This window comes from Vanellus vanellus, assembly GCF_965231255.1.
Source record: "Vanellus vanellus genome assembly, chromosome: 1".
Classification (NCBI taxonomy): domain Eukaryota; kingdom Metazoa; phylum Chordata; class Aves; order Charadriiformes; family Charadriidae; genus Vanellus; species Vanellus vanellus.
Genome location: NC_138905.1, coordinates 126,291,994 through 126,364,082, shown reverse-complemented (window position 1 = coordinate 126,364,082; position 72,089 = coordinate 126,291,994). Strand labels below are relative to the sequence as shown.

Sequence of the window (72,089 nt, the reverse complement as noted above, 5' to 3'; positions counted from 1 at the left end):
GATAACTCTGGTTTGAATGCAGGTCCATTTAGCCTGTGTTTTGGAATTTGTCTGAAAATATCTTGCTGTCAGTTAATTATGCTTTTTTGTCATTAACTGAGTAACAGAAATTTTTATGAATAGTACTCCTAAGAAGTATACTTTGATTATTTTATCGAGTAAATATATCAGATGGTTTTGTGTGCATTGCATGTAAAGACACCCAGCAAAACAGCGCGTTTGGGCCCATTTAGACACTAGGCTTTTGGCATACTGGTCATCTGGAGGTATAACATGGTTATCATGGAAAAAGGTGTTTACGTATTCTTTCTGTGCTTTTGCCAAAGTTTGGAATTCATTTGCTGTGATGGATACGCAGCATCCTTTAAAAATAGTTCTCTGTTAGTGTTATCTCAAATCCTAGAAGCAGGCAGGGAAGGAGGTGTTTAAATTACTCTATTCAGTTAAGCCCTGAAACTGAAAGTTATCAGTGTTGTCACTAAGGCAGAGATCACTGTGTAGGCAGCTTCCAACCCTGGTATGGCGAACACTGCAGGACCTAAACACTCATTTTGCTGTTTACATCAAGGCTGTAGTCTAGGAACGTAAACTGACAGTGCAGTAGGTACGCTGTAGAGAATTTAGAATTCTTACTGCATTACATTGGGGATTCTCAAAACCAGTCATTCAGTATTCCTCTCTTGCTAAGGCAAGATAAAACTGAACCCCTTTTTCATCCTTGATGATGCTTTAAAAGGTTTTTATTTTGTTTCTTTGAGGTAATACAGATCATAATGTCAATGGCGTTTAATTCTAAAATCCAAATAAATTGCTTTCATAAACTTATGTAAGCAGTTATGTCTTTTACACAGTGGAGAAATCTGTTTGAATTCATTCCAAATAGATGAATTTATCTTTTGTGCATGAATAAACCAGCCAGGTAGCTTTTACTGTGCTCTTACTGATACAAAACTGTAAGCTTCTATGCAATCTTTTTGTGTTTTTATGCAAATGTGTAAGTTTTAGATTAGTAGGCTGTTGGTATGATTGACATTCTCTTCTCTCTTCCCCCCATTTCTTTCTGGTACTGAAAATATCAAGATGTTAGTGTTTTAAGGTGCCTGAACCTGTTTCTGTGGTGTTTTGCAAAAGGGTTGGATTTTTTTTGTTTGTTTTGTTTGTGTTTTGTTTTGGTGGCTTTTTTTAAATTCAGCCTTTACTTATTAAATACAGACTATGATATTTCTAATTTAATTATGGGAAATAATTATTGATATATCTGATATGTATAATGCTTTCTCAGTGTAGACTTTGCTATGAAGTTACTTGTAGCTTTTAAACTACGAGTTTCTTCATGGTTAACTTAAGACAGCATTATTCAAGATGAAAGCATTCTAGTATTAACTTACTTTGCCATGAAATTTCCAGTATGCTGTCCTGCACAGAGATATTAACAAGATAGTGAGGCATTTTGCTGTAATGGTAGGGGAGGGCTCCTCTCTTCCTGTGAAATATTTTTTTTGTTTGTTTTTTACTATTTTGTAATAGGACCTTTCCTGGCCTGGGCTTGCAGTGGGTGACCTGTTTCACAGACCACGAGCTACTGTGCTGGTAACAGTGAAGGGAGTAGACAAGCTGGCATTGCCTGTGAAAGGGGTTTCTTACCCTATTGAGAATGTGAGTATCCGCGTTTGGAACTGTTGTGTGACTTCTGTGACTCTTGTGATCTAATGAGAAGTACATGACTCTCTACCGTAGCCCTTGACATTTACTTATTTTTTACTTCACTTGAAGTTCGCATACCCCACTAGAATGATGGATCAGGCTATATAGGTAAATAATCCAGTCACACTCCTGTACAAGGTGAGGGACCTTTAAGATCACCCAGGGCCTCCTGTGTTGAGTTCAGTAACTTGTTTGACCAATGCATGTTCTTCTTGAAAGGCATCTAGTTTTAATATGTTTGTACCAAGAAGCAGAGAATCTACGACTTCCCATGTTAATTTCTTGATTCGTAGTCAGAATCATTAACTTCTACTTTTTTTGCTTCAGCTGAGTGTGTGTGATAGCATTTTATATGATGATGATTCTTTGATACTGTATTGCCCTCTAAGCAGTCTTTGAGTTTTCCTCAAGTACTTGACTGTGAAATACAGCACTTTGAGACACAATTCAATTAGACTGTATCAGAAAGCAAACAACAAACAACATTACATTTACCTGTCACTGTCTGTCTTTGCTGAGACTCTTTTCTCACACTTGTCATAGGAAGACAGAAGCATTTAGGTTGGAAAGGACCTCTTGAAATCATCTAGTCCAACCCCGTGAACAAGCAGGGTCAGACTGTCCAGAACTGTGTCCAGTCGGGTTATGAGTGTCTCCACAGATGGAGACTCCGCAACCTCTCTGGGCAACCTGTGCTAGTATTTGACCACTCTTACAGTAAAAAAATGTTTTCTTGTGTTAAGATAGAAGTTCCTGTTTTTAAATTTATGCTCATTGTCTCTTCTTCTGTCATATGATTTAGTCCACATACGTCTTAACAGGAACATAGTAACTTACAAAATATTGGTAACTGTACAGTATCTACTCCTCATTTATAAATACATTGTCTGCTTTAATCCATTTTGCTGTAGCATTGGACTAGTTCTTTGTGTTGAGCTGTTTGTGCAGTATGAACCCACAGCCCTTTTCAAATAAGTTGTTTTTCAGGTTATCGCTAGTTAGTTAATTCTGCTTCTGCCTATCTTGGAAAGCTTTGTCTTGCACTAGTTTGCCATGCATTTTGGCTCTGTGCAACTGCTGTGCTCCTGTTAAGAATTATTATTTATTTTATTATTTCAGTCAAACTGTGGAATCATCAGTACCAGTGTTGTATACTGTTTTGTTTAATATTGACACCCTGTTGCACACCCCAAGGTGAGGTGATGATTTCCCTATGAAATCACTGTTACAGGTATTGGGCAGGCTTTAAATTTGTTTTAAAATATCAGTGTTTAATTGGACTGTTATGTGGCTTTAAACTGAGCTCAGGTCAAATTCAGCTTGACACAGATCTGCTTTCACATCAGCTTTCAAGCACAGCTCACTGGTTCAGGCACAGTTATGTGTTGGCACTGCTGAAATGGTATCTGGACCAAAACTGATTTAGGATTGTCTGCACCTGACTGTGTAGGCATTGCTAAGTTGTGGAAACCTTAAATATACTTGAAGTCTTCAGTTGTATTTGCACTTGTAAATCTGATAAAGTTCTGATGTGTACAGAATGCATATTTTCTTTATTTCCTATTAACAGGAATGAATATTCCTAAGCTTTAATTGGTTCAGTTAACTGCTGCCGTGGCTTCAGATGAGCTGCCCCAAATATATGCTGGCAAAGTACTGGTTCTCCATGAGACTGAGTCCATGTTCAGACTGCTGGGTACAAATTAACCTAGCCTACAGGCTTACTAAAATTTATTAGAAAAATATTTTTATGCTCTTTTACTGGTGAATGGAAATGTGCCACTCTGCTTCTTTTTAAATGAACCCGGAAGTAAGTGGTTACAAAAACTCACAGTTTTATTAGCTTTCCAGTAGTGGCACTGTACCATGCTAGGATTTATTTTATTCTTAGTAATTTTTTATATGGCTTTTTTTTTGGTGTTTCAGCAGTTGGTCTTTCTACTGGTATGTTTTCATTCATCAGTTTTCTGTGGTTCGTAACTTTGCATTTGCACTAAGATTGGTTTCCCTGTTTGTATTGCTTCTGTATTTGTTGGTCTTGCTTTACTGATAAACAACGCTATACTCTTAGCTTAAGTAAGCCTCTTAATTACACAATCATGGCCCCCTGGAGTTCTTAAAACATATTGCGTCTACCATATATACAAAGAAATTGTCTGTTCATAGATACACAGTTTTGATTTGTGGATTGGCTCCTATTATTTGTTATTATCACTTTGGAAATAGTCATAGAGATTGTCCTATTTTTTCCAGAATTCTGTAGTTCAGCACATTATTTCCTTTTATATCATTAGGCCCTGTTTTACCCAAAAATCTAACTAGACTTTGTCTTCTAGGCTGTTCCTTTCAGTCTTGACAGTGTTGCGAATGCTATTCATACTTTGTTCTCTGAGGAAACCCCTGTGGTCTTGCAGCTGGCCCCCAGTGAGGAAGTGAGTATTGCTTCACTTCTGATTCCAGATGTTTTAAATAGTAAACCTCTCTCCACTTGTGTGGCTGGAGCAAAACCAATTAATTATATGAAATATTTTGCATTGGAGAGAGATTGCAAGTATAATTGATTAATAACGTGTGACTGGAAAAACTAAAAACTAACCTCTCTTGTTATTAAACAATGGCTATTCCTGCAGAGAGTGTACATGGTGGGCAAGGCAAACTCCGTATTTGAAGATCTTTCTGTCACACTGCGCCAACTGCGAAACCGCTTATTCCAGGACAACTCCATTCTCAGCTCTCTTCCTCTGAACTCCCTCAGCAGAAACAATGAGGTAAAAACTTTAATCAGTGGGAACTTTTACGATTTTTTTTTTTTTTTAGTTAGCTTGTGCTTGTTCTTAGTTAGCTTGTGCTTTTCCTCCTTCCCCTTCCCCCACCATACTTTACCTAGGAGAGTCCACTCTAATTTTTTCTAACCGAATTTTAGGAACTAAGTTTTAAGGTTTTTTGTAATAACTTTATTGAAAGAGTCATTTCCTTCTAGTATGTTCTGATGCTGTAACAGGCATAACCTGATATAAAATACTGTAACTTGCAACATAATTATTAGACTTCCCTTACTTTGGTTTCATCAAAGAAAATGCCTGTCTCTTTCTTTCTGCCTCTTCCCCCAGGTTGACTTGCTCTTTCTGTCAGAACTACAAGTCCTGCATGATATTGCAAGCCTGGTAAGGTTTTTTGAAACACTGTCCCCATCTTGTGTCACAAACTTGAGAGATCTCCTTTAAAGGTAAAGGAGCCCTAGCCAGGATACTTGGCAACCAGTGATATATATTCAAGTGTGTCATCAGTTGGTTGCATCAGTTTAAATAGTTCATTCTCAAGCTATTTGTATCAGCCCTGTCACTGGCATAAGAAAATGAGAACCTTAATCATCTGCAGTTTCTTTTGTATTGTGCTTGGTGAGAACAGGGGTAATTCTGAGCTGCTCTTTCTCCATGCTCAGACACAGGAAGTACTCAACGAAGAATTTGCTGGGGCGTTCCTTGTTTTCTTACCTGAGAAGTATAATGGTAGTTCAGAACGTGTTCTTTGCCCTGTCCACCATTTTACTTTAACATATCACCATAACGTTTTATCTACAAAGACTACAGTGACTTTGTAGCGTGAATAATGATGGTGATATCAATGTTCCAATGGAGGGGTGAGCTTTTAATTCTTATGATCTTTTTACTAAGAAGCTACTGTCTTGTTTGTTGCTGTGGTTTAGGTTTTGTTTTGGGGTTTTTGGGCCATGGGTTGTTGGTTTGTTTTTTTTTTTTTTTTTCCTTTAAGCTGCTGCCCTCAGCTACTTAAAAGTGAAGGAAACAGTCATGAAAAAGTCTGTAAGTTCACGTTAGGTGAAGGGCAAGTGGAGAGAAATAGGGCTCTTGAGAAAATGATGTAGAACAACTTGTTTTTGTCTTGCAGACTAGAAATGCTGTAGTTAAAGTAGATGGGAAGATAGGAATTCTTACTTTCAGGGACTGTTCTTTTGTGCAGGCAAATGAATGTCAGTGCTGCAGCTTCACACCTGTGGAAGTGCAAGAGTATCACTACTGTCCTTTGAGATAATTTGGGTTATATTGGTTGGATTTTATGACAATGGAGTCATATTCCTTAAGTAAACTACTTTTGTACATGGGCAACAGCACAGTAGAAGTTGCAGCCTGCTCAGTTTTGCAAGAGCCAGCTTCAGTGAAGGGAATAGTAGTATCCAAGTACTGTAGTTACATATTTTTTTTTTTTCTCCAAGTTTTATTTTTACAGGAGTTACAGAACAAGGATTCTGATGTGAATAAGTATAATGTTTCTTTTTAGTAGAGCTTTATATTCCATGTATGTACCATCATGTTAGGAATAGATGCTACATGATGATCATCTGCTTTCTTCTGTAGAATAAGAAAAGAAACAATTGTGGACATCTTCTAGTTAAGTTAGCAAGAAATTCAACTTCCTAATCAATATGGAATATGACTGTGGAAAGTGAGGCTGGATTAGTCCCAGCAAACTGATTTTATGAAATGTGTTTTTTAAAGTAACCTGTGTATGAATTAATTTCTTTCTGCCCTCAATGGTGTGCCAAAGCTGTCTCGACACAAGCACTTAGCCAAAGATCACTCTCCAGACCTGTATTCTTTGGAATTGGCTGGTTTGGAAGAGGTTGGAAAACGATATGGGGAAGACTCTCAGCAGTTCAAGGATGCTTCTCACATTCTTGTAGACTCTTTGCAAAAGGTATACTTTCTACCTAATAAACAAAACTCACAGGAATACTAAGGAAACATTTTTTTGTGTTAAATACAAGGGAGTTAGTTTATTGACTGTCTGCTTTGAATTGCCACTTCATTAGTGATGGCTTGACTGATGCTTGTTTTTGTTGTTTTGTTTTTAAAATGCAGTTGTTCAGTTATAAAATTGAATGAATTTGTCACTCTGAAAAGCGTTGACATGATTCTACAATGTGTTAGATATTCTGCGTAAAGGAGTAGGAATATATTGAAACCATATATCAACATGACTCAATATGTTTGTTTTTCCTAAATAAATATCTTGCATTTAAACCCACCAGTATGTCTCTCAAAAACTGACTTACAGAAATGCGGAAATATCTTTATCCCAGGGTACAGTGGTTAGTTTCCTCTTGCCCACGAAGCTGTATAAATCTAAATTTCCAAGCCTCTGAAATAACTGCTGTTCATCTATCAATAAGATCAAGAAAGTAATTCTTTAGCAGGTCTTACGTAATCGTTAGATAAAATCTTAAAGGCCAGTCACTTTTGAGAGTTTCAAAAGCATGATGGAAAAGTGTTAAAATGAATTTGCTAAGCCAAATAACTGTTTTGTCTAAACATTGCTCTTTGGCCTCTTTGCAGTTAAGCAAACATATTTAAATACTAGACATGTTAGTCTTTGGACCAGATTAAAATATTCAAGTTCATAATTCCCCAGTGGAAGGCTGAGAACCTAAATATTTTGTTGAAACTGACAGACATACAATTGGGAAGCTATACCGTGGTGGGCCTTTTGTAAAAGGGATGAAAGAATTAGTTTCAGGCCAGAAAGCAGTCATAAGCTACTGTCTGCTGAACAGTGGTTGAGGGGTTTTAAAGAGATGTTGTAACCCAGGTGAAAGTTGGCACTGTCCTAGCGGAATTCTAAAATAGTGTAAAGTTTTAGAAATTTCCATAAGCTTCTTATTCCTGAAGCTGACATCTTACGGTTTAGTACATCTTGCTAACAAACCTCTACTTAATTTCTGGCTACAGTGTAGGTTTTAAATTAAGTTGGTTTTGCTTTTTCAGTTTGCAGATGAGATGTTTAATCTGTATAGTGGGAATGCAGTAGTAGAAGTGGTGGCGGTAAAGACATTTAATTCTCCCCTCACGAGGAAGACCCGCTCCATTCTCCAGTCTTCACAGGTAGTAGATGCACATTTTTCTATGTATCATGTATTAAAAGTGATCCAAACCACATCACTTCTTCACTTGACTGTAACTTTTTTAAGGGACTACAATACTGACTATGATTTAGGCATGGGTGTGAAGAGGTCAGCTTACCTGTCTTGATCTTCACTTAATCACGTAGTAATTTAGGCTGAAGAGGGCCTCTGGAGGTCATCTAGTCCAACCTACTGTTCAAAGCAGGATTCATTTAGGAGTTAGATCAGGCTGCTTTTTCAGCCAAGTTCTTGAAGAGTCCATGACTGGAAGTCCCACAGCCCCTCTGGACAGCTTGTTCCAAAGTCTTGTTAGAATTTGCATTTCTGCCATTTTCTCCCCAGTACAGTAGTGCATGCAAGTCTTGCCTCCTGGGTGAGGAAAAAATTGTTTTCCTTGACTTGCTGCCTACACTCTGGATGTAGCCCAGGGTGCAGTTGTCCCATGTCATTTCAGGCGCACACTGGTGACTCCTGTTAACCTTGTGCACCAGGACCTCTGGGTTCCTCTCTGCAGAGCTGCTGCCCAGCTGGTCAGTCCCCAGCCTGTGCTGTCACATGGGATTATGTGTCCCAGGTGCAGGGCTTTGTTTGTCCTAACTGAATTTCATGAGGCTCCTGTCAGCCCGTTTCTTTGGATTCCATTAATGTCAGTCACATAACCACTTTTGCATTTTATGCCCTAGCACCAGAATTGTCTAGACAAAAGTGGCATCTCTCCTATTCAGATTGTTCAGATTTTCTATGTACACAGAATGTGTTTTGTACGCAAGCTAACTTTAAAGTAATACACATTTTCTTTATTGCAGAGCAAGACAGAAAATCCATATAACCTTGCCTATCCATACAACTACAACTACTCTGTAATCTTCAACATTATTCTGTGGATGATGATAGGTCTTGCTTTAGCTGTGATAGTTATCTCCTACAACCTCTGGAACATGGATCCTGGGTATGACAGCATTATTTATAGGATGACAAATCAGAAGATAAGAATGGATTGAACTGCACTGTATTTTGGCGCAAGGAAATGATGAAGAGTAAGGTCTCCTTTAAAATGAGTGGAAAACAAATATTCTGACATGGTTAATTGTGGAATTTTTTTAAAGGTGTATTTATTTCTAAGTATTTTTTTCCCTCTCAAGCCTATTTTAAATGTTAGTAGTAGCACCAGATGAGATTTAGAAATTGAAATCTGCCTGTTTAAAAAAAAAAAAAAAGAACAATTCCCAAAGTAGCTGTTATTAAAGTAACATCATTCCATTTTTTTATCATGTAACATGAGTTTTTTGAAATGCCCTGTACTGCCTGTGACTGTGTGCAAAACAGATGAATTGAAATTATGATAGCAACATGTTGTTTGAAACTTTTACACTGGAAGATTAGAAATTATAGCTAAATCGTTGTGTTGTATATTATGAACCAGTTGTAAATGTTTGATGTAAATATTTATAATGGCTATATGTAACTTCAGAGAGGATAGAAACTATTCTTTAGTAAAATACTAAATACAGAAATATTTCTACAAGGCTACGATTCTAGTGGCACAAATGGCATTTTGATCTCATGTTGATGGCTCAGATGTGAGCTGTAGACAGAAGGATCCTTTACCTAGAACTTCAATGATTTGGAGGTAAATGACACTAGTGTGGCTGGTCTATACAGTGGAGAGTCTATAAATATTGAGGTAGCACCAGTCTGATCATGGTGTGATGTCACGTACAGTTGAAAGTTCCTACTATGATGCTTCATATTCCTTCCATTTGTGTTGATGTTATTATAAAAAAAAAAATCAGTTCTTTTTGATGATGAGTGGAAGTGGACCAACACTTGATTTAAATATACCTGGATTATAGTCCTGCTTCAACTATTCAATAAAACAAAAAAATACATTGAAGAACAACTGTTCTTTATTTGTGGCTTCATAGGTGTGGCTACTTCTACTTAGTATTGGCTCAGCTAATAGAGTAGGTGCTGGCAGCCTCATATTTGTGACAGTGGGCCTAAGTCTATAAAAGTTTAGTTTTAACTGTCTTTCAAAAGCAAATGTTGGAAGATCGCCTTGCATGGATTAATTTTCCTAAACCAAATAGTGAGTATAGTTAAAAAAAGCAGTTAATCTCTGGTTTGAATCTTTTTTTTTTTTTTTAAGAACTACCTATTTTTCAGAAACTCATTTGCTCTTGTGATAAAAAGAATTCTTCCAGACTACAGCAACGTGAATGGAAACTACTTTTTTCATCTTGTTATCCTCTACTGTGCTTAACTTTCCTTATTGTTAGGAGAGATTTTTTTCTACTCCCAGAAAAGATCTGCTTATTGAATTAATTTCCCTCATTTATTGGGAATGTCAGATTTGGAGGGGTTGAAGTTGTTCGTGTCTTGGAGATCCTGGAGAACTCTTCATGTTGAATTATATAACATACTGAAGCTTTTCCCAAGTCCAGGAAATCCAGTTTAGTATATGTTACAATCATTTGAAATTACTTTTCATGGAACTTAATCTGGGTGATTAAGATCAATAGATAGAAGAGTTGCACTACCAGTTTCTCTGACAAGAATGTGTAATCTCATTATTGAACATTCTGTAACACACTTGCAGTGTTTCTATGAGAATCAAATCTGTCTGGTGAAGCCGTGCAACTTTATTATGACAGCAATTAAAAAACAGCTCTATCATCCAGTTTGGTAGGCAGAACCCTAATGTTTTAAGTAAGCTGTTACGTGATAGTCTATATGTTATTTTAAATTTTTGACTGTTTTGAATTCACTTAATATGGAAGACAATACCCCAGAACTTCAGCAGGAAGCATGATCTAGGGTACGGAAGGGGGTAGTACATTAATAGTGGAATCTTTCCAACTAAACTGTACCTTAAAAAAATTACGTATGTGGCAGGAGGAAGAATGACCGCTGTCAGTTTACTGTCAGATTGCAGGGACCAGTTTACAATGAAAGGTTAACAAACACAAAGGTAAAGCAAAGGTAAATGCTCTGGAAATACTTAGAAGCTTACGTGGTTTTCAGCTGTCTTGGACATAAAGCAGTTGAAATGGAGTAAGCCACTTTACAGGATTCTGCTTGTCCTAAACAATACCAAGAGGTTTAAAATGTTAAAATACTCTTTAAATAACAGTGCTGCAATAGGTTCCTTGATATTTTAAATCACTCTTTGAAACTTTTAATTGCTGATTCATAGTTGTTAAGTCTTTTTATATCAATTCCTGTATTCCTTGAGGAGATGCTTAAGCTCCATTTCTAAGACTTAATGCATGAGCTTTCTGGTCAATTGCAACATCTTTGCTACAACGTACAGTGATCACAAAATGTGCTAAGGTGACCCTATGTACTATTAGAAATGAGTTCAGCTTTACCACGAGAGTTAAGCTGTCGTATTTCATTTAAAGTAAATGGGAAGCATTATTGTGACAGACTTTTTCTGAAGAACCTCTCAGAGAGGTTCTGTCATATGGAAGAACAATATCTGGGGTAAAAATATACTACATGGTAATTCTAATAGCCAAGCACTGTAGTGTCAGAAAGCCTGAGAGCTCACCTGCCTTTATCAGCACTAAATAACTCAAATTGTAGCTTTGTAGAGAGTCAGCAAGGCCTTGTGGGGGGGAGAAAAGGGATAAAATAAGTTGCACATCTAGTACTAGGATTTCCAATGCTTTTGCAAGATTAGGCTATCTGGGCTATAGGTTAATCATTTTAAGCAAAGTGAGGTGTTGATTGCCTGAAAATTAGTCATGCTATAGACTTCTTGGTGAGGATTTACTTCAACTTGAGCTTCTTACTGTTCTATATTGAATTAATGGATTCCTAGTTTACTTAATTAAGAGGTTTAATCAGATTAATAGTCCACTTTAGATGCTGGTGCAGAGTTTTACAGGAGGTGGTTGTTTAAAGTGACTATATAATTAATTTTAAGTCTTTACTGTCTCCATGCCAGGTGTACCTGGGTAGCTATATTGTAATTGGTCTGCAGTTGGCACTATAGAGTTTGTTTAGATGCAGGACCTGCTGAGATGGTCATCCTGTCAGCTCTGTTCAGCTGCTTACTGCTGCTGTAGGCTCTAATTTTACTTTTTAAAGCTAATCTTAGACTACTTTGAAAGGCACGTTTGAGTCCCCACTTCTCGTGTTAGTACATTTGTTCATTCTCATAGCTGCAGGCCCCTAGCTGGTACTAAAGGTGCTTCTGAGCACTCTAATGTGCGCTGTTTCTTAAATACCAGTTGCTTTGTGCAGCACAAACTACTTTTTTAATCACTCTAAAGCAACTGTGCTTTAGTTTGAGATGGGTAAGCAAGATGCATTATATTGTACAACAGTAGTGGTCCTTAACTGCTAATCAAATAGGCAATTACGATACTGATTCCCTGAGCCAGGAATAGCCTTTTCATATTTAGAATTCAGTTAATTAGAATGAAAGTGCTGTCAACACCATTAGACCTGCTATTGATCATTCTCTCTAAATTTAATCGTCCCAAGAATAGAAATTATAAAAAGATTTACGTGATATGGCAGAAATTACCTGTTTTGTGTACAGTGCTACTCGGAAAGCAATGAAACTGTCCCCTGTGAAGGAAGACAACAGGAGCCCACAGTTTTGTTTTCCAAAGGGAAGTTATCACTGTTCTTTTGAGGCACTCCTGTGAGGCCAGGGGAGGGAGAGGGCTGCAGGGAAACTAGCCTGTATTGGGATCCTGTTTCCTCGAAGTGAGACGGGCAGGAGAGCCATTACGCAATATTCAGCAGGAAGCAACTTTCAGCTGGGCTAGGAAAGGCTTGGTACAGTGCTGTTTGTAGGATTTAGGATGTAACTGCTGCATAGAGTGGTGATCTGGTCACCAAAGAGTTTTTCTTTGGGGAGCTTGGCCTCTGGCAAAAAAGGTGAGATGTGATAGGGTCTGCTTCAGAGCTTAAACATATATTGTCCAGTATTTGAACTGGGGAGTAGCTAGAGTCAGGGTATCTGTTCTCATGAAATGCTGACACTTCTGAAAAAGGAGAGAATTCCAAGTCAGAATTGAAGCCTGAGCATTGCTTTCGATAGTTAGATTGAAAAGAGAAAATAAGCCTTAAAAGAAAGCATTCTTTTAAGAGCCAGTATGCTGATTTTCCTAGATAATCCCCCAAAGTCTAAACTTGGCAGAAGGGCGGTATAATCTAGGCTTCGCATATGCCTCAGCTTTCCACACTTCTCTGTGGCAGGTGTGGCAGCTTTCAGAGCTCTTCCAGCCAATGCACCACTGTTGCAACATACAGACAAGGGAAGCCTATAGCACATCTGAAATGTGTATGTTCAAGTCAACCCTCCCCTCCCCCTCTTCCCCCCCCCCCCCCCCCAAAAAAAAAAAAAAAACCAACAAAAAAAACCCAAGGAAATAGAAAAGGGGGAAGTGGAAATGAAGAAACCATGCTGAAATGCAAATGTTGAGCAATTGAGCAAGGTCAGCCTTAATGGAGGTGACAAGGACACTGCCAGAGTCTAGTGTAAGGAGGTAAACATCTGTCTCAAAACAAAACCCCCACAATAGCAATGACCTTTGGAATCCTATTACTTTCGCTACTTTTTTGGCTATCGTGAAGTGGGTTTTAGCTCCGAGCTAAAATTCACAAATGTTCTCTAAAAGAAATTAAATTTCTTGCTTGAGCAAGGGTTGGGGACTGTCCATTTTTTAACTTTCTCTTCTGCAGGCCCTGAACTATATTCTTAAGAATTTTCACCTTTGTAAAGGGGGGAGTATTGCAGGACAGAAAAGGAGGCAGATCAAGGAAGATGGAAGTGGAACTACAGGATTTCAAATCCAGCAGAACAGAAGAAACTGGAATAAATGTGAGAAACGCACTCACTGTATTGAATTTTAGTCCGGGGCAAATTCGGTGGAGCAAAGAATATTTATTACAGCGCTGGGAGTTACACAGGGGATTTCTCCTCCTGTGTCTCATTTTTCCTTTGCAAGCACTTGTTTTTATTTTGTATTCCTTATACTTATTCATGTTTCTTCTTGGAACATAATTTGCATAATCAGTGAGTTTTTGGAACACAACCCACCCTCAATTGCATAATCAATGAGTTCTTGGAATGCAACCCACCCCTGAGCATGCCCCCTCCCTTCTAGCGGTGCAGGTGTTATGCTTCCTCAGGGGTCTTCCTGGTAGTCGTTGGAGGGAGGCTTGAAGTCTTTATCACCATGTCCCTCTTGTGGCTTCTTCATTCTTTACACTCCTGTGGTTATCTTAGCTAACTACACCACCTTTTGTTCTGCAAGTTTGGGTAGTTCTAACTGTTGCTTTCGTCTGATATCTTATTTAATGCTATCCCTTTTCCAAACGCATAGCAAGCACACACCCATCTTAGCTGAAGCCATAGCAAGCACACATTCATTTTAGCTGAAGCAAAATTTTTGCCAAATTACTTATTACCACGGGGAATGCAGAAGTTTATTTCCTGTCCTGTTCTGCCAATAATGCAAGGTGTTGCTATAGAGGAACTACAGTTACTTGCAAGGCATTAAACTATAAAGGGCTTCTTGCAGCTCACGGTATGAAGGGTAGAAGAGAAATGAGTACAAGTTGGCCACTGTACACAGAAGCTGTATCCCTGCAGGAACAGGGCTGGGATGTGGTGTGTTACTGGATCAGAGAGCAGAGACTCTAAGAACTCCCTTTGTGCAGAGCTGGCACAGACACTGGCACCGCTGCCACCAAACCCTCTCCAGGTACTGCTTGCAACCACAGACCACAGCAGGTCTCTGAACTGGGACCCCTCCTGGGCAAGTCTTTGGTCTTGCTGTAAAAGACTGCAAGCTCCTGGCCCAGTGACAAATTTGGGTCCGTCAGCTTGTGGGTTTTCTTGAGGAGTAAACATCTCCTACAGTCAGTGGAGCACTAGCAGGTATTACAATACTTCCCATACTTCTGAGAGAGGGCGTGCCCTGGTACAATGCAGCTGCTGTGAAATCTCTGCACTGTTCTGTCTACTCAGAATTGTGTGATGCGCATCCTGCCTGACCGATGATGAGGTACAGGGCACAGAAAGCCGAGGTGACCACATTCCTCAAATAAACAGAGCAGAAGATGATGGATGGCTTGAAGCCATGCATCCAGATAACCGGCTCCAGTGCACTCTCCTATCCGAACTACTGGAAAATCAACTGCTACAGATGGTGTCTGTCTATGAAAGGCAGAGGATGGGTCTGCTGAAAGGCTATCTGAAATCAGGAATGGATAGGCGGTGCTCTGAAACTGTAGAGATTCCAGTAGATGTCAACAAAATTATCAGGAGTCCTTTTCTAGAATAGGGCAAAAAGGCATGCTAAACTGCATCTGTACTCAAGAGTGGTTGAGGACAGCTTTTAGAATATAAATCCCATCTTTATATAGGGACTTACCTTGCTAGCGTGCTTTCAGAGTTTAAAATGATTCTTCTATTGGTGAAGGAAAAGCTTCACACTATAGGACTCTGGCAATCAAATTTAGTAACGCTATCAATGTCACCCAACATCACCAAAAATACATAGCTAAGTTCTTGGCATGAATACACATCATAAAGTATTTAGAATGCTTCATAAGGGAAGCAAAATTCATGGTTGCACCAAATGTTTTTATAAAGGCAGTCAAATTCCACTTTAATTATGCTCTAGTGCATGAATTTATGATGACAAATTTACATGTCCTTAATCAAGTGAGCATATGCTTTTCATTAGGCAATGGGGATAGAAGCAGTATGGCTATGATAAATTCATAGCAATGTAGCTGGTAGCTTATAGCCAGCACTGTAAGGTCACTGACTTGAAAGACTTCAGTGCTACCTATCCGCTTACCTGCTCAACCCCCTTATTTTAAGTACTTCCTTAAAATGCCAGGGTCAAAGTACCCAAGGAATTGATTAAAAAAAAAGTTTATTGCAATACCTACAGCAGAGCTAAACGGGAGCTCTAACTACATCCTGCAGTATGTCATCAATCAAAATCTTGACTAATGTACAGCATCAGCTTGGAAAGAAAAAAACCTTTAACTGATCAGACAGCTTTAGACTCCTAAGAATCTATTTCTGTCACTCTTAGTCTCTGCTGCAGAAAAAAAGGAGGAAAAAATTACATTAAAAAAGCTGTAGCAGTTATTTTCAATCGACCCATCTCAAATGTTTCGGCTCGTTGACAGAGCCAAGAGGAGGCAGCTAGACTCCACTGCCAGTGTTCCCCATAGCTGAGCTGCCACCTCCACAGCCACTGGAACACCTCTGACTGGGGCAGCCAACCCCGAGAAAGTCATCAGCTTTGCAAACAGGTGAATTAGTGTCACCTAAGCTGTGTTGGTGAATGTGCGGCTCTGACCTCAGGGAGGTGAGCCCTAGGTTATTCTGTATATAGCCTTGGGAGCAGAGAGGCTCTGTTTCGTGGCTGAATGTGGTCTTATTTTCAAGGGAAATAAGTCAGAGTAGCTCTGGGTAACCCGAAAGTAAAATGTGCTAGGAAAAGAAAGGGCAAGCAACCGTCAGTCATGCAGAGAAGCAGATGAGCTGAGGAGGCATAACTGGAAAAAGCAAAAACTAAGATAAGCACTCTCTCTATATGGATTGGTCTTGATCTCTTTTGTGCACTTGTGCACACATGCACACACATGCACGCGTGCACACACACAGAGTTGTATTGATCTTTACAAATGAAATGTTGGAAGAAGAGATTTCCTCCCCTTATTAAAAACATTACTTTTATTAACAAATGGAAATATTTCTATGTTCTTTTTTTTCCATATTTTAAAGGAGATTAAAAAAAAAAAAACTGTGGTCAATATTTTGTAAAAATGAGGATTTATAAACTCAGAATGCTACATGAACCTAAAAAGATGTCCAGTAAAAACATCTGCAGGAAAACTGTCCCCATACCGCTAACATCCCAAAGGCGATGCGGACTACCAGAAACTGGCTTTGTTGTGTGTCACTTTCAGAGAAAACCAAAATAAGTGTACCAAAAATAAGCACAAGCGAATCAGGAAAATAAGTGTGCTGGGGCACAAACGGTACAGTCGAAGCATAATGGCCTCAGTGTCAACCTGCAGCACAGTCACTTTAACTTTGTCCCCCAACTACTGTTTTTTACCCAAGGGAATGGAAGAGTCCGTACCAAAGAGAATACAGAGGGAGTCACAGGGGCCAGGCACAAAACTGAAAGAAATGATATCTCCTGCTGGTGCGGTGGCACACGTGCCAAGCCTGTGGTCGCCAGCCCCTTCCATCCTCTTTCCTGACTTTTAGAGAGCTCAGGGGCACAAGCTGCCAGCGCCCCACAGGGACCCCATGCTGGGGGACAACTTTGTCCCAAGGGCAGCGGAAAGCCTGAAACTTTAGAAAGTCATTTCAGGGCAGTGCTCCCTTGAAGTGTGTCTTCCCTGCCATCTCAGGGCAGAGACGGAGACTCCCGTGCTCCCAGTGAGGAGCTAGCTGCCAGCACAAACCGCTCCATCCCAGGAGCCTCGCTTGGGAAAGCAGCCTCTGACGTGTCGCAATAGGAGTCATGATCATCGTCATGATACTGGCTTCCTTTCCTGAAAGGTCAGTCTAGCTTTAAACGTCACAGCCAACCATTCTGCATTTTAGTTCCTCCTCTGCACTTTTATTTTTATTTTGTTTTCTGTTATCCCAGAGGTTCCCAGGAGTTCATCCACACAAGAATCACCTTTATTTCTTCTTTCCATGCTGTGTTTGGCCACTTCCACACCACGGACCTGATTCTTAACAAATTCCACCACTGCTGAAATATTCAGATTGTTGGCAATAGTAAAAGAAGTCCCAGTTGCCAGCATTGCCCGCACTGTGTAGGAGTCATTAGTTACAGTAGCCTAAATTAACGATTTGGCAGAGGGGGGGAAAAAATCGTAAAAATGTAAGTCTTTAAATAGTATCACCTGCCAAATTCCTTTATGAATTTCCCTGTAACATGCAACATAACCTTAGCTAGAAAACCAATACATTTACATGCTTATCTTCATTGTTTCCCCCCTCAAGCTCTTCTTCTCCAGTCCGTGTTAAAATTTGGTTTCTATTTTTCAAAACATTGTAGACTCCTTTCCTTCAAGGAGTCCTTTATTATCTGCATTTCTTGCAAGTGCAGGAGTAGCACAAATAGACAAAAATATTTTAATGAAATGAAATATTACCACATAAAGTGCCTCATTTTACTGATATCTGATGTCTATGGTGAACCTGTGTGTTACCTAGTCAGAAATAAATATTTCTGATCTTGGACTCTCCCATGAACTGCAAAAAAGAATGGTGGTTAAATTATTTAAAAAGCACAAGCTACAAATCAGAGTTGGGATCCAGAAAAGATCGAGATAGAGGACATGCCTGAACCAGACAGGTTGCGGTGCGGGCAGGTAGTTCAGCACCTCCCAGTGTTAAAAACCACCCAGGCTGTGACCTGCTGTTGTGGAAGCGGAGGCTCGGAGAGATGCAGGAACATAGCGTGAAAGATCCAGTTGTTTCCCAGCCCGTCAGAGTCGGAGCAGCCTCCCAACGACACTGCTCTGGCCCCCCTGCCAGAAAAGGAGGGCCATCTCAGCTGCCCTTACCCCATTTTCAGCCGTGTCCCCCCCCACCTGCCCCGGCATGGCCTGAGCCCTCCCCGGTGTCTCCCCCACCTGCCTGCACACGCAGGGAAGGTGGGCGAAAGGCTGCTGAGGTCACCTGAGCTTACTGCTTCTGCCGTGTTCGGGAAAATGGACTGCAGCAGACTAACATTTAATAAACAGCTGTCCGACGCGCGCAGTCAAGAGAAAGTAATTTCCCGAGATTGCAAAGTTTTCTTTTACGCTATAGCGTTGAAGAAGAAAATCAGCTTGCAGCCTTACAATCAAATCGTCCTTGAGAGCAGCGACGCTGCCGGGGGTGCCGGCTCTGAGAAACTCCTGCTCGCACCCGGCAAACCTACTGCTGCCCTGAGAAACTCCCGCTGCCAGAGCGATTCCTGGGAGCAGCGATGAGCTTATGCAATGCATACGTGCTGGGGGACAGCGCTGGACCACATCTCCGTGTTCCACGAGCGTTCAAAGAGAGAGACAAAACAATTTCTGTCGTGTCCAACAGTAAAACACCAGAAGGATTTTGGTGCTGAGAGCGCAGGGTAAATAACTAAGCGTCCATGTCAGAAACAAATTTATGACGATAATCTGTGAAATGAAACAAATGTTCTCAGATTACAGTCCATGAAATGCCAGATTTTGGCAACAGAGCACTGATGGTGTGTTGGGACGGGCAGGGGTGAATGGAGGGGACCGTGCACAGGGTCTTCTTCTAGGTGGACAAGGAGAACAGAAGCAGAAAACCCCTCCGATACTCAAATCCTGGTTTTGAAGTGCTGAAAATATTCCATCTGAAGCGATACTTCTGTGTCCTTACTGAGAGCCAGATAGCAAGTAACTGTGATATATTAAATAGTTAAAGGGAAAAATATTTATTTCAATTTTCTTATGGATCTAGGTATGTCCCAAGTAACCAAGAGGTTAAGAGTACTCATATAAATTGAAAACTTACTACAGATTTTGGGAAAAATATGTGGAGCCAGAGAAAGCCAGGCTAGAGGATGTTTTTCCCAGAAAAATCAACACTTCATTTAAAAGAACATTTCCACTGTCATTATAAGAATTGCTGTTTAAAACAACAACAAGAAAAAAAACGACAAAAAGTACCCCGCTTGCTAAAGGTAAAATTAGATTTGTTCTATCAAATCACCTGTGACAACAGAAGAGAGGAGGAAGAGGAAATGCCACATTTGCTAAAAGCTCCATTTTTACTCCTGATCTGTGGAGGAAAACAACGCAGAGCTGTGCAGAGAGGAGCGCTGGAGGAAGCTGTGAGCCAGACAATAGCAGAGACTGTCAAAACCAGAATGTTATTTACAGCAGGAAAACAGGGTTTTGACAGCACAGTTTCGTAAGCTCACACCCAAAATTAAAGGCCAGAAATTACCAACACGGGCAGCGGTTCACAACTGAACCCCAGCTATTAGTTGCTTTTTGTTCCTAAAGCTCCCACGTCCACTTCTGCCCAAAGACTTCAAGATGCAAGAGTGAAATAGAGGTGTTACAGGGGGAAAAAAAAAAACCAACAATGACCCAATTTCTCTGTGCAGAACATTATTAAAGCAGTCAAACACAGCCGAGTTTGGGACAACACTGCGAGGTCCAGCGTGTGGGTTCACCTAAAGTAAAAATAAAAAGAGTGTGTGCGGGTGTGTGTGTGTGTTAAGCATCCTCCCACAGCTGGAAACGAAAGGTTTAAACATGTCTTCCTTTCAACCACCGTTCAGAGCTATGTTTTTATTAAAAAAAAAAAAAAAAAAAAAAAAAAAAAAAGCAGCAGCAGCCTTTCCCACAGCCGGAGTGTTTATGGAGTTCAAACAGGCTCCCTGCGGTCCTGGGTCCAGACCTGTTCTTGTTGAGAAAGGCCTCCTCGAGTGTGCTCCGGCGGGCGGCAGCCAGAAGCAGTCCCCTCGGGGCACCTCCCGCTCAAGAGGATGATGTGGATGAATTGTCCACGGTTGGCCTGTTCCTGCACAGCTTGCACAACTGAGCTCTGCCAATCCCCCAACCAGGCTGATCCCACGTGTTTTAGCAAGTGGGGCACCCTGGCAAAGTTTTGGGATGGGATGGAGGGGGTTACTTGGTTTTATTTATTTATTGAAATGCCTGTGCAACTCAAATGGGGGGGGAAATTTGGAAAATCAAAGAGAATCAGAGTAAGATTTCGATGCCTTTCCTTAAAAACTGAAGTATGAAAAGCACTGAAGTAAAATGATACAGGCTGGTCAGCCTCACTTTCTGTTTGTTGTTGTTGATTAGCACAAGGCTGCTATATTCAGATTTGCAAAAACTCAATGATGTTCACATTGGAAAAAAAAAAAACAAACCCAAAAAATCCAACCCCCAAACCCAATACTCCCATCTCAGCTATTTCTACTGGAATTAGAATTTTCATAAAAGATTAATTTTGTAATAATTCCATTTTAAACTTTTTAAATGTTTAAAACTTTAAATGTCTTAAAATTTCCTTATGGTGTCAAATCAAACTACGTAGACACAAATAAGCTTTCAAATAATTACATTTGCTCCAAAACCCGATAATGACAGGTTTGTTTTATTATTTTTTAAACCATTTCTTTGTATAAGCTTTGCTAACTCAAGTCCTCCTGAGTCATAGTGTGTTGCATGCAAAATCTTGACTGTAGGAAAAAAAGCTCCAAGAAACAGTGGGAAAAAAAAACCAGAGAAAAATAAATTCATAGAATCATAGAATCATAGAACGGTTAGAGTTGGAAGGGACCTTAAAGATCATCTAGTTCCAACCCCCCTGTGACGGGCAGGGACACCTTCCACTAGACCAGGTTGCTCGAATTCCTTTCAAAATTCCTTTTTTGGAATTTATTTTGGTTTGTTTGGTTAACTGAGGAGCCGTGCTGCTGGCAGAGGCAGGTAAGAAGTGTCTGACGGCGCTGCATAACTGCACCAAAGAGCAAGACAGCAGCTCACAAATGCCAACAACGGAGGCAAAGGCAAACAAACGAGGCCTTCCCTGCAAAATTTCCAAGCTGGACTATAAAAAGAGAGTTGTGAGAAGATGGAGAGCATTTCTGATGCCGTTTGGAGGGTCTCCAAGTTTGCCACATGGCAACCTAAAAATCTGCCTTTGCTTGTGCAGGCGTTCATCGGCAAATACTTTAAGGTCAAGCAAGGAATCCTACAGAGATCTGCCTGATGCTTTTCTGAGACTAACCTCTCTAAAATGACAAACTGAGTTCAATGCGGAAGGTTGAAGTACCTTCTTCAGACAGCCTCTCCTGCTCTTCTAGATCTCTTGAATCTCTCCTTTATTAATTCCTGCTCTATTTTATTTACTTGCACAGAGATCAGGCACACTCCCATCTCTTCTTGCAGTCTACCTCATGGTTCTGCCTCCTCCTGCACATGGACGACCCAACCCAATGACCTGTCTGAGGCATGAAGAGGAGAACAGAACAGGCAACGCCAGCCTGAGAGAGATGGTCCCGCTCCCTTCCAGTTGCAGGGAGGGAGTCCCAGAACCTGGGGTTGGGAGAGCAGCCATGGGGAGGGGGAAGGAGGGAAGCAGCCAGGGAAAGTCCATCCACCAAGACCATGGTGGGTCCTCCCCAGGATGCTGAACACCCCCAAGCCAGCCTGTGCTGCACTCCTCCCTCCAGTTCCCTCCACTTCTCCCTAACTTTAAGCTAGGTTTTTAAAACCGAGCTGTGGCTGGGTGGATTTTGTTGCTGTTCTTGCAGGAGAACAATCAAGATGCTTCTAAAATCATGATTTAACAGCTGCTGCCTGACTGTGGTCCTAACCCTGCCCAAAGGGATTGGGACTCAGAAACCAGATGGAAAAGGGGCAGATTTTCCTTGGATGCTTACAAATACCACCTCACAGTTTTCTGTGGCTGACATAATCTCTGTAGTGCACCACAAAGCTCAGAGCAGCAAAGATCTCCAAGACCCTCCCGAGGAAATACTGAGAGGACTTGCGAGTTCAGGCAAAACACGTAACTTTAAGATGGAGCCCGCCAAGTTAATAAACAACATTTTAGAGTGCATTTGCCTGCCGTGGATCTGGGTTTGGAGACACAGGACACCACTGCCAGCCCTATATTACTCACTAAATGCGAAGCAGAACCCCTTGGGTTTTTTTGGGGGGAGGGGAAACGAGTGTGTGCCTATGGACGGCTCTTTGTTGCCCCGGAGCTGCAGCCCTCAGCAGCGAGAAGGGCAGGAGGAGGGGAAGCGGGGCAGCGGGAGCAGCAGGTACCTGAGGTGCAGGAGGCTTTCCCCTGCCAGCGGTGTCCGGCAGAGCCCCGGCAGGAGGGTGAGCTCCCACGCTGCCTCCCAGGGAGCAGCGCTGCCAGCTCCCGGCACGTGCCAGTGCCGCCCTCTCCCACCCAGCTCTGCCCCTGACAGGGGAGCGAGGGCAGGCGGCAACCCCAGTTAGAGAGTGGCTGAAAACAGAGCCCCCGAACCCGCTCCTCCACAAAACACTCGCCGGATTCGTCGGTAGCTGAGCGTGGCAGCACCTCCCAGGGGCCCACGTTCCCCGACAAAGCCTTGCCCAGACACACAGGGACACAGGGTTTGTTCAAACAAGCCAATTTATTGGCATCTTTGTGGTTGCTCTCATAGTGGTAACGGAGGTCTCTGCTGCCAAACTTCTTGAAGATCTATTTCTAATAAAGTGCCTAAACTACACAGGGGACAACTGCCATCTACCTTATCTATGTCTGTCAAGACTGTCACTATCACTATAGCCATCACTATCACTGTCAAAGTCCTACACCTCTGTGGGTGATCTTGGAGGTCTTTGGCAGCCGGACCTTGCAGGGGCACCTTATCCAGAGTCTTGATATGACCCCCGAGTGTCATAAGGGTCTGTTGTGTCCTCCCAGCCATCCTCCTCCTTCTTCTCCTCCTCCTCTGCCTCGTCAGGGCTGGAGTTTCCCCGCTGGCTGCAGCTGTCGGAGTCAGCGCTCCTCTGTCTGGGCAGCCAGTACAGACCAAAGACCAGGAACAGGGTTTTGGCTGAGGCCCAGAACCACCAGTGCTGGCAGGCGGTGAGGAGCACACGTTCCTGGGTGAGCCCATGCGGGTCCTGGCTCCTCTGCTCCGTTTCCTCCAGCAGCCACATCTTCTCCTGCTCCCGCTCCTGCTGCGCCTCGCGCTGCTGCAGGAGGTCTTGTGTGGGTGCGTCCATCCAGTCACCCACCCTCAGCGTGTACTGGAGGATGATCAGCGCCGTCAGGACGTGGGTGATGCTCAAAGCCATGGCCTGGGGGAGGAGGGAGAGAAGGGGCTCAGCGGGGCTGGGTGGGAGGGAGATGGTGGCTGGGACGATGGGGGCAGGAGACGCAGAGGGGTCCCGGCACGGGTGGGAGAGGGGTTGAGGGAGCTCGGAGGCAGCAAGCGGAAGGCCGGCGAGCGCCGGGCGACAGCGGCGCATCCCTGCGGCCATCCCCCCGGGCCGGCAGCCCCGGGCCCCTCTGCGCCCAGCCCCGAGGGCGGCCCCTGCCCCTGCCCCTGCCCCTGCCCCTGCCCCTGCCCCTGCCCCTGCCCCTGCCCCTGCCCCTGCCCCTGCCCCTGCCCCTGCCCAAGGCGCTGCCCGCAGCGGCTCTGCCCTCTCCCCGCCTTAGAAACCCCCCGGGGGCGGCGCTTCGGCCCCGGCCCTCCCCCAGCCCAGCCTTACCCCCGCCCGCCGCACTCACCGCTGGCCCCAGTGGCACTGCAGCGGCGGCGCTGCCGGCGGGTACCGCTGGTGACACCCCTCTGTGCTGTCACGGATTCCAGAGCCCCGCGGCGACACCCCGCCCGGCCGGCCGCGGCCATTGCCCCTGGCTCTGCGGCCCCTCACACGGGCAAAGCTCAGCGGGAGAGAGCTCCAGGGCCCCCAAACCTCCCCAGAAGGAGCAGCGGTGGCGGCCCAAGGGTGTCCCTGGCTTCCACAGGGAGCTCCATGCCCGGCCGGGCCCCGTGGTCGGGCTCCCAGCGCCGGCTGCCTTCACAGCTGCAGCAGCAGAGAGGAGCCTTCGGCAGGGACAGAGCGGAGCAAGTTCTGCTCCTGCCTCCCCGAGGGCTTTGCTCGCCCTGAGCCCGGCAAGGTGCCTCCTTCGCTCTCCACCCCTCGCACCCCTCCTGCTGGGGCAGGACTCTGCCCTGCAAACACCAAGAAGCGAGGGGAAGGAGAAGCGCCTCCCCAGGGCAAGCAGAAACTGTGCTGGGGCTCCTGCCTGGGGCTGCCTGCTTGACCCCTGCAAGGACAGGCCAGGGACTGGAAAGAGACCATGTCAAGGCACCTGGCTCTGGACCAGAAGGAGGCTTTTTGGGGTGGGTGGAAACTAGACACTTACAGTTGCTCACCCAGGTGAGCAACTCCCTCCCTCCCACTTCTTTGCAGGAGAAGGGGAGAAAATAAGATGGAATTTCTTTAGCATTTTTTAGTTCTATTTACCATTGGTGCGGCCTCACCTGGAGTACTGTGAGCAGTTCTGGGCCCCACCATTTAAGAAGGCTGTGATGGTCCTTGAATGTGTGAAAGGGCTGGAAGGCATGTGCTGTGAGGAGCGGCTGAGGACTCGGAGCTTGTCTGGGTTGGAGAAAAGGAGGCTGAAGGGCCACCTCATTGCTCTCTACAGCTTCCTGAGGGGGGGAAGTGGAGAGGGAGGTGCTGAGCTCTTCTCCCTGGGATCCAGTGACAGGACATGTGGGAACGATTCAAAACTGGACCAGTCAGGGGAGGTTCAGACTGGACAAGAGGAAACGTTTCTTTACTGAGAGAGTGTTCAAACACTGGAACAGGCTTCCTGTGGTTGATGAGAGGTGGCCGAGGCCCCAAGTCTGTCAGTGTTTAAGAGGCATTTGGAGAATGCCCTTAACAACATGCTTTAACTTGTGGTCAGCCCTGACTTGGTCAGTCTAGTTGGACTAGATGATCCTTGTAGGTCCCTTCCAGCTGAAGTAGTATTTTCTATTTATTGTGGTTTAACCCCAGCTGGCAACTAGGACTATGTAGCCATGCACTCACTCCCCTCCCACCCCAGTAGGATAGGGAGAAGAGGGAAAAACATACACCCCCCTCCCCCCCCAAGCCTCGTGTGTTTAATAGAACAGCAACAGAAGAGAAAATAATAATAATAATAATAATAATAATAATAATAATAATAGTAGCAGTAATAATGGTAAAAGTATATACAGAGTGATGCAATACAATTACTCACCACCTGATGATCAAAATGTCCTGAGCATTGATCATGGATTCCTGCCCCCTGGCAAACCCCCACTTCCATATGGAGGATGTCATCTATGGTATGGAATATTCCTTCGGCCAGCTCGTCCTGTCTATGCTCCCTCTCAGCTTCTATGAGAAACTGAAAATGTCCTTACTTTAATATAAGTATTACTTAGCAAGGACTAAAACAATATGGGTTATCAACATTATTCTCATACTAAATTCAAAACAGAGCAGCTACTAGGAAGAAAAATAACCCTATCCCAGCTGAAACCAGGACACTCTTCTGTTCTATGTAACCTCGAGGAGCCAGGAGGGAGCAGCGACACCACCAGCAGCTCCCAGCCCTGGGCGAGGCTGTCTCCATCCCCGCTTTGCGGGATCGCCATTGTGCAGATCTGTGCCGAAAGCAGAGCAGAGCCCAGGCTGGCCTGCGGCCCCCCCAGCCGCCCCCTCCCTCTGCTGCAAAATCAGCTTCAAAGGCCGGGAGCGCTTTTCTCTGTCTCTTTTAAACGCAGCACTTCAGGTTCGCCTCCTGCGTTGCAAGCTTGCCAGCTGCTTCCACGGCTTGTACTCCTTACGGAGGAAGCCTCAAAAATAAAGATGCGGAAAGGAACACGCTGCACAATCGGGGAGCAGCTCCCACGGCAGCTGGCAGGGCGGGCAGGAGCAGGCGGGCTGTGGGCAGCCAGGCTGCTCTTGGCATATGGGGTCCCGGCCACCAGGGCCACCAGGCAGGTGGGGGGGCTGAGGGTGAGAGCTGGGGGCTTGGCACTGGGCTTCCCTGCCCATACACACCAGATTATGGCCACGGGGAGATGTGAGTGCTTCAGGGCCACAGTGCAGGTTTGCTAAGGGTGGGGTGGGAGTCCTCATTTAGTTTTGATTAGCTGCAGTGACCCTGAGAGGGATTAGATATCAGGGAGGCAGGCACAGCCCCAGGTGCTGCAGACGAGATTGAGGGGAGCCCTTCTCACCTGAACCCGCTCTGCCCTGGGAGCTGACTGCCTTAACACTGGCCAAGGATGGCAGCAAAACCCTTCTCCACCTCAGACCGGCCTATCAGCACACCACTTGTTTTAAGTTCCTGACAAATTCCCCCTTTTGCCTCTGCTCCCTAAAGGAAAGCCTCAGGTGCAGCTGAAACTCTCCCCCGCTCTGGTATTTGCAGCCTCAATAACGGCCTTTTAAAAACACTTGTGGTGGTGGGAACTCATAGGAGGAGTAAAACCAGTCAATGAGAAGCCTAAACATCATGCTTTTGCACCCCTGGGAGAGCCTCATTTCACATAGCAGAGATCATTTTCCCCACAGCACTCGTGTATGCCCATCGCTCCTGGCTGCCTGCAGCGGCTCTCCAGCAAAGTGCGATGGGACAGCCCTACTCTGGGGGGGCTCTGCCTCCTCCGGCTCCGGGGGTCCCTCCGAACTCCATTTCTTGGGGCAGGAATTCACGCTGTCCAGGCTTAAGATGCCGTAGCTTTCTGCATTTGTGCTGCTCTGCACAGCCCCCAGCCAACACGCGGACAAACCCTTCCTCACTCAGCATCTCTTATCTTTCGGAGCAGCAGCCAGACATTTCCTGTAAAACCTATTACATGGGGTCATTTCCCAAAGAAGTTAATTACTGCTCTGCAAGAACGTGAGGAGTACACGGGGAGAGCGTCACGCAGCAGAAGGGCAGTACAGCACTGCTTCCCGGGCAGGCGACGCTCCTGCAGGGAAAGTTAAGTCTTAAAAATGTTCCCCCAAAAATTATGATCTACCCATTGAATGCCAAACCACCAGTGGCTGGTGGAGCATCTCAGGAAAACCCCCACAATATTTAAAGTCAATGTGATTTAACCTAAATATGAAACTCTCAATTATATTGCTATTACGGGGTTACACAGCAGTTGCAGCTTTGTAACTACTCTAGATGCTACGTACCATTAATACAGTTCAACAACACGTTAATTTACTGAAATACATTCTTACCTTAAAACCATTTGAAAATGTTTTACCTTAAAAACATTTGGTACGTGGAAAATTTGGGCCAGGGGAACAACTATAACCACTTGAGCTGAAAGAACCAGTATAGCGCAACTTCTGAAGTGACATCTTAAGACAGTTTAATCACAATTCTGATTAAAATGACCCAAATATTCTCCTAGTAGTCCATCTGCTATTTTTCATACAGAAGATTTTGCTTTAAAATGCCCGCTAACTAGAGTAACTTTCAACTAATAGAAGAAACTGAGCATGTGCTTAGAGATAAACTACAGCTCTTGAAAGAAAAAACAGCTTCTCGTTTTACAGAGCTTTGTTTTGTCTCAGCTACTTATTATCAGAACTTGTTTTCTGCAATCTTTGTAAACTCAGTTAAAACAGCTGCAGTCTCAAAGGCAACCTGCAGGACGCACAAACGTGTAAGGATAACAACTAATTTAGTCTTAGTTTCAAGCAGAAATAAAAACCCCAAACCTCACCTCGATTCAGCTCCTGGTCAGTGTTTGCAGGGCTCAAAAAAGCCTCCCCCCTCTTTTCTATATTAAGAAAACCTTTAATGCAACTTGATCAATGTTTGTTATCTGGAAAGCCACAAAGTCTATCTGGGATGGTTTTTTGCATAGTTAAAAAGTTGTGTGTTCCCATATGATGCTGGCTAACATTGCTGTGCTGGATCTGCAGATCAGTTCAGAACCGCTATTTTCTCTCTCGTTTGTCCCACAGGCTGGTTGATCAGAAACAATGTACGGGTACCGCAGGATGTGGAGCCGCTGCAACATTTTTAGTGAAGTAAACGGATAACCAAATCTCCGGTAACAATTACAATCTACAAATTGTCCCGGTGCAGCAGGTGGGTATAACATTTGGCTACCAAGAAACTAGACTGAATGCATAAAAAATGAAACTTAAAACTGCACTTGTAGATATGCACAGTCATTTCTTTGAAATGAACAAGTGTCACTGGTCAGTGGGAAACGCTTCCTTTTACTAGTAGTGTTTTCCCTGAGAATTTATTTAGGATAAAGCCTTAAGATGTGGTGCATGTTAAGAGATGTGGTGTATGTACGTAAAACAAAATTCATTAATCTCCCCATAATCTCAGGTTGGAAATGTAATTTCATAATAATAATATGTAAACTCATGACAGATGGTTATTTTGTTTTCTCTCCGCCCTGTGGGAAAACCTCCCTCCTCCCTTTTACTTTCAAGTGCTGAAGCTCTCGAGGGGAGGGCCTTTGCCCACCAGCACACTCACCTGTCCCTTAGCACAAAGAACAACAGATACTTCTCTGTGTATTAGAAAGCTGCTTTTAGGGATGGGAATGTTCAGACCTTGAATCCAGACTAATAGCCAGTCTTTTTCAGACGTACTTGTATCACCGCTCAATTTTAAAGCATCAGTTTAGTTGTGAAGCGATAGAAATACAAAATCTTTCCAACTGAGTAGCTGCAGCAGTAACATTTAAAGATTGCAAGGGTTTTCACTCCAGGGGTTGAGTTTTGTATTTGAGAAGCAGAAACTGTATAACCATCTGTTAGATACACCCAGGTCAGTGAAGTACTGATACAGCACCAATATCCAAAACCACAGGTTCAAGACTGAAATTTGGAGTGGACACCAACCAAAAAATTATTTCTAATGGCAAGAGCTTTGAAAGAGACTCTTTCATTCATAGGGAAAGAGGGGTTGTGACAGTTATAGGGGCAATGGGCAGCCCTAAAGCCAGCAAGGCAGGCTAGAATATATCCACCAACAGATTTCCTTTAAAAAAATTTAGTTTAAAGCACCCCTCAGTTGAGCAGGGAGCTGACAGAGTTCTGCCAAGGGAGTGAGGCAGCACAGCAGAAAGCTACTCTTGCACAAAGTCAGAAAACCAACTTGAACTCAACAAAAATTGGAGAATACTGATCCATGAGGACAAACGGTTAAATGACAAAGTAATTCCCAAGGACAGAAATTTTATTTGATTAAAAGAGCCTTTCGTCGTCACTGACAAAGTTATCTACATACACCCCATTCAAAAAGTTAAATGTAAGGTTGTTTCTTTTTTGGATCAGCCTCTCCAATTTCATGGTATACAGTTCAAGCTTCTACCTTACCTGCCTTTACAGTAAGACAAATAAGAGTCTATTATTATTATAGAGGTATCTGTAACTACAGACTCCATGACAGATGAAAAAAGGTGCTTTCTTCCACTGAACTTCGCTTTTGCAACAGAACAGATGTAGTTCCTTATGACTGCAATAAATGAAGCATTGTTTTAAGTAATTACTGGTTATTTATACAATCAGGAAAATGAACAAACTCTGTTCTCCTATGACTTGGAACAAATCAAACCCACAGAATAAATGAATAAGGTTTTGTTTGTTGTTTTTTTTTTTTTTTTAAGTTAGCAGCACATGTGCGTGTGCAGAAACAAGATCACATACAGAGAAAGCCAAGTAAGTGTGAATACAAGAGATCTGGCCAGTGGCTACAGTGGAGAGGAACAAAGTTTAAGATTATACAACATCCAGTTTAAGATTTTTTAATCCAGTTTATTAAATATTGCTTTTTGGGGACATGTTTACAACAAGCCCAAATAAATTGTTTAAGGATTCAAAGCAGTCATATTAAAATACAGCTTCAATATAAAGTTTGTCACAGTTTTACAGTATTCAAAAATGACAGACCTGCCTTAAAAAAAGACTATTACACCAAAACATAAGAAAAACAGAAAAACAAACAAGTTTGGCATTTTCATAATCTTTATAGTATAAAACAGAATATTAAATCTATTACCAGCAAGCTGATACTTCAATCTATTACCTAGTCTGAAGTGTCTCCCATTAAAACACACTATACAACAGCACTATACAAAAGTCGTGGTGATACTCATTTGATGAAAGTGCATCCCTGAAAGTTTGCCAGTTTATTATAGTTAGCTCTTAAAAAAAAAAGGTAAAATTAAAACGTCCTCTTTTAACCGAAGGCTTTACTTTTTTTTTTTATTTTATTTTTTTTGTGGTTTTGTCTCGCTTTCAGCCTTCTTTTAAAAGTGTCTACGGACGCCCACCAGGGGGCAGCGTAAGATTAACCATCAAATCACGAACGGCTGCAAATATTGTGCATTCACCTGGAACAGGGAAAAGAGACAGGTTAGCATCACGTCACAGACAGGACGTCACTCTAACAACCTCGCGAGGCAGCGCGCTACGCCGACTCCGACCACGCTGGCACGGCTACTGCGCGGTACGGGCATGGTTTGACGACAGATGGCGAGCGCGACTCGCAAATCCCAGCCACCTCCAAGGACATCAGGATTTGCGACTTTCAACTGGAGTAACTCTGGCTTTCCCAGCAGGACCGCTCTTGTTGGTCACAAAATTGCAAGAAGCTCTTAACTTTTAATAGCTTTGGAATGTCAGGTTGAATCTATGCTAGAATTTATCGTATGTGGCACTGCAATCCAAATTTTTCTGTATGTTACTAATTAAAAGCGCTCCATCTTATCAAAAAAGCTTTTTCAAGTTCTACTTGTATTGATTAAGAGCAGAAACTAGGCATTTCAAAAGACTCAAGTCTGAAACGGCTGGAAGATTTTTTCTGTCCTAAGCCTAGTTTTGGAAACGTTTCTAATTCCAGGACTGGGCAAAAGTCAGAAATCAGTTTATTTCAACCAAATTGCTCTGGCTCTACCCTTGACATCTGCAAAATAAAATACAGAGCAAATGGACTGTTGTTTCAAACAGCTGAGATCTAATACAGAGAGGAAAAAACAGCCACAGCTGTCTCAAATTTTGAATACCAGCATTTTTGGACAAGAAACATACACACATTCTGAAATAGCTTAAAAAAGTTAAACCTGATAGAATCAAAAGTGTTTAATTAGAACAACAAAAGGTGAAGTATTAGGCAGCTGAGACTTTCATCTCCTGCTTCCTGATAAGAGATTATAATTAACAGCCACCATCATACCCTGGTAACTGCAGGCTGAATTTTTCCTACATATTTCAAGAAACCTCAATTAGAAGACATTGAGTTTTGTTGTTGAAGGAGCAACAGTGCGAGCAAGAGATAAGAGCAGAGCCTGTTGGGATGCATTAACCCTAACTGCCGAACTAGGGATTCCCAAGGTTATTTTGGGCAGGTCATTATCGTATCAAAGCTACAAATCTGGGCTAAATACCATCCACTGCATCACTGAAAATCAGACACTGAAAAATGCTGTGAAAAATGTGGTGAAGTGCTTTAAGAAATATCACGAGTCCCCTGAGCTCCTCTCTAAGGATCACCTCCAGCATTTGGAGGTGATCTCCATCTCTAAGGATCACCTCCAGCATTTTGCTTGCCAGATCGATGTCCACCACATAATGCACATTGTAGACCTACAGCTCAAGTTTAACCCTATTGTTCCTGGGCATTGATTCCACCTCAGTTCATGTGATTACTCCCCAAAAAATAAAATATTTTTTTCCCATGGAGGCATAGGTAAAGTGGTCTCAGAAAGACAGTGTACTCACAATGAGTCAATGTTTTACTGTTAAACACAGCAGAATGCACTTGCCCACAGATCTGCAAAGAAAACTCTTCCAAAAGACCTTACTTTTCAGGCACTACCATTTTATTAAGAGGAAAATTAAGCTGAATACAAAATACTTTCTCACAAAGAGAGAAAGGTAAAAAAGATACAGCCAAAACAAGGCAACACTGATTATGGGTTACAATGAAAGTGCCAGTAGTATCATACGTGCATGATGGGAAGCCCTGGTCTTTTCTGACTGAAATAGTGAAAAATTCACTTAACCAAGCAAATCGCAATTAGCGCAGCAGAAGAGCTAACACAGGTAGGAAAATCCTGGGTACACACAATAGCACCACAAGAGAAAGGATATGCATCTGGGACCTCCCATGTAGAGCTCTTGTAAAAGAAGTCTCCCAACTATCTACTTTCATCTGTTGGCTCTCCTACTACCTTTCAATGGCAAAGAAAATAAGGTATCTTGTTCTCTTTTATCAGATATAATAATAATGTTTTGACAATAAGAACACAGGAAATTGCATTTTAAGTGTTCTCAGGGAAGATCCTACTTTGGCTGGGTGGTGATGCTGGAAATAAATAAATAAATAAATCCAGACTCGTTCTTTCTTTCAGAAGTCAGAGAAAGGACTAATAGATATGTCCTCTGCTCAGCTAGCAACGTTCTTCTTTGCCTGGATAAGGTCCTGCTTGGGGCCATGAGCTCTTTTTATTTGCATTTTTTCTCTGTCTGTACTCTGCTCCCTGTACTGCACTCCCATACTACTTCAAAACTTGTGTGACAAACAAGAATTGTCTATCCTGATCTACCTAATATTCATCAGAAGACATCTCACCTGGGATACTCAAGAGCAGCTTTGACAATTACTCCCTAAGCTGTGGTATTTTGTGGAGGGTTTACCTTAACACACAACTTCGTGCAATAAAAAACAGCAAAACAAGTATCTACCCTTCCCCGCACTAGGGGAAGTCAGTGGGGAAACACCTTCCAAAAGAAACACCTGAAGTTTAGTTAACATATCTTGAAATAGAAGCGCTACACAAACAACAGTTCTGTACCACATACAGAACTCGTACAGGTAACCCCACACGCCCTCAAGGCTATTCTCTCTCCTATTTACCTATGCTATTACTATATGTTAAACAGAAAATGTATCACAATTTTCAGAAATGTATGCATATCCACACCACTTTAAGATAAACATTGCTCATGTTCTAGCAATCGAAATAATCCATCAACCATAGTTAATATTACCGCATAACAACAAGATGAATCATTACACATAAGAGAAGTGGAATTCAACCTCTGGATTCACAACTTCATCTATTCAGTGGGTTATTGGAAAAAAGCTTTGTTCTTCAGCATGTAATTACAGCACAACTGAAAGTTATTGTTCTTATGAGCCATCTGTGTATTAGGACCCCAAACCACTGCTTACAGATAACATGCTGCCCAAAGAACCTGCTACTGTTCTTCTATGTTTCAGATATTAAAAAGAAAAATAAATAAAAAGCATGACAAACGAGGGAAAGCAAAGCACAACATTGCTCACAGTGCACTACCTACAGGCCAATGAACATTCAGAACAACCTATTTAGCTCAAGCACTTCACAGCACGTTTGGTGGACAGAACTGTACGTACCTTTGTTAGTATACACACTGACAAAGGAGCATACAATCACTCCAATTACTTTTTAATCATTCACAGCACGTGGACAAGTTTTGATAACTATATTAACATCCCTTCATATTCTACTGTTAAGCTCAATAACTTCATGATTAACCATGAAAACTGACACTCAGCCGTAGCATATTTCTTTTGACTCATTCTAGGCCCATTTGTTAAAAAGTATGACTCCTACTGCGCTGCAAGAGTTGGGCCAACAAGAGGTGCATTCTATCACTTAGGCAGAACAGCGAAACCCAGCCTGAATCATCAGTGTAACCTTCTGGCATAAATGTCTGCTGTGTTGCCAGTACTTGCTATTAACTTATGTATTGCCTGTCACATCAAGAGTTTGTAATCGCTAAAGAAGCGTGATAGAAATCAGAATTCAGACTTAAGAGAGACTTAGTTTTACACTGGAGATTTGTCACAGAAGTCTGGGTGAAGAGAATATATCTACTGGACATGTACAGTACCTGGTCGTGGTGAATTCAGTTCAGCAAACCTCTTTAGAATATTGCTAACCATCATTGGAGCAGCAACAGAAGAGTTCTGCTGCCTGGGAATGTCAGCCTGCTGCGTTGTACCCGAAGCCATATCATAAATAATTGGGACAATAATACTAACAGCTTCTTGTGGGACTGTCGTTTTCTGTGTTAGCTGGAGCTGCAGGAAAAACAAAGAAGTCTGTTAAATTGAATGACCCAACTTCCGCCAACTTTAGCCCAACTTCCGATACAGTTAAACACTCTGGACCTACAGACAGCATGCACTTCCACCCCGTCAGTTTTCAGACATCAATTCTGTAACAGAAGTTATCAATCAGGTGTAGACTATTTTATTCTCAAAAGCACCCTACAGTAAGCATTGCCTCAGAGACTTCACTAATGTAGATTTGTTCTAACCATCTCATTCCTGCTACCCTTTCCCAGCACCACTAATGTGTGTATCACTTAATCTAGGCAGTTTGTGCCTCAAAGAAGAACAAAACACCCAGAAGTTGAGCATTCGAAGATACTCACAGCCCAAGGGAACTGAACTTTAGCATACATCGTCAACATCTCTCCAAGAACACAAAACACAAACAGCTGCTGTGTTTTTGCAGGAGGGAGAATAGGAATACCATCTGAACTCATTACAGAAGAGATGCACACAAATCTAGGCTTCCAAACAACAGAACATTTTTAGCTATTATGGTTGTCAGATATGCTTATGTTTTGCTACTAACCGGTGATGATTTCAAAGACACACAGCCCACACCATTTTTAAACAGATAGCGCTACTTACAAAAAACAACATTTTGGATTTCAGCACAACAGCAGGTGTTCCTGGAGGTGCAATTGGCGGTGCACTGGGAGGAATTGTTAAACAAAACTGCACATTCCATTTCAGCTGACTTGCCTGATCAGGGAACTGTTTAGAAAGAGCAGCACAGAGAAAGAACAGCAAAGGTCTCACATCAGTGACATACATGGCTATGAACTAGGGAAGTATTAGAAAGTAGCATGTGCTTCTCTAGCTAAACTTGCAGATGTTGCCAGGTTTAGCACAAGTCAGAATATCTCTGAAAGAACTGAGCATATGGTAAACAAGAATAGAATCAGAAAGATTCCAGCCAGCTTATTACGCATGGGCGTGTTGTGCAGTAATGTGCCTGCCATTTCTCAAAATCATCAGTTTAAAAGAGAAATTTTGGGAGTTTCCAGGAGAGCTAACAGTAAAATGAAACTTCTTTACTGGCACTAAATAACATTTATACAAATGTAGAGTAATTTACCTGTTTCTACACAAAGATATGGCACCTTTTTTTTTTTTTTAAAAAAAACCCAACATATAGTAACTGAAGTTAGGTGAACTAAATAGAATGGTTAACTTACCAGCTCAAGTTTCATGATGTGTACGCAGTCCCTGAGGATATGCGTTGGAGCCCCTAGTAATTTTGTGAAGGCTATTAGGGTGTTCGCTTTAAAAGGTGGTCCTGCAACCTAAAGACAGACACTGTTTAGTACTGCCTAATTAGATAACAGCTGTATCATTTAATATGGTAACCAGCATGTACAGCTGTTAATTTTATATTTTGCAGCCCTTACACATGCTAAGCAAGGTCAGCAAAACCACTTAAAAAACCAACAGAGATTAAAAGCAATGTACAAAAACTTAAACATGAATGATTTGTGTACATACTCTTGTTTCAAAGAACTTCTCCAAAACTTGTAACTCCTCTGATTTCCACTGTCCTGTATTTTCAGGTGTTACTTTCAGTTGCAAGGTCTGATTGGTTTTGGGATTGAGAGCAACCCTGCACTTCAGTGCCTCCGTCTTAAACATAATTACACCTGGTTCATTGGAGTTTATTAACTGTAGCTGCATAGAAAGAAGTATCACATTCAATCAGTCATTCATTAAATAGCATGAACACACACATGTTCACTTCCAAGACTCTAGTGATCAATCTGCCTTCTTTCCAGAAAGAAACCCGTGATATTTATATACAGGTAAAATTGCCCTGAGAATGAAGCTTACGAAAGATTTCGCTTCTCTCTGTCACTGAATCAATGCCAAAGAAGCAAAGAGGTGGACATGGTCTGTCCCAAACCCTAAAGCAACATTCATGACTGAGTAGTTCAGTTATTGTCAACTGGTAACTAATTTCTTGGGCATTCCTGCCGAGTAGTACCATCCATAGTAACCCTGTGGCTCTTCTAGGTAACCCCCAACAGACATGCTCACAGAAGCCATGGCATCAGAAAATCTGGTTATGGTCTTGGCTATCATATCAGTTATCATATTTCACCTGACCAAACAGGTTTTCCACTTGTAATTTGTGTGGAAAAGAAGTGGAATTAAATGCTTTCTCTAAATTTTGACACTGTAGATGACAAGATTTGTAAGTATAGCACAAGTCCAACAGCAAATACTTATTGTATTTAAAGCATTTCAGTCCATGCCTGATTTGAAGACAATGAAGCATGAAAAAGAAAAGCTGTGAAGTCATACGCTGTGAAGTCATACACACAGGTCAATATTAAAACAATCTAATCCATACCGTTTCCTGTTGTATGATCCTCTGAAGATGCCTCCTCATAATAACTGATCCAAGGAATCGTTCAAGAGGGGAGCAAAGATAGCTGCCAGCTAGTCCGGGCACAAGCCCAGGGGTAGGAGAGGGCAACAGCAGAATATTCAAGGCACTGTGGGTGAGGATTGTAGGTATGGATGCAGCCCAAGAGCGCTGAGGTAGTTTACGAGGTGGAGGCATGCTAGTTGGCATTGCCTGGGAACCTATCGATACGGAAAAAGTACTTGCAGTAAGGAAGGATTTAAATTGGAACATAAGATATCTGTTCACTTTATTTGTTGTCACGATACAAGCAATGAGTTCTCTGGATCAAAGCTTAATCTTTCTTATTAAGAACTTGGCTGCCTAGTGATAGGCAACAGATAGACAAAGTCAAAGAATTAGAGTTCCAACCCTCCACCCATGCAAAGAGTCTCAGTAACATTAAAATCTTGCTCTATTTTCCTCTTTCTTTAGCATGTCAGCAGACAGCAGGTTCATACAACAAATTCAATGAGATGTAAAGATGGCTGCATCAGTCATGCAAAAGCAGCATTACAAATCTATGATGTGAAAAGTTAGTATCTGAGTAGGCAAATATGCCTATTGTTGCTTTCATTCTGAAGAATTTTCTCTTAGTCATGGACCTCAATAGTTTAAGACTAATTTCTGCAGTGCAACAAGAGGTATGAATCCTGCTGAAGTTTCTGCTGTATGATTTAACTCATTTTCCAATTTGTTACAGAAAATTTGAACGAGGACAGAATAAAGGTTTCATTTCCTTAGATATTTTACTGCACAAGGACAGTAAGGACTGTTAGGCTGACACACAAAACCACCAAAAAGAACAGAACTAGAAATGTTAAACAAGAGTGTTTCACAGTCATAACACTGATAAAGAAACCTACTTGTTCCAGCTCGTGGGGAATGAGAGGCATCTGGGACAGGTGAATGAAGGGAAGGGTTGGCTGGTGACATTCCAGGCATTCGTGCTGCTGGTGATGGACCAGAGACCTGCGGAGATCCTGGCCAGTTCCCTGCACGCTGACTGGGTGACATCATGGTGTATGGTGAGCTTGGGTCTATAGTACCTACAGATATTAAAAAAACAACCAAAAAAACCAACCAAACCCAAACAGTCTTGTAAAATACAAGGTTTTCTAATCTAGAAATCTAAAAAAAGTCTTACCAAAATCTGTAAAGCATGAAAGTGTCTGCAAGCTTTTAGACTACATTTTACAAGAAACATAATAGGGGGGGGAGGGGGGAGAATAAAATAAAATAATAATAATAAAAAAAAAAAAATCAAGATACAGATTCGAGGATTTTCTGGTTGTATTTTTTAAAAGGTGAAATAAAATTGAATGTTAAGGCAAATCAGCACGTTCAACATGTAATGGGGCCTAAACTAAAAAGAGCTTTTGCCTATACACTTGGATTTCTACTGCTCCTTAGCAAATGAAAGACTCAGCTAGACTGTTTATCTATCCAGTATCTTGCAGTTATCTCTTCAAAAGTATCTTTGGTTTTGTACTCCACTACAAAGACTTGACCAGAACAAGCTTCTTAAAACAGTCTGTTGTATATCTATCTCGCTTGGTTCATCTTGACAGTTAAACTGGTGTGCTAAAATTACAATTTGAACTGTTTGTTTATTGTGATCTATGGAATGGTTTCCAATGCACTGTGATTATAACAATTATTTTGGCAGCTTCCCAAAAATACTTAATACAGGAAACAACCAAAAGGCGCATTGTTTGTATATATGTATTGCAAACCAGCAAGACTCTAAAAACATTTTCAAATTGCAAGTATTTGAATTTCCAATCTGTTCCAGTTATTTTTCGAGGAAACGTAAGCAGTGAAAATACATTAACTAATCCAACAAGAGACATTGCTCGTTAAAAGCTGCAGCCATTGTTCTGCTACAAGACCACACGGATTTTCCCCACATTAGTAAGCAGTAAAGAGTGATTGATAGTCTATTTTTAAAACATTAGGAACATCTCAACGTGCCATACAACTACTTTTGACTACTGTTAAAGAGTTACACCCACATGTATGCAAACAGCTACTTACGACAATTACAAAACATTAATTTTTCCTCAATTGACTTAGGTCTGCTCCAGAAGACCTAATTTCAAGAAGCAAGCGTGCTCTCCCTGTCACTATGTATACACCTGCGAGTAAAGAACTCACCGTGTGGGCTGGCAAAGTTAGCTGTTTGTCCCATTGTGATTCCAAGAGAGGAAGGTGAAGGAGTTGGACCAAAGGATGCTGGTGATGGTGCTCTTAAAGCTCCACTAGGTGAGCTTGCAGCATGCAAATTTCCTAATCAAAAGACATCATGTCACTCCACATACACATTTCCCATTTTTCTGTTATAATCTTTCCTATCAACTGCTACAGCTATCACCTTTTTAGGGAGAGAGCAAACAAGATCCACGAAAATTTGTTTTTGCACTCAAAGGCTGTATCTTGGACATGCATGAATGTTATATTTTCCAGATTGATTCACCACACAAAGGAAACTTTCCAAGATACTTGGCTTGAAGAATGGCATTTCCATCCTGCCCAACCCTTCCCCAAATTTAAATATTTTCAGCTGTTGCACTATAACAGCTGGGAGCAGAAAGCAGAGCTTTGGTGATGAAAAGCTTTTCTGAAGAAGCAGGTATTTAAAATTAACAGGTTTTGATCAGAGCAAGTTTTAAGCCGTAAGAATGAAACAGTCCCAAACGTTACATAGCTAAAGACGATAGTTTCACTGAATGGGTTTTTTTGTAGCTTTAAAAGGTACTTTCCACAACATGCACGGCAGGACTTTGCTTTGCTATTCCTCCATGATATAAGGTGCATTCTCTTGGCTAACTTGGAGTTAAACACAGCTCAAATAATAGAAAAAGCACGCCCACCCAAAGAGCTGCGTGTGTATTTCCAGCACATGATTAGTACACAAACTCTTAGCCATCTTACCTGGTGACTGTGTGTGCATCATAGATGGAGATGGTGTCACTGTGTTGTGATAGGAGGTGGGTGGAGAAGTAAGAGGATATGCTCCCGATGCTCCTGCCTGTTTTGCAAATGGCTGAAATTGTCAACGCAGGACAATGATCATTTTGTACTAAAACTGAAGTATGTGCAAGAGAATACTAATGAGAGTTTTCTCCCCACATATGAAATCTTATAGGTCCATGAACATAGTTGTTTGATTCTCTATATCACCTTGTTCAGTGCTCACTGTTTTTTTTCAGTGACTTTTTGCAGTTTCTCCTCAAGACATACAACCTCTGGCCCCTCATTCCTTTTTATCTGCCACCCTATAACAGAGAAGCCTCCTGACTCCCTTTCCATGTTTTATCTTAAACAGTTGTTTTCCCTCCCTCAGTCCTTCACTTCTAAGGCAGCAAGTCTCATATGACCTTCCAAAGCTGCTGTTCATATGCTATGGGCTGTTTACACTGGAATGAGAAATGGTAAAATAAATTAATACGTTTTGCCCCAAGGGGAATTCCACAGCAGAGCACTTTTACAGTCTCCCTTTCCATTTTTTACTGCTAATCCTTTTAGAACATAAGTTCTTAGAGACCTACAGTTGTGGAAGACAATAAACATTTCTTATTTTGCCTGGAGGGTACCTGTTGTTGTGGTTGTTGCGGTGGCTGCTGGGGTTGAAGCTGCGATATCAAAGAATCCATCATGTCTCCTCCAATAGGAGAAGGTGGGTTATCGTCTTCATTTACAGATCGTCTTCGTGCATCCTGATTGCTGTCGACAAACATGTTCAGGAACGTCTGTGGAAAAATCAGTTTTGTTAGCAATTTCTCCATTTAAATTTTATTACACAAGTAAGCATGGTATTTGCTGAGCTTTAATACTATTTTTATCAGCTACAGCACATAAGACACAGGCAGGTCTCTAGTGGGCATTCATTATATACAGTATGAACAGTTTGCAAAATATATCCATTCATAAACAGAGCTTCTCAGTGGATATTTAAACTTAAGTCCCTTTCTCTTTTAAAAAGGGGGTCTTGCATTGCCACCAAACAATAAAACCATGCTCATTAACATGAAATATGTCATTAATTGAAATACCAACATTTCTCTTTTTTCCTTAAAAATAAGGAAAAGCCTACACCTGGAAATAGCGCTTCCAGAACAACTCATCGGCATCCAGAACCTACTGGTCTGTTGTATCACACCTACAACTGCCCTGTTTGGGTAAGAACGACCAGGTCACCTTCTCCATAGAATTCTCTTGTAACCAGAGGAATTTGCCAACCCTCTTGAACTAATTCCTCTTCTACTTTCCCAGCTTCATTCTCTTATACTTTCCACTGGTATGTACAATCCCCTTCCTCTTCCCATTAGCCTTCCACTTGGAATTTGTGAAAGAGGTAGATGTTTAGGATCAGCTAAATGCAGTACCAGAGAATCAGTGTTCAGCTGCAACTGTCAGAAGAAAAAATTAGCAAACTATCCTGTTTCACGATGGGTGCCACTTTCCAGTATTTTGGTATAACTAGCACTGGTACAAGCTGCTCTCAGCTACGGTATTCTGTCAGTATGCACAGATTAATTTTTCAGGGAGAGCAAACCAGCACTGTATTCAGAAACAAAGCCACAGGCTCCTGCCACACACTGATGGAAAGTATTTTAAAAGAGAAGTTTCTATCTAGAAATCATCTTACATGGAGCATTTCCTCATCTGCAATGTATGAGCACTGTCCTGCCACACAACATAGTTTGTAAGGAGCAGTTGTTGTTAGTCCTGGAGAATACATCTAGCCTAGTCACAAGTTTTAACAAAAGGATGCCTGAAGTAGCCTCTACATTATTTTATAACATAGATAAGAAAAAAACCCCTGATCCTCGATGCTAGCTTTCTTAAAGGAAATCATTTTAATTCAAAGTAATTAACAAATTACTGATAAATCAGAAAATTCCTTCTGTGCTCAGAATTTTGGAAGCACTGCAGCTCTTCACAAATGAAGCTTTGCAAAGCTTTTCACATCACATCCATACTTCAAGTTAGAAACTCATTTATTTACAACATGCCAGAAAACACAGAAACAGTCACCTTTAATCCAGGCGCAGGGTAAAAACCTTCAACTATTTTGCTGTTGTCAAAGAGGCTGTACGCCCCATCACGTATCGCTACAACACCCCGACTCCTGCAGTAGATGTCAATGCAGTACATATTCCTAAAAGCCAGCCTGATATGTGTGGGTGACTGTGGCAGAATTGAGAAACACTGATAGGCAGTGTTGGTGCGTTGAGTCAGACCCAGCATGGGCACAGTTGGAAGTTTGTTGATGGCATTTAATGGAGCCTGAGTGTCAAACAAAACCTGAGAGAGAACAGATATTGAGAGATCAGGTAGGTTACCTTCAAGTAAAGGTCAGGGAAAATGGGGCATATAGAGGAGATACAATCTTCCCCAAGCCACCCTCTGCCAATGAGATCCATAAACAAGCATAACATACACATGTAATTTTAAAGAGTTTAATCAAAATTAAACTTAATTATCATCCACTTTTCTTGAGAGAAGTTTTTAAAACATTACCTGTAACAACTGCACCACATTTGGTGTTTTATTAAACATCTCCTGGAGCTGGTGCAGAATTGTGTTGTGACAGTTACTGCAACCTGAGTTTGGGCCAACAGTTCCCAGCGAAATGTGGAACTTCTGGAGTATGGAGTTCCACTGAATGCTGATCTGAAATGTCAAGAACATAAAATAGTCTTGGAAACTAGAACAACCACAAGGTTATAACAAGAAACCTGGTCTACTTTAATTTTTTTCCCCATTTTTCCTCAAACCTCAACAGATTCCTAACTTACCTTCCTCAAAAGTTGCTGAAGTTGTGGAAAAAAAAAAAAAAAAGAAGGCTGTTAGCTTTAACGTCTATTTAGCCAACTGGATTGTTGGCAACCACAAAACCGGGGAATTATTTTAGCAAGTAAACCAGAAAGAAAAAAAAAGCCTTTTCTGCTAAAGGTGAGATAGAGAAAATTAAACTCGAGATTCATACAGCAGAGAACTAATTCACGAGTTGCTGGAGATGAACTGGTTTTCTCAGTCATATCACACAAAACCAGGAACTGGACGAGCTAATATGTAAGGAAGTAACATGCAAAATCCACACTGTTACTCTTGCTACTTATTAACCATCCCAATAAAACGCACATAGAAATACTCTTAAAAGTTCAGCTTAGAACATGAACACAAAAAACCTCCAGGAAGCAAATTTCAAGTGCATACAGCTGCACACAAAAATATATTCTTAGCCTGTAGTAAACATGCCCTTACTTACTCCTCTACCTTGCATTTAAGGCAAAGGTGTGAGCAAGTACTCAGTTATCAAAGTAATGAATTAAATGTAAATTCAAATACTACAGAGTAAGCTAGAGTTCTGAACAAGGGAACAACACTGCTACAAAATAATTAAGGACCACCTCATTTGAAAGCATACTACTACATTTAAAACTTTTGTTAAGAGTCCTTTCTTCTAAGGCAGAATTAAGCGCACAACTTATCCATATATCACAGTACAGCAGTGACCAGGAGCAACACTTACCATAAGTTTGTCAGAAAAAGGCTGCCACACCAGCTTTCATCAATCAGGAGCACACAACTGTCCATCCCGCAATTTAAAGCATCTTACAGAAATTCTCAAAAATTCTGAACATTTAGTAACCTACCAAATTAGCAATGTGGCACCCTCTATTTCTATCTTTTCTACATTCATAAATATTAATTCCACAATAATGTAATACAAGGAAATATTTTGTAGCATAATTCTGAGAACTCTGAGCCTGCCCATTCTGTTTTCAAACATACATTTTAAGTACACTTATGAGTTACTTACTGAGCTCCCCTTGGTAGTTCCATAACAAAGGATAAGTTTTCGGTAATTGTAGATACGAACTTCTGAAAAAATGTTTAAGTGGTTGGGTATGTCTTTGAAGAGAGGAGGGAAAAGAGTTAGACTGAGAAAACCATAGTAATCTGTAAATACATCATTCTAATGAAAAGGAGGTGATTTCTATACCTGGTAAGGATCGTGCAAACTCCAGGACACATTCATACAGCCGAGCAATACTGTTCCAGTCATTAAGAAACATCTCAACAACTTTGCGACCTCCAACTGGTTCAGATAACTGGTTTTCATATGTCAGGTAAACATGACGGGTTGGTCCTGCAGTGTCAGGACATGGTAAATACTGATTAAACTAGTGGTTCCTAAACCATGTTTTACAGACTGAGAGACCAGGAAGCATATTTAAATAATAAAAGTGCATTGACTCAGCAGTCAAAATTTTGATTCAGGTACACTGTGGTTATGAGAAATCTTAAGAGCAGACAGTTGTCCAGTAACACCAAAACTTTAGAGCAACTGGAACAGACAATGTAAACCACAAAGACACAAAATGCACCATAAAACTTACCTTGCTCCCTGGATGAAGTGCTATTAAGCGGACAGTTTGCAAACACCAGCTCAGCCACCCATGTGCGATTATTTCTACCTTGTAACCGGAAAGTGCAATCAAGAAGAGATCGGTCCAGAGCCTTCTGTGTTTCCTCGTTTACACCTTTACAGGGAGGAATTCTATTCATGATAAAAAAAAAAAACAACCTTCAATTACACACAGCACAATTCCAAATCTAAAAATACTACCTTCTAACATTTCCTGAAGGGCTTCCAAGTCTGGACATGAAACAATGAACAAAATCAACAGCAAAGACAGCTGGACTGCACAGCAAGATATCCTATTCCTCTTAAAAGACTGTAAGTGTGTTACAGAAGCACTCTAAGTTAAGACCAGTTTTTATATGGATTCAACACCTGCAAATTACAGACTGTTAAGGGATCTGCTGAATTTCCCTGATCTTCTGGTGAAGGAAGAGCACACCGATATAAAGCTTTTATACAGAGAAACAAGCCAAAAAAGATGAAAATAAGTAAGTTCCGTGGCAATCTGAACTCATGAATCAGTTTGCCTTCTAGAACAAGCTTACTCTAAATGCAATGAACAACCTCACAGTTATCTTAGTACCCACTAATTTATTCATATCCCAATGTGAGATCTGAGCTCAGGGAAAAGACTAAATAAAGCTTAAGTATAAACATGCCAAACTCTTTTTCAAATCCCTTAAGCATCTATCCAGAAATTTCATGTACCACCCTTAACTTCAGCTCACAAGTTCTCAGTTCTTCTCAGCTCATATGCAAAGTTAAAAAGGTAGGGCCTAATGCATTTAGAGACTGATGCCTTTATATCACTATGCATTTCTGCAGCATAAAAGAAGTTAAGAACATTTTATTCTAGAAGGTGTCTTTGGGGGTTGGGTTTGTTTTTTTTTGTTTTAAACTGACATAATCTGTTTTTCTTCACAACATAATCCAAAGTTTAACTAATGAGGCTTGATGTAGGCTCCAGGAAGTGTGAAAAACTGCCTGGACTGCCAGGTAAAAAGCACTGTGGTCAATAGTTGCAGGTCTAATTAGTGGCTGGCACTCCTTAGGGTTAACACAGAGGCCAATACTATCTAACAATTTCAATAACCTACGTGATGCAAAGGAATAGCGAATTTGCAGATGATGCCAAACTGAAGGGAGCACTTAACATGCCGGAGGACAGGGCTGCCATTCAGAAACACCTCAGATGGCTGGAGGAATGAGTTAGCAGTAACCTCATGAAGCTCAACAAAAAGAAATGCGAAGTCCTGCACTTGGGCATAAATAACCTCAAGCAACAGAGCAGAGTGGGGACAGACTTGCTGGGTGGCAGCTCTGCAGAAAAAGAACGTGGGGGCCTGGGAGACAGACTGAACAGGAATCAGCAGCATGCTGTTGCAGCAATGACTGACTGCTGCATCCTCAGCTGTATTAGCCAGGCAATTAAGTGACTACTCCTCTCTAGTCAGCATTTGAGATTGCTGTGTCCAGGCAGGGCACAAAAACCCTTGGAGATTGGAAAATGCAGCTGATCAGCCCTGCTTTAAGCAGAAGGTTGGATCAGATGACTTCCACAGGTTCCTTCCACTCTTAAATTACTCTATGATTCTCAGATGTTTCCTCTACAAGTTTTTTACCATGCAGTTGTCTTTTCTGGGATTCCTTGCACTTTCCTGTGCAGTATCAGATACTGGTAATTGTCAAATAACATATGGAGTATGTAAGCCTCTGATCTGATCTAAAATTGCAATTTACATGTTCATGAATCATCACCAAATCTTCCTTAGCACTGTCTGGATTTTAGGATTGAGGACTGTCAGACTGTTTTCAGAGCTCACCAATTTAGGCTAACGAAGGAAAAAGTATAGTTAACTCTGCATCTACTCTTGTTTTCCTCTTTCTCCAGCACTCTTCACAGGAGAGTGAAAGACTCAATAATTAAAAAACAAAACAAAACAAACAAACAAACCAACCAACCAAAAAATCCCCCCCCGATATTTTTACTGTTACTCCCCAAACAATCCTTTTTTTCTCTCAAGCATATGTACAGTAATAAAATGAAACATCGTAGCATATCCTCTTACTTTAATAAACGTATTGCATGGCTGAAGCCGTCTCCTTCTACTTGTACTCCTTGGTGAGGAATATCCATATTAGATAACTAGGAATGAACAAGAAAAATGTTATGCCAAACAAAAAGTCATGAAAAATAACTAACTTTTTCAAGGATTTTTTTTTTCCCTGAGGGTGACAGCTGTTTCACATCTTCAAGCATTGGAAAGCTAAAAAACAGTCTATGCAAATCCAGTATAAAGTTGTCTCCCACCCCCTCCCAGAAGCATGTCTTTCATCTTCTAATTTTCCTTTGTCCCTCAACTTTTCAAGCTTTTTGCAGTAGTTTTGTTTGGTATTAGAGAACCAGCTCTAACAAGACTCAAGCAACCCAGTTTAGAACATCAGTCACCCGGGCTCAGCTGGCAGGGGAACTCCAAAGTGAACACATGACCACAAGTCTGCTGAGTAGTCACATCTACACAAGAAAATCAAGAGTAGTACAGGGGAAGGAAACAAAATATTTTTTAATACATACCTCCATACGAAGCCCTATAAATGGCATATTTGTATCACACATGGCTACAATATGAGCTAGCACTTTATTGAAGGCACACATTTCTCCCGACCGTTTTGGTTTCTTCGGTTCTATGGAACATGGATCACCAGATAACTAGAATTAAAATAAAGACAAATGTACTTGCACATTTGGAGTAAACATTTCGAAAAGATGTCAGAGAATAATCTCATTCATCCAAGTTTTAAATGAATCACACCCTGAATACAAACTCCTGAAAGGATCTGGTCCACTTCAGGACAAGAACAATCCAGTTAAAGTAATTTTATAACCACCTCCTTCCATACAACAGCGTTTACATATCACTAAGCCATGCCAGCCCGACCCCGAGAAGTAACTCAATCAGCCCTGCAAATCTTTCAAAGACTACACCTACATGGCACAAAGCATATCACACAGATACCAGGGCTCTGCGTATACAAGCTACTTTAGCCATCTCAGCACAGTGCTCTGCCTTGGCTCTTTAGAACAGCTAAGGAGGCCTGGTATGAATTAAAAGACAACTGTTGCAGAATATTTTCCCAACATCTCCCTAGGGAAGCAGTCCAGAGAACCAAGCCACAATACAAATAAGATGTCAACCATACAAACTTTTGAAACAAAACTACTAAAGCTGGTATTGATGCTCAGAACATACAGAGCTTTCAGGCTCTAGCCCAACGGCTTTTGAAGCACATACCTTGCGCTTGACACCACTTTTCATTTGTTTTCCACTTTTTGTGTCTAGTACCAACTCTTCAATGTTTGGTTTGAACTGCTGTAGTAAAAGTGCAGTAGCAGGGCTGTCATCTCCTTCAGCATAGCTCACAGAGAGAAAATGGTACTTGTACTCTAGTTCTGTGGGGTTGCCAGGAACATCAAACATCTCTACAACCTATATTTAAACAAAGCAAGAAATTTAGAAGACCCTCAAGCTAAGAATACGTCTATACATCAGTTCAAATCCTCTCCTCCTCAAAGACAAGACAATAGTCTTTTTCAAGATATTAATACTGTGGCTAGGAAAGGGATCCAAGAAGACAAGGAAGACTAAACTTTCAGAAAACATGAAGAGAAAGGGAAAGTTGCTGAGAAAGAAACCTTTATGTCCCCTCCTCTCTATAAGCCTGACTGCTTAACAAACCCGCTGAGTAAGAGAAAGGAGGGAGATGGGAGAGTCGAGGATTACGTCAATCACTTGGTTCCAAATTTTAGAGTTAACAGTACAATAGACAAACTGTCTGGTATATCCATGACTGGGAGCAAAAGATAGAAGCATTTTTCAGTTACTTACAATGTAGTACTGTGGAAGGCGAGTGAGTTTGATAAACAATTTGTGTTTGGAAAGGTTTCCCACTGGATGGCTAGCATAATTAGCTAGTTGGAGAGTTTCACTGCTCACTGTAGGCAGATGTTTTATAGACTGTTTGCAACGTTGCTGTCCAAGCCAGAACCTTGCATTGAAATAAAGGTATTAGTACCCTGAGACTGTATTCTAGTATACTGCTGTTTAGAGCATTAGTGTCAAATTAAGTCAGTCATATTCTAAGTCAACATCTATCATTGCTGCACAAGTTATATACAGAAAGTCACACAGAAAGTTTAATGAGTTTATATTTTCTTATTACTATCTTTACATATTGTATTCATCTTGAGTAACAGATAGCTGTTAATTTAAGAGAAAAAGCCCTGAAATTATTCACTGAAGGAATACATAAATACACAATATGAAATTACAATATTAAAAAGAGACAAATTAAAAAACATGCAGATTACAGTTATTTTACAATATGGGATATTTGATTATTTTTTGGTATAGAAAAGAAAGTCTTTGCTCCCATATGCTGGTAAGCAATACAGAAAAAAAGTCACCAAAGCCAGACATCACTCTGGATTATGTTATAAACAAACTCATTCACCTGAATAAGTCTGGACATGAAGAACCACATGCAAGACACCAAATTTATTCTAATGTTTGGAATTAAACTTTGTCCTGCTCCAATGGATTTTGGCTGCAGTGACAAGGCCAGAAAGCCTAGCTAGGCTTGAAAAAGGGGGTCAAGAAATGTGCGGCCTTGTTTTTCAGTCAAACTTCCACTGAAACCAACAGTGGAAAGTGTGGGTGCTCAGCATCTCTCCATCACGACACATCATGTTTATTCTCGTAGATACATATTAGATATAGCTGTCCTAAACGACATTTCGTGGGACTGCCTAGCTTCCCCAGCACTACCCAAGCCATTATCTCGAGTACATTATTTATAACAAAGGGAGGTTGATTAGTTTCTCCAGGGTGCCAGTGCTTCATGCGTCATCATGCTTCTTTTAGAAGCAAAATTCCTCAAATAGAGGTTTCACCCTGCAATTAGCTCAGAGTACTGGGAATTTCCAAAATGACAGAACAGGTGGAACTTAGTTTTGATGCAGATGCAAACTGTATTTGTATTATTTGCTACAACCTCTTATGGGAACCAAATGCATTTTGTGCTTAAAACTCAGGGCTTTATGGAAGGAAGATTAGAGGTTTAAGCCAGCAAGGGCTGAAATGTCAGAAGATAAACAGCTATTTAAATCATCCTAGGCCACTTCTTGGTTTTTCCTCTGTATTGTGAGAAGAGAGATTGTTCTTGCTGAGAAACAAGTAGAGTTCAGCTGTAGAAACAGTCGAATAAAGGAGATAGAAAATTAACACAAAATGAGATCCTCAGGAAGCAAGTGGTCTGCTACTGACTTAAAGTGAAAAGACTTCATGCGGAGTGTGTGCATAGCAATGCATGAGGCTATGTGTAAGGGGTAGACTAAAGGAGGACTATGGAATCAACTCCAAGCAAAAGCAGAATTTCCTCCACCCATTTAGAGAAGATGGCAAGTACTCAAGATTGCTTAGAACAGCGAGAGAGTATATGCCCTACTGTGGTAAAACACAAAGCCATGCAAGTGTGATCATCCAAAATATGAATATGGTGATTCATTCTATGCAAAATAAGTGAATCATTCAAGTCGCTTACTTGAGCTGCTGAAGCCAAGGAATGATACGCTTCATATCATCATTAACAGACTTCTCTACGTCATCAAGCGTCAGTTGATCTGCAAGAACATTAGGTGAGTGAATGGTCTTAACATCTGCTCTTCAAACAAAATTTTGACCTTTTAATAAAAAAGTCTCATCTAATTTAACAAACAATTAATCACAGAATCATAGAACAGCCCACACTGGAAGGGACCTCGAAAGATCATCCTGTCCAACCCTTCATGGGAAAGGGAGCCTAGATGAAATTATCTAACAACCTGCCCAATTGCATCTTGAAAACCTCCAGTGATGGGGACTTCACCATGTCCCTGGTGAGAGGACTGTTCCAGTGATTGACTGTTTTCACTGTAAGAAAATTCTTTCTTATATTGCGATGAAACCTTTCCTGGTGCAACTTGTATTTGTTGCCCTTTATCTTCTTTATGTGGCTCATTGTGAAGAGAGAGATTAAGACACACAACAAGTGATCCATAACACTTGTAAAACCACAGCAGTATGTTATTAGGCAAATAAACTGAAAGAGCTCACTTTCCTTCTTTTCTTAAGTAATCTGAAACCTGAAGTTAAGACTTGAACAGTAACTCAAGATGTACAAGGTCACATAACAGAATTCTCAATCAGGTCCATACGAAATGACCGCATCCATTAGCAGCAGAATTCAGGAATCATGAGTCATAAAGAATATGCATTGCAATGATGCCTAACAATATTTAGTCTGTTGTCCTCTTAAAATATACCTAACTGAACTGTGACTCTGAAGCACAAAGATCCACTTCTCCATTCCTCAAATGATGACCTAAGTGAGGTGTTCATTTGCATTACCCTTATTTACTTACAGAACTTTGCAGATTTGACAGAACTTTTCAAACAAAGTTAACTCATAATGCAGGATTCTTGCAAGATATTAAATACAACCTGGCTTTGCACCTACTTACCAACACCATACAGCATCAGTTGAAACATTCCAGAGTGGAGATCAACAAATACATGCAGGCACTCTGATCGACCACATGGTTCCAAAATCGGAATTACAAGAGTTGGAAGAGCCGTCTCAATGAATGCTAAATAAAAACTGATGTTAACAATTTGCCACAAAATTCAAGCTCATCGTATTAAAACTTAGCCCATTATAATAACAAAACTTGTTTGCTTTCATAGAAGCAATCTTCACTTGCACATTATTACACTGTTAACATAAAGATGGAACTGAATATAAGAATTTCTCTGTGAAAACAGTGCTAGTAACAAACCAACAAGAAAAGACAGACCAAATTTGAAAGAGATTATTAATCCTTGAACATCTTTTAACTCACCACTTCACGATTATAAGCTCAATTCAAATCCCAAGTTTCAGCAACAGTTTAAGCAACATCTCATACAACGCTAGCTCAAGAAAATGAAGGATTTGCTTTCAATTCTGAACACGTGCAATTTTTTACAGTAGACAACTTTTAATGCTTCAACCCAGATTATAATGCTCTACAAGCTTCCTCTATTATACTGCATTTAGAGGTATGAGTATTCTACAATTATCAATGCAGAATAATTTAAAACTGTCTTGCTAATTCTGAAGACACCTCCCTTTATTTTTTCATATTTTTATTTAAGTTAATGAAAACAAGAAACACCAAGAAGGAAACCATTCCTAGGCACAAACGGAAACTAACTTGAAACAAACTGCAGTAGAAAATACATACAATTGTCATTAACGTTGTAGGTCTTAAGAATGGCTTTCAGCTCCTGAAGTTTTTGATGAGATCTTGCATGGACACTGTCTATTAGGAGTTTTTCTATTGATAGGTGGTCAATCTGTAAAAAAGGAATGTACTTGAGCGAGGTTGATGTGTAGACTTTATGCACTAGCACACTGGAACAAAACCACTTAACTTAATAAAACGATCACTTCAGAAAGAATTTCCTTAGAACTGTGGTAAACCAAATGAACTATTAAGTTGAATATTTGGATCACTATAAAATACAACAAACTAACATAAGATTCTGTCTGTGCAGCAGGCAGCGGGAAGGGTTTTGAGAGAAAACTAGAAGAAAATTTAAAAGAAAAAAAGTTTCACAAACTATGCTGTTACCACTCCCTATGCAGACCCACTTGTTCTGGATCCAGGCTGGAGTATTTTCCAGCTTAGCATGCATCTGTTTATAATTAGCTTAATCTAAGGGAAAAAAAAAAAAACAACCAACCAACAACCCCCCAAAAATAACACTCAAGTTGTGGTTGCCTCTACACAAACACATATGTAGCTGTAGCATGAAACACAACACACTAGTTTTAGTCCTGCCAGTGGGGTAGCAATTCAGTGAAGATGCATTGCATGGCAGACACTGAGTATGAGCAACCCAGAAGTATCTAGAGGCTGTTGTACTGCCAGTGCTGAAGCTCATGCCACCACTTATATTCACTATAGCTTACTTGTGCAACCTAAATTAAAGCATTTGCATTTCTATCTATTCACATTACAGTCATATTATTTACATATTTTGCATAAACAAAGCTACAGATTACTGCAAAGCCTTTTTCTAGTTAACCCCACATTGCTTTGAAAACTGTTCAAGGTGAATTAAACTCAAATTTTACTCTGGTATAAAAGATAAATGCAGAAGAGGTTTATACCAGAACAGAATTATACAGAATTTCAGTACATGCCTTCATATTAATCAGAATGACCTTCCCCTAAAGACTAGCTTACCAAGACAAGGCCTTAAAACTCAGCAGCTGCTGTGACTTAAATCTTCCTCACAAACAAGTAACTACAGGTTCTACAGCTAAATCCAATTTTCAGTAGGTCAATGTATAATAACCTCATTTAGACAAACATATTTGTTCATGCCACTGTTTTATATAGTATCTTAAATAGCACATTGTGTTTCTGTCTATCTACGTCATTACAGCTGAGATCGTTATTCAAACACTAGAACAGCAGTGTATATACCACAGCTGATAAATTCTTAAGCTCAGAGCAAGTAGTTATAAAGGGACTCAGCATTAACTTTGATAAATCTCAAATTTACAGTGCCCTTATATCTTAATCTACAGTCTGTACACCTGATTCAGTGAGCTTAAATTGCATCAGCTCCAGTGGAACTTCAGCAGATGTTCTAGAAAACGCACGTTTTCCTGGATTTAGGCAAAAATATAGTACCTTCACTAAATTACCTGTCTATTTAGAAGCCTAAATATGCTAATTTAGGCTCTTAAATGAGTAAATTTAGTATATATGTACAATACTAATAGTAGAATTTCTACTCTAGAAGTAGAGTAGAAGGCTACTATGCTTCACTAAGTCTCCCACATTCCTCTGTAGCCCAAACATATGAAGTTCTCGACATTCACCACATAGAGACTTGTCTGTCAGACTTGGTAAACAAGATGGGCCAAAAGGCTCAAATAAAAAGTATGTACAGTAGGTGAAGACTATCATCAGTATAAAGTTCTGTAAGACAGGTGAAGAAAGTGAGCTGGAGAGTTTTTCCCTGTGGAAAAACTGTACTGAAAGTTTGACAACTATACCATTCATTCCAGTTTATTAAAACACTGTAAGAAATAATGACAAACATACATCCTGATACATCACAGCCAGACCTGCTGAGGATCTTACAGAAGACTAATTATAAAACCTAGAACGCAGTTTCTCTTAGATATCATTAACCAAGATCTAGAATTAGACCAGCAGAGCCTTACCTAAGTAGAAGTGGACTGCAGTTACTCATTTCGGATCATTTCAACAATCCCACCTTTAACATACATGAATTTGAACAGTACAAAGGCACATTTAAACAGGCCACATGACAAAATCTGGTAAGTGATAATGTAAAACCAAGCTTTGCCTAACACTTGTAACAAGCAAACCACATTAGCTCTTTTACATTATGATTTGGAAATCTTGTGCAAGAGTTCTCTAAAGTGTATAGAACTGCTGGGTAGCCAACTCAAGCAACATGGGGAAGCTGATTTTCAGAGGAAGTTTACACAGCATCAAGACAGGAAAGGGAAGAACTCGCTCTCTGTAAAGCATTTCAAGCCAAATGCTAACCATAACCGAAACTTTGCTGTTGTTTCCCCCCAGCCTCTGCATTCTGTCTCCTAAGTAGTATATAACGCACATGTGTAATTTTTAAGATTATGTCAGGGCCAATAATTTGTAACAATAATTTTAGGTCTCAACATAAAAACAACTCAACCCAGAGTAACTGCTGACTAGAAAACTTAGAAACAGCTCTTTAAATTGAATCAAAGTGAAGCAAACTGACAGTGCAAAGCATTTTTAAGTTTTTGATTTATAAACCTAGACGTCTACTGCAAAGCAAACCTTTACCTTCATGGCTCTTTCCATCAGTTTGGAATCACAGGCTGGCAGTGGAGGCTCATGAGATATTTGTAAGGGTTTTGAGACATCAGTCTCATCAATTTTAATAGTGACCTTATGAACAGACGCAGTCCCTGTTTTCCTGCCAAGCACCTGTTGACTTAAAATAAATAGAAGAATTAAACCATGTAACTGGAATAGCAGAAAATATGCTTTTCAGTAGCTAATCCTTGATTCTGAGAGTTCTGGTTAAAAATAAGATTATGTCAGCTGAACTGAAAAAAGCATTTGTTTTAGTTTACATTGTAATGCAAAACTGTTGGTAAACTACGATTACATAAAGAAGTTTTAGATGGCTGTAAATTCAACACAGAAGAGTAATTGCATTCTTTTTAAAATTTTATCTAGTGCAAGTCAAGCAATAAGTATAGTAAAAGATTGACAAAGAACTAATTAATTTATTTAGGTATCTGCATAAATATGAGCTATATTTATAACTATATAACTATTCTTCTCCTGTACATTGATGTACATCCCTCACTTTTTTGCAAGTGAAGCAACATGTTTAGGTACTTAACTACAAGAATTTAGGAGTCTCGCATCAAAAAGAAAGTGTAATTCTGAAAATTCTGGCTCAAGCTTAGTAAATTAAAACACTCTTGTTATTTCATTTATTGTTTGTTAACAGCCCCTTTAAAATTAACTTACTTCCAAACAGACAGCGAGAGACATTTCCCTGCATGATAACGCTCTACTTGCACAAGGTCACCCCAACGCTCTCGAATCAGCATTAGCGTTTGTGAATGCAAAACTTCCAACTGAAGTGCTAAGCAGAAGGAGTCTAATGAACAGAGTTAAGAAAATATAATACCTCCAAAAAGTCTGCACACTACATAAATCCATTTGTCACTGAAGTCAGACAAGATGCTGTCTGAAAACACACTAATGTTCTAATCCAGAGAAAAATACATTAAGAGCATCAAATATTTCTCAAAGTTTTTTTCTTTCTTTTTTTTTTTAACACTTATTTAGAGCAAGGTGTTAGACAAGTGTCACAATGGCTTTATTTTACAGATTTTAACTCTGACCATCTTTTAGGGAAAAGAAGATCACTAACAAAGAAATTCAATTCACCCTATAGTTAACACTAACCCATGGTCACCCTAAAATAACACTATTCTGTTTGTTTCTGCAGAAACTGTTTCACTGAAAACCATTTCACATTGTCAAGCAATTCCTTTGCACATAGAAACCATTGTACTACATCCTGCACATGCTATACCTCATGTTATTATTCACACAGGTGCAATACAGTTAACACACCATCACCACCTTATTGCAATTCTTGGTCACAAGAATTGTCAGCTCCCAGCCCTTCCTTGTCAGCTCCCAGACCTTCCAAATCAGCACTGTATCCACCTCTGAAATTAGCATATGCAGCCAGCTGCTGCTGCACTGACCTACGACACAACCTGCTGTCTTGAGTACCTCACATTTACCTTTGCTGATTAAGTGTGTACAAACAAATTTTACACGCTGGGACCTGAGCATAACTGTTTCCAAGGCTATCAGTTTTACTCCACATCCAGACATTTCCCCCTAGCTCAATAGGGAATCAACCTTTCTTGACCTCCAGCTACTAGGAATACCAAGGCTACATTAAACAACTTATTCAGAAGCAACTTTCAGAAGGATACGCAGACAGCTGTACATGTCCTGAAGTGGTTTTTCATCAGCAAACAGCCGTGACTGGACCAACTGATGGATGAAGTTGATCTGCATGCTGTGAACCAAGGCTCGACCATCTTTGATGAATTAAAAATAATTCACATTAGACATCAAGAAACTACATATTTAAAATAATTAAATAATTTAATAAAGTAAAGAGAAAAAAAAAAAGATACAACTACTAAGCAATTTCCATACCAGCATTTCTAATAAAATAACAAAATCCTTGGTTTAATCTGGAAGTTTCAGTCAACTACACTGTCACAGTCTACCATTGTTAACGTATTAAAAGTGCATAGAGCAAGGTGAAAACACGACAAGTATATACTGATTCATTATCTTATATATACGCAAAAGACGCAGTATAAACAAGACTTATACAGCATCAGAGATAAACATCGTGCTAAAAATGAAGTGTAAAGGCTTGATTTTTTTTTTTTTTTTTACCGCCAGTTTCCTTGTCTTCAACCAAAATTTCCAGTTTGAGAAGGCGCCAGGGGATGTCAGGGTCATCACCCATCACTGTCAAGGTGGCCTCAAACTCACCCTCAACTCGGAACTTCACACGGCCATTGGCTAAAGAAGAAAAAAACATTTTATTTTGCTCAGTCTTCTAAGATGCCTCAAAATATCAGCGTGGTAGTTCCTGGCACTCACAACAGATTACTTCCCTATGGTTTCTGGTCTGTTGCATATGTTTCTGTGCAACTCTGAAGACTTCAGTTGCTTCTGCAACCAACCAGTGTCAATAAGCAGCATGGACAGATATACCAAACTGTCCTGAAGAGCAGTACTTTAGTCACGATAACTCGTTAACACTTGTGCTACTACAATACAGAGTAACATTGATCTAACTGCCAGCCTGACAAGTCACACAAACAAAATGTCTCGCTGAATTTTTCCAATTCTTTGCTACATCAAAAATGAATACTCTAAGCGATATTCAAAAGAGATTCAGAACATGATCTCAGCCGAGGCTGAAATCTTAAAAAAAAAAAAAAAAAAAAAAAAACCAAACCAAAACCAACAACACCCTAAAACCAAAACAACCAACCCTGGAAACACATCTCACTGCAATCCATTTATTTAACCTTAAAATATTGTTACTCAATTTTCATGTGATGAAGATAATCTTTTGCATAACATTATATATATGCACACAAGCAAAGATTATGTACACTATTTATCTAATTGACATACATATCCTCACGCCTTTGTGAACACTGCTATCAGTTTCAAGAGCTGGAAAGAAAAACTGTCAAAACTATGTAAGAAAGGTCATAAAGAGAATGAGTGGTAGAGCAAACAATTTAGTACAAGTCGTTACTGTAACCTGTGGGTCAACCTTCTTCTCAATCACTTAACAAAATATGCCATATAGCTTTACAGTTACAGACATATAGAAATATTCCTATAGAAATTTTAACCACTTTAACTCTCTCATTTTGAAAAGCATTTCAGACATGCTCTTAAAACAAACGAAACCACAAACGAGAAACTATTAGTCATTGAATTGTTTAGTTAACTGAAAGATCTGAAGAGCTCAGACATATATCCATTTATACTTCCGTTGGACAAAAATGGCTCCAATACTGATATTGCAAGCATTCACACAGGGACCAGTGAAAACTACTACGAAGATTTTTCAGAAACATCTTCAATCTAGGTCTGTGGGGTATGGTTTAAACGTGGCTAACCCTGTCTTAGTTAAAAGCATGGACTAGGTCCATTGCAGCCCTATTCTCTGCCATTCTGCAATAACCTAGTCCAGTTTATAGACATCCTTCCTGTAAAACAGGTCATCAGTGTCTACCACTACTTGGGCTAAAGGAAAACAGAGATCTGAAAACAGATAGAGAGATCTGGCACTGCAGTGAGCCACTGAACAAAAAGCATGCATAAATATGAACAAATTATATGCATGAAGATGAATACCAAAAACAGATTAAAAAAAGCAACATTGGAGTGACTTGTTTAAGCTAAAGTTCAAAGAGTTTCTACAGAAACACCTAACAGTTTACTCAAATTGCATTTTAAAATTAACTTAAGATAACGCAGTTGCATTGTTAGGCCTAAGACTCTTTTGTAACACATTTGCTGAAAGAGCAAGACAATGTCTACAACCTTTTGCCATTAACTACACAGGATTTCTTCTTGAAAGTAAATAATATTTCAGCAATATTATAAGTGCCATCATTTTTTCATGTCATACAGAGACAGGATCCCAGTCTTAACAGATGAAGCATGCCTAATGGTCGGTCTTTTAGCTTTGCTTTAGCACTAAAACAAACATTTAAAATCAGCCTGGAATAATGTATTCTTCAAAAAGTAATTCCAGTTCTTACCAACTGTAAGATTTGCCAGCTGTGGAGGGAGATCTGTAGTCACTAGTCGATGTCGAAGAATCTGGTTTAGCTGATGAAGTGTGGTTTGCTTCTCACTCTTTGTTATTGGGTCAGGAGGGATTATTTTATCCTGTTAAAATAAACACAAACATGTCTATATATCTCAAACATGTATAATACATTGACAGTAGCAATGGTGAAAACTAACCAGACAAGAAGTCTGAAAATATAAATACTACAGGACATTACACACAAGTGAAGTTTTATATCTTACACTAAGATTTGTTTTCTAGTTGATTACATTTTACCTGAGGCTGACGACTGAATAAATTGCTCAACAAGGCTCAATTAAATAAATTCATGGCCTTACATCAGGCAAAACTTGTTTTTAAAGACTAAGATTTGAAAGCCAATCCTTATCTGTAGCTATAGATCTAAGTCACAGGTCCTACTGCTTATATTACTTCACAAAATCCTGTTATTCTGCATTTTAACAGTAAGAAAAGGCAGCAGCATTAAAAAGAGCTGTTAAATATTTCAGTCCATTTCCAAATACAGGCAAAACCTCTAGGAACAACAGATGTCAGTAACTCCTTTTCACTCTTCATTTTTCTAGGACGATGGCTTAGCACAAGCAAATACTTAAAGAACCAAGGAAGAGGAGCTGCTACTGTACTCATCCTAGAGCAGAACTAGTTTAAATGGAGAGAATACTTTACTGGGAAACAATAACTTATTCAAATAGGAAGTGCTCTGCACGAGAAACTGAAGCTACAGAGACTTGGCGCTAGGCCTGTATTAAACTACAGTTCCATTTGCACACAGACAATTAGTTTCATCAACATGCATTTGATACTGTATAGGGCATTTCCCCCCCCCTCCCCAGACATATGGCAGGATTATTTACCCTAATGCAGGTAGGGAGACGCGGGTATGATCCAGTTGTCAGAACATCAATAGCATACGGGATAGCAAAACTAGGTAGACGAGCATGAACCAAAGCATCTCTAGCTAGTGATGCCAGACGATCAGCAGTGTCCACAAACAGAATGGCTTGCTGATCTAAAAAACTTGATATCATCTGTAGAGGACAAGGAGGGGAAGAAAAGAAAAAGAAAAAAAGAGGTATTCGTCCAAAAAATGCACAAATCACTGCCCCTTTATATTCAGTTCACCTAGTGCGCATGACTAAGGTGATTTTAGCTGTCACTTCCAATTCAAGTAATCACATCTATAAAACAAAGAAAGAATTAATATTCTGGCCATTTCTTACATTCATATGCAAGGACACTTTAAATCTGCATGCCATTTCTGATGCTGTGGAGGATCTGTAAAGCCTCACAGCTGTTTATCTGATGATTGCTACTGGAATGCAATCATACTGGTTTCTAATCACTTGGGACTTGGGTTTTTTTGCAACATTCTGGACTTTATTCTTATTTGACCAAAACCAGGATGGAAGTGTTAGTAAGAACTAACACACTGAGATCACCATCTTCCCTGCCCTATCACCTAATCCCAAAGTGCTCCTGAAACTCTGTGCAGACAAGCCTTTCATTTTTTGACACTGTTGAGTTTTTGGGAACATGAACTGCTGAAACACAAGAATATACAATTTCTAAATAGGAAAAAATTGGTTATAACTTAATATTCATTTGCCCGTAAAACAGGCTTTTTTAAAAAAACTTCTATGGTAATGAGAAGTTAGGCTGTACCAAAATCCCATATCACCTAGAGATTATTTCATACCAAACTCTATTGCTAACTTACCGCACATTTTTCCACCTTTCCAGCATTATTAGCCCATTTGACTAAGGCTAACAAACGAACAAACAGTTGACGAGTGCGACTTGCAAACTGCACTATTTCTATTTTTCTGGAAAAAAAAACACAAATGTACGTTAAGCCAGTGCTCAGATATATAATAAAGCAGCAATTTAACTCTGTGAAACAAGGTGGTGGTGGGGAAGACCACAAAACCCCCCACCCTTTTACCTTCCTCTCCATTCCAGCCTTGCAAAGTAATTGGGATAAGGAGAAATTACCAATAGTCAATTATCCTCCCACCCTGCTTTGTATGAAATAGTTAAAATGAGGCAGTGTATGGTTGCATGTCTTAAGATGTTTTTTTTTTCGTAAACGAGAATGTAATAGCACACCCAGATTTCCCTCCTTCATTACAGCTCTACATTGTAGATGCATTAGACAAGACACACAGATATACAATGTAGACCTGTAATACTATACCCTCTGAAATACCATTTCATTTACTGTTTATAGAGGTTTTCCTCCCTTTCTACACCTTCAATTCACCAATTTCACCATGGCATTCTAGTTACTTTGGAAAAAAACAACCCCAAACCTAAGATGTTTTCCTGATATGGTTTTCTAAAGTAACAGAAGCATTTGGACAAAAATAACATTAATCAGTGCAACAGATATTGGCTTCTACCAAACAGAAGTCGTATCTCCTTCTGATCATAATCTGTAAAACACATACTTGTAATATAGATAGAGCCTGTTTCTGCTGAAAGCGCTGGTGTAATGAGGTTAACTCTTATGTGCAATAAGTAAAGCATTATCTTCTTGTAGCAGATGAACGTTTAGGCCAGAAGCACAACTAATACCATCTGGTCTGGTTTCTTGCATTACATACTACAAACCTCATCCAAGAACTCAGGCATTAAGCTAGTAACTTCTCTGTGTTCTAGAGCATATGTTTTAGAATGGCATTCAGCCTGATATTAAGGTTTTCAACTTGTGGACAAGCCGCTATATGTATATACTGCTCTAATAGTAACCACACTATGAAAACAAGATGTTGATAATTTTGAAAGATTCAGAAAAAACTCTATGGGATTTGAAAGATGTCTACAGTGAGACTTTAGAAAGCCAGTAATCTCTCTGACAAACTCCATATAGAAGTTGCAAAAATTTCGTAGTTATATCAATCAAATTTCTGTGGTGAAAACAGCATGATAGCAAGAAAAATTCAAACTGATGTTCTGTGACTGGGAATCAAAAGCAGACACCCCTCCAAGCCCCCTCAAAAGGGCAGAAAAAAACACAGCAATTTAATAATGAAAATTATTGATAAAACTAGACACATTATTCCAGTAACTGTTCCATTAATACCACGTGTATGAAGTTACAGAAGACTTGTTACTTCTACTTGACAGAATCCTGCTTCCAGAACCATCACCATCATCCCTGAATGACAATTGTGGTGGTAATTCACATCTATCTACTTCTCTACCAAAAACCCAGTCTTTCAATTTTGCTGCATTCCCTTGTCCTTCATTATAGATATAGGACCTTATGCTGGGCTGCACAAAAAAAAAAAAAAAAAATTATTCAAGGAAGATGAAACTTAAGGAAAGAATACATTTACAAGTCCTGTAAAATCAAAGCACATTAAAAAGCTTTCTAATGACCATGGTACTCAGTGCATTCTGTACCCTGGTCTTCAGTGGTAAGTTCTGATCTCAGGGCTTTCAGATCCTTCAAACTACTGGCTAAGTCTGGGGGAGTGAAGCATTAGCTACATTAAAAGTATATAAAATTAAGGACCACTTAAACAAGCTTGACATACAAAAGTCCATTGCAGCAGATAGGACGCATCCAAGGGTGCCGAAGGAGCTGACATGAGCCACTGTAAAGTTGCTCTCTATCATTTTCAAAAGGCCATAGTGATCAAAGGCCTTCATGACTGGAAAAAGGCAAAGATCACACCCTTCTTCAAGAAGGTCAAAAAGGATCTAGGGACCTACAGGCCAGTTGGCCTAAGCCCAGTTAAGAAGAAAATGTGTAAAACAAATCTTTCCAAAAGCTATGTCCAGACAAATAACAAACATGAAAGTAGTCTGGGAACAGTCAGCACAGATTTGCCAAGGGCAAACCATCCCTGATCAACGGAACTGCCTTCTACAGGATGAATGGCTCTGTGATCAAGGGGAGAAGAGAAGATGCATTTACATTGACTTTTTCACAGCTTTTGACAAGATGTCCCATAGCATTCTTGTAGCCAAGCAGGCAAGATATGACATGGGTAAGTGGACTACAAGGTAGATGAAAAACTGGCTGCAGTGCCAGGCATAACAGGCTGTGACTGGCTACCAGCTGGACTTCTTTAATGATGGTTACTAGTGGTGTTCCTTCAGGGTCAATACAATTTAACACCTCCATCAACAACCCGCATGATGTGAAGGAATGCACTCTTTGGAAGTTTGCAGGTGATGCCAAACCAGTGGGTGCGAAGAGAGGGACTTCAGCTGGTTGACAGGAACCTCATGAAGTTCAGCAAAACCACATCAAAGTCCTGCATCTGGAACCAAACAATCTCATGTAACAGCACAGGCTGGGTGCTAAGCAGCAGCTCTGCAAAAGGGGACCTGGGGGTCCTGGTGGACAAGTGAACAAGTGTCAGCAATGTGCCCTTGCAACAATGACAGGCTGTATTAGCACAGGTGCAGCCTAGGGGATCATTCACCTTGAGTCAGCATGTGTGAGACTGCATCTGAAGCACTATGTCCAGTTTTGTACTTCCTAGCCAAGAAAGATACTGCTGTACAGAAGTGGGTTAGGGGCTGGACCACATGACATACAAGGAGGAGCTGAGGAAGCTGTATTTGTTTATGTTTAAGAAGAGAAGGCTACAGTGAGATCCTACTGCCATCTTCAAATATCTAAACGGGTGTTATAGAGAAGATGGAACCAGACTCTTCTCAAAAGTGCAAAAGGCTGAGGGACAACAACCACAAACTAAAACAGTGAAAAACTAGTTAGACATCAGGAAAACAAAGAAATACACAGTGAGGTGATCAAAAACTGAAGTAGGTTGCCCAGAAAGGTTACAGGATTTCCATCCTTGAAAATATTTAACTCAACTGGATATGAGCCTGAGCAACCTGAATCAACTTTGGAGATACCTAGTCCAGCCCTTTGCTTGAAGTAAAAGACAGTTGCAAAGTACCAATCCAACCAAAATTATTACCTGTGTCTATGAAGGAGTGAAATCACAGTCATCTTGTCATTAGAAAAGAATGGAACTCAATGTTTCACAAGAATTAGGTGTGTATTTGCACTGTTGTTGAAGTCATGAGTAACATGTTTTTATAACAGTTCTGAATACCTTTTTAAAAAAATCTTGTGTAGCTGACAGAGTGTTTGTTTCAAGTTTGAGAAGTAACAGTCTTGTTCAGTAACTACTGCAAAACTTGCAGGAAAACAGCCTATTTTTAGGAAAACAGTATGTTTACGTAGTTCTTGGAAGTATTGTACCAATAAGTATCTTCTAAATACTTCTCAGCAAGAACCGTTCATTCAGGAATGCAGGCATAAGGTTTTACCTTTCATTTCCCCACAACAAAAGACAGGACCTTGGAAAGTCATTATAATCCAAGTTCCAGTTAAATCTTATATATCTATTACTGTATTTAGATAAAAGCTTCCCACATATTACACTTCACTGGAGGATAAAGAGGAAAAGATAAAGAATACTGAGCAAAAAACAGTCTCCATTATCAAGAAGCAAGCCCTTGGATTTCCCTCAGAACTCAGTACTATTAATTTTACACCACGGTACTAATGTTTTTTTCAATTCAATCACTTTCTTGTTGCAAAAGTTATTTATTCCTATCATTGATAACTAATAAATGACCCTTTACAAAGAAAAGCCATGTTATACTATGAGGCATATTTTCCCATCAGTTTTTCTTATCACAGCATCTTTTAGCTAGTGACTGTAGTAACGAACTTAGATTTTACATGAACTTTATTAGAGGATAATACCATCACATCTTCACCAAAGTATGTATGCCATGTTACCAGGCTAGCTTGAGGAAACAGAGCTTGAAGCCCAACTACTGCTGCCATTATGGCCCCCAAAGTTAGGAACAATAGATTAATTTGGATAAGTAAACTACATTCCTTACAGATTTCCTCCAAGAGCTGGAAAGTCACTTCACCAAGAAGAGTTGTAAGTAAAATCTAACAAGGATGTGAACATTTAATTTCAAAACAATTTCAATTGCAGGACATTCTTTGTAACCACTGAAGGCTGTCTTATTTTCTTTTATCTGTAATCCATTAGGACTTAAGTTGTTGCTCCAGACCTGTGTGCCCCACAAAGCAGATTCCAGCTTTACCCAGAAATGCTAAACATCTAGATAGGAGAACCCCCCCTCCCCAGTACAAGTGAGCTCTGGACCCCAGTGGAACATAATTTCCTCAGCAAATAGAGTGATAATTAAAAAATAAACAAACAAACAACAAACAGATTATTTATCTTAATAAAATAAGGGAAAGGGGCACAAGGAATCATCCAAGGTTATGATTCCCTGAAAATGGGATTAATTCCAAAATATGTTATGGGAGTTTTGGAAGATTTGAGATAACCAAATTAACAATCATCTTGGTACATAGTGCTCTATTAACAATATTAGGAATATCGTAGCTACTATATGTCTCCAAAGAAAATTAGGTCAATTAGCATGTCAACACAAATAAAAAAGCAAACAATTTTCTGACAGCTTCCATAAAATTTATTCAAAGAAATAAAAAAGTAAATCAAGTTCTTTCATCTTGAGGGGTGGGGTGGAGTAGGGGGGTGTGTGTGGGAAGGGCTTTTCTGGTCTCTTACATTTGTTTTCCAACAATCTTCACACTTCAAAAACACATAGAACAGAACCAGAAAACAGTGCTCATGATAAGAAAGATCGTGCAACACGGAAAAAAGCAGAAAAGAGGTTTTTACCTTGTTTTAATTGTTGAACTGCTTTTTCTGAACAAAAAGTTTCTTTATCATACTAACTAGAATCTATTTAGGTTCTCCAGTTCCCTTTCACATCAGCTTTGCTGTCACTTCATTGCTTCAAGATTCATGAAGAGAAAAATGTCCTTAACAGAGTTCAACTACTCTAACAGCAACAGTATGATACTGAACAGTGCAACAACAAAAAAGCCCAAACAACAACAAAACCCAACAAAAACTAATATTGCCACAGATGCTGAGAAAAATCTTGAAACTATGTAGTGACAGCAAGACAAACAAGGCTTACTTTCTCGCATAAAATCTAAAATTAGGAGAAAAACTTTTTATTTAAACAGTTCTATATTAATCTTAACATCCTAAACAAAGTCCTGTATTTTAACATGTACTACAGATTGTCTTACTGCAACTCACCTTTCCATATCGGTTTTTCTGGGTAATCTACATATAAAAAAAGAAAAAAAAAGTAAGGCATATTATATATTGTTCTATTACATTTCAGACTACCAGAAATTTTGTTAGTAACTTTCAACTAAGTACAAGAAGAACTACTATATACCTACAAAGAGCAATTCAAAATTTCTACGATTGCAAATGTTTCATGAATACAATGAAATTACACGTGTGATAAAGGAAGTAGCTTGACAACTCTAGAAAGCAGCCTAGTTAAGGGGTGAAAAAAATGAAATCAGGTATATAATAGCACCACAGGGCACATGCCACTACTCTGTAATAGGCAAGCTAGAACTGGTCAAACTAATTTAAAAGTTTGATGAAAGGTGCTGGAACCCTAAGATTTCTGCTAATCTAGTGAGCCACATAGTATCACTGCCTGTGCTTTGTAATTGATGATTCTCACTAAGCATCCATGACTAGAGTTACTTAATTCATAGTAGCAATCCTAGAACACCTGCAGCAGGTGTTAAAATTGGTTGTTTCCTGACTTGCCTGAAATGAGTTCTTTCCCTTTTTAATCAATCTAAAAAGTGGAGAAATACAATACTCTAGAACTTTATCAACGACCTGGGTGACAGATGCTACCACAGATAGGGGACTGTATTTCTGTAATGTTCTACAGGCATCACATTGGAAAAGTATTTTTTTTTTTTTTATTCTAGGATTAGGCTGGTGCTGGTAAAAGAATGAGAAAACATTTTGTTGGAGGGAAGGAGGAGAATACTTTCCAGCTGGGCTTTCTACTAGCCAAATCCATATTTATGGGGAAATACCGTGGAAAAATTCAACTCACTCTGCTTTTTGGAAGGGACATCACATAACTTATAAACTACTTGGTGAATCAAAGTGCCCAAAGCATTCCTCATGTACTGTTCACACTACTCTTTATTTTGTACCTTAATGATTTACTTAAGTCAAAAGGACCTGTTCTAAACCTTAAAACAAGAATGAAGGACATCACAGCCACATGCTCCTACAAGAACGCATACAGCACCAATTACTGTCTGCACATACCATAAACATACAGGAAAGACTTCTTGAATGACATTTTGGAAGTTCTTCCAAAGCAAACTAAAATTCTAAAACTCCTCAGCCTTTCCAGAGTTTGAACACTCTTAACCCCAAGTTGAGCAAAACACTGTTTGCATACTTACCAGATATGGTATTTTGCAAGAACTATATCTATTTTTTTCCATTTGTTCTGTATGTCACTTCTTAAAACATACAGGTTCCCCACAAGAACCTCAAAGGTTAAACAAACTAAAAGGGAAAGAGGTTTATTCAGAGTCCAAATGCTTTCATTAAAGTTTTTCTTGGCCCAAAAACATTCCTTTCTTTTGCCACTTCAAACGCAACAACATCAGCACAGCAGATCATAGAGTAAATGTAAATAACTTATTTTCTTTCCCCCAAATAATCAAATGGTATTTTAAAAAGCACACAGGTAACTCAAGGAGTTACAGCATCTGAAAATACCTCAGTTCTACACGTTCAAGTTTTGTGTATGTTGATATCAGTACTGCCACTACCGTTGGGTTTTTTTGACAGTAACTTGGGGGCAAACAAGCACTTATCCAGACAATCTGCACTCAGCTGCTCTGCATTCCTCACCATCGTTTTCCCTCTCTTTATGAGAGATCACTCAGCAGCTTCCGCTAGGCCCCTCAATACAGCCCGATGCAGAGGCAAACCCGCACGAACAGGGCATTTCCCCGGGCTGGGAGAAGGGAAGGGGACAACCATCTCCCCCCTCTCCAGCCCGGCCGGGCTCCGGAACAGATGCCTGGCGAGGCCTCCTCATCCTCCCGGGATGCCGGGAGGCGGCACCGCGAGCACCGGCAGCCGGGCAGGGAGCGTGCCGGGTAGGGGGGGGGGGGGCGGGAATCTGGGGCACTCACAGGTCGGCCAGTACGGTGAGCTCGGCGTAGGTCCGGTGCAGGAGGAAGTCGATGAGGGTGCTGAGCCGGTAGCCGGGGCTGGCGGCGGCTGTCACGGCCCCGGGGGCCGGCGGGGCCGGGGCTGACGCTGGGCCCCCGCCGGCCGGCACCAGCTGGTTACTCTCCAGCTGCACCGGCGCCATGGCGGCAGCGGCGGCGGCGGCAGCAGGAGGAGGAGGAGGAGGAGGAGGAGGAGCAGGAGGAGCAGCAGCAGCAGCAGCAGCGCCTCAAACCCGGGCAGGAACCGCTCGGCAGCCCCGGGCTGCCGCGGCACTCCCGGCGGGACCGGCACCCGGCCCGCAGGGAGAGAGAGGTGGGGGGAAGAGGCCAACAGTAGGGGCGGGCGCGGCCCCCGACGCTGAGGCGAGCGGCGGCGGCACCGAGTGGGCTCTGCAGCGCTCAGAGCCCGCTTGGCGCAGGGGCCGCCGCCATGTTGGGGGCACGGAACCGGAAGCGAACAGCTGTGGCAGACCGGAAAGAGAACCTTTCCGGGAAAACCTAACTCTGGGGGGGTGAGAGGGGGGAGCCGGGACCGCGCTCGAGCGGGCGGGGCCGGCAGGTGGCGGCCGCGGGGGGGCCGCGCGCGCCAGCCGCGGAGCCGTTGGTGCTGGGCGTCGCTACCGCCTGAGGGCTGGCCGGCGGGCGGGCGGGAGCGGCGGCGGGTTGGCGCGTCGCCCGCTCCGGCACACCTCTCCTGAGGGCCCGGGGTGTGTGGAAGGGCAGCAAGGCCGGGCTGGGCGCCGGTCTCGGACGGCGGAGAGGCTGGAGGGGCCGAGCCCCGCTTGCCTGGTCGTGGGGCACGGCCGGGGGTGAGGCGCGGCCGGGAGGGGAAATGGCGCCGCGCTCGGGAACGAGCTGAGCTGTCGGGTGGAAGGGCTTGGAGGCAGCTGCCTTCCCTGAAGTGCTTCCCGGCAGCGCCGCGATTGAAACGTCTGTAAAATATAAGGAGGGGAGGGACACGAGGATGGCTCTCGCATTGTATCTGCCCGCGTTGATGAAACACGGGGTGAAGGAGAACCGGATTACAGATTTAGCGCCTCAAAGAGCCTTTGATGCGGTTCTTTAGGCTGTCAAGGAAACAACGGTGTGTGTTAGGCGCTGGGTTGGCTAATCCCTTCCTAATGACTTGGGAAATGTGAAGCATTTGTGAAGGGTGCAAAGCGATACCGGGTAGTCGAGAGCAGAGGTAGCTGGCTGTGCATCCTCCTTTGAAGTCGGTGTTAAAAGCTAGGGGAAGGGGCAGTGAGCAGTGGAGCAGTCGGTGGGATCTGGCGATAAAACTATGGGAACTTTTTGTGTATTTCCATCTTCCAGATAAACTGATGCTTCTGAAGGGAGAGGGGGAGAAGGAAGGTCTGTAAACAATTCAAGAGGGATTTTTTGTTTACTGGTTACCAAGGTGGACTGTGTAAAGGAAGGAACAGCATAAATCCTGGGTGTTTTGTATCATGACTAACTCAAAAGTTAAATCACAAATTCTTGCCTTATGGTTGCAAAGAAATCCCTGAAAGAGGCACATCGCAGACAATAAATATACAAACTTCTCAAAGTTTAATAAAAAGAAGAAAAGGTCCTACTTGTTTTATATGAAATGTAGACTTTTAAAAACCTCTTCTCTTACTCATCTCTTTCCAAGGGGAAAGTAAACAATAAAAGGAAAAGTTTTTTAACCTGAGAACTGTGTAATCAGTTTAGTAATATTAACAATAAAGGCATCTATGCCAGCAAGGAAAATAGTCAGTTCTGTTCCTACAGGAGAGCGTGTTTCTTGCTCCAGATTACAAGCCGGCTGCCAGCTGACAAGGAGTAGCTTGGCTGGCAGGCAAGCTCTCCCATAGCCTCCGCAGAGCATAAAAAGTGTTTTGAGCAAGAGGGACTGTTAGCTCCACGCTGGCACGCCAGCTCCCATGTTGTGCAGGCTGCCAGCCGGTGCCTCAGCTCTGAGGAGGGAAGAAACACCACCTGTAGCGAAGCCCTGTGCGTTGCCCATCTGGGTGGGAAGGGACAGGATTGCTATACTATAAATTAAAAATTCACAGAATCATAGGATCATAGAATGGTTGGAAAGGACCTTGAAGATCATTGAGTTCCAACCCCCCTGCCATAGACAGGGACACCTCCCACTAGACCAGGTTGCCCAAGGCCACCTCCAGCCTGGCCTTAAACACCTCCAGGGATGGGGCCTCAACAACCTCTCTGGGCAACCTGTTCCGGTGCCTTACCACCCTCAAAGTGAAAAACTTCTCCCTAATGTTTAATCTGAACCTGCCCTCTTTCAGTTTAAAGCCATTCCCCCTCGTCCTATTGCTACATGCCCTAGTAAAAAGTCCTTCCCCAGCTCTCCTGTAGGCCCCCTTTAGGTACTGGAAGGCCACAATAAGATCTCCCCGGAGCCTTCTCTTCTCCAGGCTGAACAGCCCCAACTCTCTCAGCCTCTCCTCGTAGGAGAGGTGCTCCAGCCCTCGGATCATCCTCATGGCTCTTCTCTGGACACGCTCCAGCAAGTCCATGTCTTTCCTGTGTTGGGGTCTCCAGAGCTGGATGCAGTACTGCAGGTGGGGTCTCACGAGAGTGGAGTAGAGCAGCAGAATCACCTCCCTTGACTGACTGGCCACACTTCTTTTGATGCAGCCGAGGATACGGTTGGCCTTCTGGGCTGTGATCGCGCATTGCTGGCTCATGTTGAGCTTCTCGTCAACCAGCACCCCCAGGTCCTTCTCCTCAGGGCTGTTCTCCAGCCATTCCCTGCCGAGCCTGTATTTGTGCTTGGGATTGCCCTGACCCAGATGTAAGACCTTGCCCTTGGCCTTGTTGAACTGCATGAGGTTGGCTTGGGCCCACCTCTGCAGCCTGTCCAGGTCCCTCTGGATGGTATCCCTTCCCTCCAGCACATCTACCTTGCCAAACAGCTTGGTATCATTGGCAAACTTGCTGAGGGTGCACTTGGCCCCACTGTCCATGTCGCCGACAAAGATGTTGAACAGTACAGGTCCCAGTACCGACCCCTGAGGAATGCCACTCGTTTGACATCGACCCGTTGACCGCAACTCTTTGAGTGCGACTGTCCAGCCAGTTCTGTATCCACTGAGTGGTCCATTTGTTGACTCCATGTCTCTCCAATTTAAAGACCAGGATATAGTGTGGGACAGGTCCAGGTAGATGACATCGGTTGGTCTTCCCTTGTCCACTGCCACTGTAACTCCTTCGTAGAAGGCCACCAAATTTGTCAGGCATTACTTGGCCTTGGTGAAGCCATGGTGGCTGTCACCAATCACCTCCTTGTTTTCTATGTGCCTTAGCAGAGTTTCCAGGAGGATCTGCTCCATGATCTTGCCAGGCACAGAGGTGAGACTGACTGGCTTGTAGTTCCCTGGGTCTTCCTTATTTCCCTTTTTGAAAACAGGGGTTATGTTTCCCCTTTTCCAGTTAGCAGGAACCTCGCCAGACCGCCATGACTTCTCAAATATGATGGCTAGTGGCAGGCTAAATGCAGGCTTTTTTTCGGTTGTTCTTTTTCCCTTCTTCCCATCTTTTCTCTTCCAGTTTAGTCCATAATAAAATTCCCATTGATTTCAGTGGCACAGGCTCAGACTTTGTTTATGAAAAGACAGGTGGGAAATTCTGGTGATGCAATTTGACTTTGCCCCTGTTAGAGCTGTTCTTGTTTGGAGAAGCTCTGGTCTTGGTGAATTTTTCAGCCTTGGCTGGGGAGGGGGGATATCCTCACCTTGGTTGCCTTTCTTCCCTTGGAGAGGAGAGGTTAATCAGAGCTGTGGCAGGGATCATGCTGTGGCAGGGATCATTCTGAGCTCTCCTCTCACACGGCTGCATGGGAAAGAAGCTCTTGATACTGTTTTCAAAGAAAGGAGGAACAGCTGTACAGAATTTTCAGAAGCTCAAGGCTTATGTGCTTGTGCGCACACAAGAATCATGCTGTTGGGAGACTTGGCAAGATTAGTTGTTTTAACAGTAAGCTGGAGATAAGTATTGGGAGTTCAAAAATCAGGTGACTGGCCTACGTAACGCATGTGTAAAAAGAAATACCTGTGTTTGTTCCTTCTTGTTACCTTTCTGAGGTTGGCAGTGCTACCACTCTTTGATACAGGCGCTTCTAAGAAGGATGAGCATTGTGTCTAAATTCAAAATCCCAGCTTGCAGGAATTGGAAATAGGTTTCAGAAGTCTATTGGGGTGGCAAAGGCAAAACTACGGGAGGGAGGAAGCTGGGGCAGTGGGGTTGCTGGAAAGAGTAGCAGGACTTCTGGGGGAGAGAGGGCACATTGCTTTCACGTGGACCTGATGAATTGCACAGTTGTTAGGTAGTCTATAGATAACCCCTGTATAATGCATCATTCTCCCTAAGGGTGATGAACAAAGTTGGATTTTTCAAGCCATAAAAAAGGACGATGAAGCTTCAGTTCTGATTGGGGCTGTTGGTGCCTGCAATCTTATAGATCCTCGATTTCTTAACATTTAAGTGCATAGATGAAAAATGATGTATTTCATTGTGGACTGCCATTGCAGACTGCAGGTCAGGCCTGCAGTTGTTATATGGGCAAATTTGTTGCATGTGGATAACAAAATGTCTTAAATGAATACCTCCAGGTAAATAGCACTCTCTAAATGCAATTCTCTAAATAACAAAACCAACTCCAGGTATAATAAAAGGAGAATAGTCAAGCAGAAGCAATGAATAATGCTGAAACTTAATCCAAATTGTATTCTTTCATACAGTAGTGCATGTCAGTAAATTATATGCCCTGGGAGATTTATTTTGAGTTACA

General features: G+C 41.3%; 2 protein-coding genes across 2 annotated transcripts in view; one reads left to right on the top strand and one right to left on the bottom strand.

The window, feature by feature from the left end:
- Positions 1 to 9,530, top strand: part of ATP6AP2 (ATPase H+ transporting accessory protein 2) — a 13,061-nt gene extending 3,531 nt beyond the window's left edge. Inside the window, exons 3-9 of the mRNA XM_082498691.1 lie at positions 1,528 to 1,656; positions 4,041 to 4,136; positions 4,335 to 4,472; positions 4,815 to 4,868; positions 6,268 to 6,417; positions 7,485 to 7,601; positions 8,428 to 9,530. Coding sequence (XP_082354817.1) covers positions 1,528 to 1,656; positions 4,041 to 4,136; positions 4,335 to 4,472; positions 4,815 to 4,868; positions 6,268 to 6,417; positions 7,485 to 7,601; positions 8,428 to 8,622 — 879 coding nt within the window. The 3' untranslated portion in view covers positions 8,623 to 9,530. The remainder of the gene's footprint in view (positions 1 to 1,527; positions 1,657 to 4,040; positions 4,137 to 4,334; positions 4,473 to 4,814; positions 4,869 to 6,267; positions 6,418 to 7,484; positions 7,602 to 8,427) is intronic.
- A 20,387-nt stretch (positions 9,531 to 29,917) lies between these two features.
- MED14 (mediator complex subunit 14) lies at positions 29,918 to 67,449 on the bottom strand (the record flags this gene model as incomplete). Its single annotated transcript, XM_082492020.1, has 31 exons — positions 29,918 to 30,516; positions 34,064 to 34,253; positions 34,875 to 35,000; positions 35,465 to 35,572; positions 35,772 to 35,951; positions 36,634 to 36,869; positions 37,554 to 37,736; positions 38,845 to 38,976; positions 39,622 to 39,733; positions 40,284 to 40,439; positions 41,728 to 41,997; positions 42,214 to 42,366; positions 43,520 to 43,611; positions 43,703 to 43,849; positions 44,100 to 44,260; positions 46,195 to 46,271; positions 46,701 to 46,835; positions 47,419 to 47,613; positions 48,013 to 48,172; positions 49,727 to 49,805; positions 50,685 to 50,810; positions 51,447 to 51,558; positions 54,081 to 54,231; positions 54,780 to 54,912; positions 55,769 to 55,876; positions 56,247 to 56,375; positions 58,145 to 58,274; positions 59,052 to 59,225; positions 59,915 to 60,020; positions 65,328 to 65,354; positions 67,268 to 67,449. 31 exons carry the CDS (start codon positions 67,447 to 67,449, stop codon positions 30,443 to 30,445), a joined length of 4,344 nt encoding a protein of 1,447 aa, XP_082348146.1. The 3' UTR covers positions 29,918 to 30,442.
- Between the last annotated feature and the right edge of the window lie 4,640 nt (positions 67,450 to 72,089).